Here is a 72,089-nt window from a genome sequence, read left to right as displayed (position 1 = left end):
AAGTGTATTGTACTGCTAACATACCTCGCAACCATGGTTGGAGATTGAAGGAGATCCCTTGCCTGAAATAGGCAATATTGATCTTGATTGATTGGTTCAATTGATTTTGTAGTAGATTAAAAAATGGACATCCAACAGATCCCATACATTTACAGTAACATTAAAGATTAAGTGCTAAGTATCAATGAGACAAAAGAAAGAAGGTCCTTACCCAGTGGAGCTTATAAGTGAGAGGGTAACATACAGACAAAAATATGTGGGATATTAAATGCTGCAGGTTACAGGGATTGACACTGCAATATAAGTTATAAGTATAATATAATAGTTTGTCTTCCCACTGCTTCTCATTTTTCACATAAAGAGTAGGCCTAATCAACCATTCTGGGCTATTTTTTTAAAGTTGCCTAGACAACAAACCCAAACTAATGTCTCACCATACAAAACTATCCCGGGATTCAAACCCTATTGAATTCAGTTGTGTTTGCATTGATATCTAATTTTTTAATAGCCACAGAGTTCATTTTAGTTCAACAAGCAATAATGTGTTTTTCTCAGCTTTTTTTTAAATTTTTGTGCACACTTTAAACCAATTTCAGGAGACTAACAATACTTGATACAGGTATGGGACCTGTCATCCAGAATTCTTGGGACCTGGGGTTTTCCGGATAAGAGATCTTTCCGTAATTTGGATCTTCATAACTTAAGTCTGCTAAAATTCATTTAAATATTGAATAAACCCAACAGGTTTGTGTTGCCTCCAATAAGAATTAATTATATCTTAGTTGGGATCAAGTACAAGGTACTGTTTTATCATTACAGAGAAAAAGGAAATCAATTTTAAAAATTAGAATTATTTACTTATAACGGAAAGGGGATGGCCTTTCCGTAATTCTGAATTTTCTGGATAACGGGTTTCCGGATAACAGATCCCATACCTGTACTTTCAATCTAATCATATATTTTTTCTTTTTTTGCCTTAAGAGAAGTACCTTCACTAAACAAACCAAAATACACTCCTGGCATTGGGATCCAATGACTGCTGTAGGCATAGATTAACTAAAAGCTATAAGTGAATATGTACCTGGGAAGTTTCCAACTCATTCCTTAAACTACTAACACAATGGAGAAAAACAGTGTGCAGGTAAAAAAGTTATTTTCTAAGCGTCCATAAAAAAAGGGATGAGTAGACATCTATTATACAGTCATCAATATGAAATGATTGCAACTTATGTGCAATAGCCAACGTGTTTTTTGAACATTTCTGCAATGTAAAAAAGTACATTTCAATTTCTGTAGTCTTTCAATCAAAATCAGCTGTATCAGGCATGCTAAGCATTATTCCTTACACGTTTCTTTCTAACTAGATTACTCTATGGGGCTGATTTACTAACCCACGAATCCGACCCGAATTGGAAAAGTTCCGACTTGAAAACGAACATTTTGCGACTTTTTCGTATGTTTTGCGATTTTTTCGGATTCTGTACGAATTTTTCATTACCAATACGATTTTTGCGTAAAAACGCGAGTTTTTCGTATCCATTACGAAAGTTGCCTAAAAAGTTGCGCATTTTTCGTAGCGTTAAAACTTACGCGAAAAATGCGCAACTTTTCGCGTAAGTTTTAACGCTACGCAAAATGCGCAACTTTTTACGCAACTTTCGTAATGGATAGGAAAACTCGCGTTTTTACGCAAAAATCGTATTGGATCCGAAAAATTCGTAAAGAATCCGAAAAAATCGCAAAGTACCGATCATTACGAAAAAAACGCAATCGGACTCCATTCGACCCGTTCGTGGGTAAGTAAATCAGCCCCTTTGTATTCTATTCTAATATACATAATGACCAATCAGACATTACTTTCCTGTGAATTGAGAATTATATATTCTTTCCTTCTCAGGGCAAAGAAATAAAAATGAGCACATTTCTGAAATCCTAAATCCCGTATAAATTATTGAATAGTTTTTTATGAAAGCATTGTAAAAAAAAGAAGTGCTTATGTTTTTGTGGGCTGCCCCTGGCCCACTGGTCTAAGTCTGTTCCTCTGTAGTTATGCCACTGCTCTAGACTTTGCACATATATGAGAATTCCTAAGAACTATATTATTCTGGATATTAATTTGAACAATCTGTTTACAAAGAAGAATAATGATACTAAACACATATGCATTTGTTTATATTCACCTTAAGATGGCTATGATCTGGCCAAAGTTCCTTGAGGATGCAAAATAAGGGCTGTGATTGGCTATTTGGTAGCCCCTATGTTGACTGGCAGCCTTCAGGAGACTTTTTTGTCAGTACACCTGGTTATAATGCAATCTCCAAGCCAGAAATTCAAAAATGGGCAGCTACTTTGAGGCTACTGGGAGCAATGTCAAAGGGAGTGGTGAGCATCATCTACAGATGCACCATGCACTTGGCAACATGGCACATTCAGAAATTTTCAAATATGTCAGATCACGTTTACAGGATTGTCTTTTAAAACAGCTAATGTAAATACTTACTCAAATGGGCAGGACATATTAAAAATAGGCAAAATGTCCTACAGTAACTAAAGCTGGGCATCCATGGCCAGCTTTTGTATCAAAAGAAGATAAGGCAATTAAGGCAGGAGGGGAACATAGGGAACTTCTGATAATAATTCCATAAACAGCACTAGCACTACATTTTTATTCCAGACTTACAATTCATGCCTAAAAACATATACTAAAACTCTTGGTTTAATATAAATGTATGAGATTATTTCATATTGGCTAAATCATCTGAAACCTATACAATGAGGCAAATCTAACAAACTAGCAAAACAATGAAAAGGGCATTGTTGAGAGAAGTAAAACAAATCAAAATCATTTTTATAAATAGTAAAAGAAAAAGGTGAAGCAGGAAGGTGTAGAACCCTTCTGCCAATGGGGCATGCAGCAGTTTTGTGCCAGATTTTGCAGCTGTGTGGCTGGGTGATGAAATGCTTGAGTTATTAACTCTGCAGATATTGGCATTGTCTGCCAAAGCTAATGAAGTACTTTGTTGTATAAAAAGGGCATTGAGTCAAGAGATGAAATAATTTGTTTTTCTCTATATACTGTAGATCCCTAGTAATACATCATTTTCAGTATGCAATGTAGTTTTGGGTGCTAGTCCACAGGTATGATTTTTATGATCTGGAAAAAGTGTGCAACTAAGCTTTATTGGGCATAAAGGCTAGACTTATTTTTTTTGTAGGGGACACCCTTTCAAATCGACAGGGTCAGAAGGCATACAGATAAATAGCAAGGAATTTTGTAGATTTTGTAGTTCTACCTAAACTGTCATTTTTCAACACAGCAATGATACCCTATTGATTTTTACTACAAACATTATGTGGTATTCACCTTCTCTGTCTGATACATGATCTTAGGGACAGTGACTGTTTATGCATAAATGAACTGTGTACAGTGCTGCTTACAATTAGCACAGCTATATAAGAAGATGAAGAAAGTTAATTTAGATGGCTTGAATGCCTCTTTCAAGGTTTATCACAATTTTGGCCCCATTTCATTGAAATATGATGTAAAAGTGGTTCCTTTTTGTAGCACATCGCAGGCTCAGCGCTTGCTACAGATTGGGAAGGATTCATCTGCTCAAGCCCCAGTAGAGTGACTCACAGACAGATATTAATAGAAAGTTTTGGAAAGAAACACAATCTTCTGTTTATTCATATTATGGAAAGCACTCAACGTGCGGGCGACTTTTATATAACATTATAAACAGAATGTTATTCTGGGATTAGACCTAAGCAAAGTAACAATATCTCTGGCAGAACATTGGCGTGCCCTATTCCTCAAGGACTTGTAAACTCTGAAAACAATGAAATTATCCTATACAGAACTGTAATTTTTAAAATGTGAAAAATGTACTCTTCTCGTTGGCCTGAGCTAGATACATGCTTTATATAATTTGCTTTTATAAGTGCTTCCACAAATTCTGGTTCTTGGTCCCATGGGATACTAAATATAATTTTTATTACACTTCCACATCAAAGCTCATTAGGGGGTCATTTGCGAAAGCAAACACAATGTGCAAAGTACAATATCCGACGTGAGTCACCATGTTATTTACCCACAATGAATGCTTTTAGAAAGTTATGCTCATTGCAATATGTTATTTAACAATAATTCTTGCAAAACGCACATTCTTGTATTTGATTGATTTCACAGAGAACTACAAATATTTTAGTTGCATTTTAATTGCCTACCTTTAGTAAACTAGTTAGACACTTAGGGGCAGATTTATCAAAATGTAAGTTTAGAGTTTAATACATAAAAACTCACCCCCATTCTGTTTATTCCTATGGGATTTTTAGAAGTGTGAATAAACGAGTAAAGGTTAAAACTCGCCATTTGATAAATACGCTTCTAAAAATCCCATAGGAATAAATAGAACATGGGTGAGTTTCTATGTATTAAGCTCTAAACTCACATTTTGATAAATCTGCCCCTTAGTTGGTACAGAATTGCAGCATGATAAATTGGTTAAACAATAGGCATTTTTAATACTTGGATTCAATTTGATTTACTTTCTGCTATTCCACTATTAAACTATACTTAATTAATGTGGTTGCCAGTTTTTTAACATATTAATGCCACTACCAAAACCTGCCTCTTTTCCCTTTGTAATATTGCCAAGATATGACCCTTCTTTCAAAAGCAATTGCTATAACACAAATCCAGCCTATTCCTATCCTGCTTATCCTGCAACTTCCTATGGGTGTCCCAGACTTTCTCCCCTGCAATCTATCTTACACTTTGTTGCTAGAATCTTTCTGCTCTTTCATAAGAGGGAACCTGTTCATCCCCTGGTAAAATCGTTGTCATAATCTTTTTGCTAAAACCTTTTCTCTGCGCCTCACTGCATTTCTTCACTTGTCTCCCTGTGCATCTCATTCACTCCTCTCAGAGCCACTATCTATTCCATACCCACTATTATTAAACCATATCTGCTGCTCCTTACCTCTGGAGTTCAAACCTGAATTCCTGCATAGGGAACAATTCTCTGAACCTCTTGAAAATGAAACTCAGAAATGCTTTTTGGAGCCCAAACTTTTGTTCATTTTGCTCTCCTATCTGTGCCTGTATGTTAATTAGCCCCGGTACCATATTTGCCTGTTTTGCCTGTTTTTCTTAAAGAAATTGTTCAGTGTATCAAAAGCAAACTTAGTGAACAGTTATGTTCTGTGTACCCCCTCAAGTCAAATTAGACTAACTATGAGGTTAGAGAGCTGAAAGAAGGAAGAAAAATAGATTTCTTTAAAATGTTTTCCTTGACCAATGTCGATCTTCTGGGCAGACAATGATCCATTTTTATGTTTGTGCCTGAGACTTGATGCAGAAGAAGATGACACAAATAGAATTGGTAAATGTAAAAATGTACATTTCAATTCCTATAGTCTTTCAATCAAAATCAGCTGTATCAGGCATGCTGAGCATTATTCCTCTTATACATTTCTTTCTAACTAGATTACTCTATTTATTCTATTCTAATATACATAATGACTAATCAGGCATTTTCCTTTCCTGTGAATTGAGAATGATATATTCTTTCCTTCTCAGGGCAAAGACATAAAAATGAGCACATTTCTGAAATATTAAATCCTGTATAAATTATTGAATAGTCTTTTATGAAAGCATTGTAAAAAAGAAATGCTTATGTTTCTGTGTGGTGCTAGTCAATACTAGTGGCCAAGGCCCCCTGGGCCACTGGTCTAGGTCTGTCCCTCTTATGCCACTGCTCTAGACTTTGCACATATATGAGAATTATCCATTTTTATGTTTGTGCCTGAAACTTGGCTTCTGAGATGCAGAAGAAGGTGACACAATTAGAATTGGTAAAACTAATTCTTGCAAAATCCCTCACTCTGGATATTTCATACATTTCCAGAAGAAAGAAAAAGAAATGAAAAAGAGCCAACTGACACAGGGAACTTGCACCTAACATGTGTTATGTTTATAACATACCTGCTAAATGACAGTTAATCAGATTGATTTCAACATCCAAACTTTCCACCTAGTTCTAATGCCCTTACTGTATACACCAATTTCTACTGGGTATATTAACAAAAGGTATGGTGGAAGCTAATAAAGCAACCAACTTACCTAGAGATCATTACTTTCCTGCTTATAGAAACCAAATAGATTAGTTCAACACAGTGTGTGCTTCCTTCATATTAGTAGGAACAATTTCTTTCTTTTGCGACAGGGTGGAGTGCAGTGTCCAATATCCTGACCCAGACAATCTCTATAAGAGCATAGGAGAAGAGAGAGCTTTCCCTCAGCTAGTAAACCATTGCATGTCTATGCTACAACTGTTTATAGGGTCAACAGGCTTTAGGGAGAGCTTTATTTGAAATGTGTGCCGTAACAATACCAAAAAGCCTAATAATTCATCTTTAGATGCAATGAGATTGTTCTTTTAAATTTTACTTAATTCATCACATGGTGAAGTACCCATAAATTCACCATCATATCTGTGAATAATTAATGTAAGTTTCATATTGTTGACTGCAAAGCAACTGAAAATATACAGGGCAAATAAGTCTATACTAGCCCTGAGAATTTAATATTTTGTGGGTCTCACAATTACTTGACAGTGACCAGAAAAACTTCCAAATGGCATCCAGGTTCTATGTACAAATGGGGCAGCATAAAGTATTGTTTTCTATTTTTGCCTTGGTTATTTATCTCTATGCCTTTACTATAATTGCAGAAAAACTGTGCAAAGATATTCTTTAATAAGAATAATAATCTGCCTGCCAAGCATGAAAAGTTGCACAGCACTGCACTAAAAAGAAGAAATTCTCAAGCATGCCAAATGAATGGATTTTTGCTCGCTTTGGGCACCAATGTATCACCAGCTTTATTTCAAATGGAGAGAGTACAAACAGTGAATACATTCCCATAATCTCTTATGCTTTTCTCTATTTTATGGAAACTAAACACAGTACAATTAGTCTCACATTGATGCCAATTTAAACTCCCACGATGCACTGATGAACTCTTTATAGTGTAAAACCACAATTTGTTGCTGGCATTTAAACCTCTACTTGCTGTAACCAATGCAAGGGCTCTTTGGCCTATAGCATAACACAGGAGGGAAGGTGTGGAAACTCTCAAAAAGGTATCACCATTACATTTTGTCTCTCTTTTGGGAATCAATATGTAGATAATGTCAAACTCACAACTTATAGTTGTTAAACACAGCTCCTTGTATCCCATGCCTTAATTAAATATCTTTTTGTAAACTGGAGATGTATTTTTAGTCATGCTCTTCTGTTTGATTTCCTGACACGAGACACTGCATTCAGTACAGAACGATAGTCTATACTGGTCAAAAGGCATCGTTGGTCTTTTGCATTCACTTAATAAGATAATTAGGATTTGGGTCTTATGTACTGGTTCTTCATCCAATCTAAAGGCAGTGTTTGCATCATCACCTTGCACAGCGTAGGTATGCTTTTGTAAAACAAACAAAAAAAATTGAAAAATTTTGGTCTAATCAAGCAAATATTGGCCTCATGTTGTGGAACATGTCACCTAGCATCTCTTAACATCCTTTGGCTGGTGGGAAATGGAAAAGATCGAACAGCTAGGAGCACTGTTGTTTGTCAATGTTGTGAAGGTTTTGTCTTGATTGGGATAATTATTTCTTGATAGAGTGCGATGACTTTTTCCTTGTTATTTGTTTGTTCTGTTTCAGTATGTGTTGACAAAATAAATGTTTGTTTCTGTTTAGTCAGTTGCTAAATGCCAGCTGTGAGATGACATTAATATGCTCTTGGTAATGAATCTACAGTATGTCAGCCACATAATGCCAAAAACAGCAAAGCATGCTAAATTATTTAGAAAATCTGTGGGGGCTGAATAGATCACAAAATGGTAAAGGAATAAAAAGCCTTAATGCTTAATTTTGTTGGTGTGGGAAAACCTTTCAACACATAGGGGCTGATTTACTTACCCACGAACGGGTCGAATGGAGTCCGATTGCGTTTTTTTCGTAATGATCGGTACTTTGCGATTTTTTCGTATGTTTTGCGATTTTTTCGGATTCTTTACGAATTTTTCGGATCCAATACGATTTTTGCGTAAAAACGCGAGTTTTCCTATCCATTACGAAAGTTGCGTAAAAAGTTGCGCATTTTGCGTAGCGTTAAAACTTACGCGAAAAGTTGCGCATTTTTCGTAGCGTTAAGTTTTAACGCTACGAAAAATGCGCAACTTTTCGCGTAAGTTTTAACGCTACGCAAAATGCGCAACTTTTTACGCAACTTTCGTAATGGATACGAAAAACTCGCGTTTTTACGCAAAAATCGTATTGGATCCGAAAAATTCGTACAGAATCCGAAAAAATCGCAAAACATACGAAAAAGTCGCAAAATATTCGTTTTCAAGTCGGAACTTTTCCAATTCGGGTCGGATTCGTGGGTTAGTAAATCAGCCCCTTATTGTGGCAAACTGGAAGAGGCACAAAATGACATCTGCTTTAATGTTTCTGTCAGAATTATCACAATATTTATCACTGTACACAGACAATACAGCATAAAAAATACAACATAAGAACACATTCAACCAAACTGACATCAAGAACAAGAAAGATAAACACAAATAGGGACGCACAGAATTCATCCAAACACAAGGAGGGGTTCAAATATAAAAGGCTGTAACTTTAGGCAGAACTACTCATGCCAACTTTGTCTATTCTTTATTTTCTGTGTTTTTGGATGGTGTGCCCTTCTGTTAAGTCTCTCAACAACCTGGAATTTTAACACAAGGGACATTGTCCTAACAACCAGAAACCAGACTATTGTTTTTTAAATTGATTACGTTGACTCTATTATTCAGTTCACTGCCTGGTTGCTAGCGGGTTTCTAGATATAAAATGGCAAACAACAGAACTGCATAAAATAAAATAATTCAAAAACTATCACACTATTTGCAAATTGTCTTGGAATACTTCTGGTATTTTTAAGGTGAACGTCACATTTTTAGACTTGGCCAGTTATATAAAATTCTACTATTCCTACTAATTTACTGCATAGCACCCATTATGCTAAAAAAATATTGCTCAAAGGACTAGAAATAAGGAAATTGTTGAATGCTCTACCCATTGATGGTGTAGTACAATTACTGTCTGTTTTGAATATGTTTTCAATCAGGTCTTTTGTATAAGATTCATAGTTGGCCAAAATATTAAAATGATGGGTCGAGGGCATCCCAACACTCTGAGGTAAAACACAGATTATATGGAACAATCCTAAAACTTGCTTTCAGATACAATTGGAGCTGGTTTTCTGACTGAATTTCCTATGGTACTAATGCTCTGCATGATTTTCACATGTCCCCTCCTTTGATGAAGCCTCTTCTGTATTGTCAGCAGACTCCTGTGGAGACAGAGAACCACTAAGATAAATAAACATGATGTAGAAATATACATGCAATTATGTGTATGGTTGGTAGGCATACAGTACCTATGATTGCTTAATGGGTTCCATAAAGGAACAAAGTAATGCAGATGGAGCATGAGATACTGGAAATGACTTGATTCAAGCATCGTTTTTTGGTGCAGTTATCCTGCCTATCCATGTGAGTGTCAACTAAGGCATTATAGATTTCCTTCTAGCACCTAAACAGCACTTTATCCTGTATCTCTGACATTTCATTTCTATTGGCAAGCAAATATTCCATGGTAATTTCAGTCTATAGCTCTAAGCTGTTTCCCTGACAAGAAAGAGCAATAGTCACTGAAAATTGCTGTGCTGTCAGAAAGGTTTATTGGACATAGACACCTCATAACTCTGCCTGGAAGTCTCCTGCAATGCAAAGCAGTGATCGGAGCACAGTCAAAGCTTTGCCAAAACCTGCATAGTTGTACAGAAGACACCATTGGCTTATCCCAGCAGGCCTATGAGGAGCCCAATAGCTACAGCTTTGCAAGGACAAGTTGGGAAGGTGCATTATGCCAGCTCATGTGCTTAACCCTGTGTCATGATGGCAGAATATCTCTAATCTGTACAAAAGAGACAATGGAAGTCTTGATCTTAATCTTAATGTTCGTACTTTGGTGAAATGAATTTACATATATTTATTCTCCTATATCGATGGGAGCTGTCATATTGTTCGCCTTGGCAAATGGGAGTGTTACACTTCTTAAAGTTTGAGTTTCTAGATATTCCGACAAAAGAAACAAACAATATTGCAGCACCCAGTCGTACAACCAAATACACCAAGAAACATTTTGTGCCCATCAAAACATACTGTATGTTACCTGTAACCTGACAAAAACCTGATCATTACAGAGACTTTTTTTTTTTACTATAGTTTATTTGTATAAATATAAAATATTCCCCATGGCTGTATAAAGAATTGAGGAGAACACAAACAGTATGACAGTAGTAAGAGGCTCAATGATGGAACAGGCTCAACTAAGACATGAGGTCAGCAAGCCCTGTCTGTCAGACCCTATAGGCTAGCATTAGTTTCACACAAAATGTGTGATTTGGTAATATATGCTTTATAAATAGATGCTAGAACCTTCTGGTATCTGTAATAAAACATTATTATAAATGTGTTTATTTTAGTGCTGGAAACCAGTGCTGCCCCATATGTGCCAAGCAGCAAAAAAGATTTAGGTCAAGATAATATTCCCTAGCTTCATGTATTGAACCAGCTTGCCTAGCAGACCATTACAAGGATGAATACAAATGGGTTTCTATGTAATTGGGTTGTTCTTTTCTAAGATGAGTGAATAATTACAGGAAAATAACTGTTTGCTTCTAACCATGTGTTATATCATCCTATTTTAACAAACTGCCTGTGAGCGTGAAACGCATATCCATACAAATGAAATGTAAAAACTAGGATATTTTAAGCTATGCCCTAATCAACCCTCACCATGCCCAAGTTACTGTAGTATAGTAACATAGTAGGCTAGGCTGAAATGTTCATATTCAACCTTTTCAAATTAAACTGCTAGCTAAGCCAATGGAAGTTGAAATAAACCCATCAGAAGCCTCTCCAATTTGCCCCAGAGGGGAAAGATTTCTTTATGATTCTAAGATGTCTTTACGTAAAGTCAGACTTAAAGCCATGTAATAAAGACATTACCAATGAAAACGTTGAATCTCTTTGGGTAGAAATTTCAGTAGGGCTGAAGGTCACAAAGAAAATGATCATTGGTGTATGCTATAAACCACCCCGTATAGATGAGGGGGATGAGGCCCAGCTATTGTTGCAAATGGAGGAGGCTTCAAAACTGGGTCAAGTTGTTGTTATGGGGGACTTTAATTATCCGGACATTGACTGGAGTAATGGGGTGGCTAAGTCAGAAAAAGCTAGTAGGTTTGTAAATATGCTAAATGACAACTTTTTATTTCAGGCGGTTCAAGAACCCACTAGGAATGACGCTATTTTGGACCTGGTGATTTCTAATAATAATGAACTCATCTCTAACATTTGTGTGGGTGAGCATTTGGGGAACAGTGATCACAACATGGTCTCCTTTGAGATAATGCTGCAGAGACAGCGCTATAAGGGAGTAACTAATACGCTTAATTTTAGATGTGCAGACTTTGCCAGTATAAGGGCATCTCTGCAATGTGTCAACTGGGAAAGGCTTTTCATGGGGTTAGACACAGAAGGAAAATGGAACATCTTTAAAACATTGCTTTGTAGGTATACACAACAGTATATCCCCCTTGTAAGCAAGGAGAGGCATCGCAAAGCAAAACCTTTATGGCTGAATAAAAGTGTTATTGTCGAGGTTGGTAAGAAAAAACGTGCTTTTAGGGCATTCAAGTTAGCTGGGACAGCAGAAACTTTCATCAGGTACAAGGAAGCAAATAAAGCATGCAAAAAAGCTATCAAGCAAGCTAAAATAGAAATGGAAAGGGATATTGCAGCTAGGAGTAAAAAGAATCCTAAATTATTTTTTAATTATGTGAATAGTAAAAAAATGAAGCAAGAAGGGGTGGGAACTTTATTATCACGGGGGGGTAAGTTGGTTGATGAGAACGGGGAAAAAGCTGAAATTTTGAACTCTTATTTTTCATCTGTCTATACATCTGAGGAGCCAGATAATGAAGGCTTCCCTTGTAATATGCCCAGTTCTAGTAATTTAGCTACTGGCGCATGGGTCACTCGGGAGGAAATTCAAAAGAGACTTGAACATGTAAAGGTAAACAAAGGTCCAGGGCCGGATGGGATTCATCCCAGGGTATTTTATGAGCTGAGCGCTGTGATTGCCAAACCTCTTCACATAATTTTTCAGGATTCATTGAGGTCTGGCATGGTGCCAAGAGACTGGCGGATTGATAACAAGTTGTCTAATGCCAGGCAGTGTCATTCTGTGGCTACTAAAGCAAATAAAGTGCTGTCTTGTATAAAAAAGGGCATTGACTCAAGGGATGAGAACATAATTTTGCCCCTTTATAGGTCCCTGGTAAGGCCTCACCTTGAGTATGCAGTGCAGTTTTGGGCTCCAGTCCTTAAGAAGGATATTAATGAGCTGGAGAAAGTGCAGAGACGTGCAACTAAACTGGTTAAGGGGATGGAAGATTTAAACTATGAGGTGAGACTGTCGAGGTTGGGGTTGTTTTCTCTGGAAAAGAGGCGCTTGCGAGGGGACTTGATTACTCTGTACAAGTACATTAGAGGGGATTATAGGCAGTTGGGGGATGTTCTTTTTTCCCATAAAAACAATAAACGCACCAGAGGTCACCCCTTTAGATTAGAGGAAAGGAGCTTCCATTTGAAGCAGCGTAGGTGGTTTTTCACGGTGAGGGCAGTGAGGTTATGGAATGCCCTTCCTAGTGATGTGGTAATGGCAGAGTCTGTTAATGCCTTTAAGAGGGGCCTGGATGAGTTCTTGATCAATCAGAATAACCAAGGCTATTGTGATACTAATATCTACAGTTAGTATTAGTGGTTGTATTTATAGTTTATGTATGTGAGTGTATAGATTGGTAGGTGTGGGTTGGGTGTGCTGGGTTTACTTGGATGGGTTGAACTTGATGGACACTGGTCTTTTTTCAACCCTATGTAACTATGTAACTATATTTACCATGATAAACTTCCTTTCTTGTTAACTGTATGTCCTTATGTCTGCTGAAAGGATCTACTGGTGAATAAAGAATAAAAGATTTTATTGTATGGTCCCCTTATATAGGTTACCATCTTCCCCCTTTAGGAGAGGACATTTGTTAAATACACATACTGCAAGTTTTATGCATGACTGCACACAAATCCTTGATCCATGCATCTAACTTGCAGCATGTGTATTTAACAAATGTCCTCTTCTAAAGGGGGAAGATGGTAATCCCACCTTATATATGTATACATAGTGATCACATCTGCCTTTAGGCTCCTTTACTCATAACTGAGACCTTATGCATATGCTTTATCAGGGTAGTTGCTCTTTTCTGGACTCTCTGTTTCATTAATATTCTGTTTGAGTAATGGAGACCAGAACTCCACTACATAACCTAGAGGGGTTGCTACTGGTAAAACATGAGAATATCTTCAAATATAGAAAACGTTCAGTCAAAATATCATATTATAAATATATACAGACCCCATAGTATGTTGTTTCCCCTTGTTTCTGGGGGCTATATCCTGCTCTCATGGGCCTTTAGATTAAGCTATGTATACTCCCTGCTAATAGAAATGTTGTTCTGGGGTCTCACCGGTGCTTTGTAGTAGAGAAGAATAACACTCTCCTGCAGTGAAACAATGTATTTAATGCTCCTGGTACTGCCTTGCAACATTGTTGAAAACCTAGAGTCCTAGGTTTGATTCCAGCCAGGATATTTTCTGCAGGGAGTCTTCCCACATACCAAAAAACATTCAGGAAAGTAAATTGACTCATATCAAGCTTTGGGCCACAGAAACTTGAAAGCTGTACTTCCACTGAACACTTTCAAGTAATTTCAAGTGCTAACATTTTTGAATTGAAGGTTTGTAAGTTGCGTAAGTCTTACGTGTAGATTGGCTTCTTCTCCTGTATTTGGAAGCGACTTCTGTGGTGTATGAAATGCCTAAGAAAGCAATTAATTGAAATTACATTTTATGGTTACAGAGGCATAAATGAGTTATAAAAGGCAAAAGACTTCAGAAAATAAAAAGTTTTGGTTGCATGATGTAGCAAGTAGAAGTTGCAGTTAAAATGGTTTACTTAGATCATTGATCCCCAACCAGTGGCTTGTGAGCAATATGTTTCTCATCAACCCATAGAATGCTGCTTCTAGTGGCATCAAAATTCCTCACTTAGAGGCAAGTTTTGGTTGCATAAAAACCAGGTGTACTGCCAAACAGAGCCTCTGGCAGGCTCCCAGTCCACATATGAGCTACCAATAGCCAATCACAGCCCTTTTTGCATCCTTGTGTTGCTCCCTTTTTTTGTGTTTAAGGGTACCTCATGGCTAAAAAAAGTTGGGGACTTCTGAATTAGATTATGGATCCAGTTGAGATTAGAGACATAGGTGTATATAACTACAAAGCTGGTGGAGGTGTCTTGATCAACCTACTTGCTATTTTACTGTTAATAATGAATTTTTTTGTAGATTGTGACCTCACCTTCTTTGCTTGCTGAACCTCTTCAGTGGATTTAGAACGACTCTTCACAGTATGCTTCTGCGGGGAGGAAGACTGCATGAAAATAGAGCAGAAAGCTGAATAATACAGCCCACATGAAAGAAGCTGTAAAGATAAGTACTTTTGTTGAAAAATTAATTACTATATTTTGATATTACTTTGCTATGTATTTTGGTCTCAGGAACACATTCTTTTCTATGCAGATTTATATATATATATCACCAGCAAAGCAGATAAAGAATTATGTAGTAAGTTGGGCAAGGTTTGCATTGATTCAGGAACTCATGCTAGCCAACTAGATGTTTGCCTTCAGTTTTCTAAATGCAGTAGACCACTGAAAGCTAACTGCTATGGATAACTGGACCTGGATAAACATCACCCTTCACATATTTCCTTACTCTTTAGTCGACAAATTTGGTCATGGCTGTCAATTTAAAAAGAAGTAAACATAATAAATAAAAAGTACAAACAAGAGGTCCAAAAAACTGCACGTGACCTTCCTGAGACACAGTTATGTTGTAGAATAACTTATAAGCAAGCATAACATTAAGAAGTGAAAAGGGGTAAATGTAGGAATAGACAAAGATAAGTAGTCTGACGCCATAACAGCTAAGCGATCTCTGCCCTCTCCATCATCCAGTGACCCAGCTGAATAAAGGTTTTTTTTCTTGTTAAAGTGGACATATGTATGTTGATTACTTGGCAATGTCAGTAGCTATTGTAGCTACAGTCAAAGCTCAAGTGAAAGGTATACAATTGCACATTAGATTATACTCAAGCCAGAACAAGGGTGCTGATGGGAAGTGTGAAGCTGGTGATGATAAATGATGTTTCCCGTGATTTTTCATGAGCAAAAAAACAACATTCCTTGGCAGGAAGTTTTCTTCATATTATTATGTAATAATATGAAATAAAACTTACTGCCAAGGAATGCTAGCAACCTCAAATCAGTTTCATGCCTCTGAATAGAAAAAGCCAAGTTAGGGTTTATACACAAAATATTTATGTTTGGGACAATAAGAGCTTTGACCAAATCTAATTTTTCCTCATATTTTTCCACAACAAACATATAAGAACATGTGCTGAATACACTGGAGCTACAGACCAGAGGTCTATTTCTAGATACAAGTGAGCTCCCACACATAGCATTTATTATAAGAGAGCAAGATGGCTATTATTTAGAATATATGATGTATATTTTCCTAAGGATGCACAGTTTATTTTGAGATATGTTTTTAAGCATTAAACAATATACCTATTTCCAGCAGCTTGGATCAGCTGCTTTGCTTACTTGCTCAATGTTTAATATATTATGGGCAAGCATCTGATTTTCAGCATAACTGAATAATGTGGCCTAGGCTACCTAAAATATTGGAGGATTCATTTGCCTGTTCATTCATTTGCTTGACATTTTGACGTATGAAGTTTCTTAACACAATGCATAGTGGATAATGTAATAAAAGGGAAAAGGGCTAATCATCTGTAGCATGAATACAAATATTAAACATTGCACAAAAATGAGAAGTCAACACATTTGAAGTCAACAATATTTATCTCATCTCATAGCCTGTGTGTTTATCCCAGGGAGTATACAGTTAAATAAAGTTTGAGGCCATCTTTGCTACTTAGCATTGTCAACTTCTCTCAGAAAAAATACCAACCTTTATTTTATATGCCTTCCCTATTAATATCCCTTAAACCTTTGGTTAAGGGGACATATGGTATTGATTACAACTATTTGCCTTTGCATTAAACATGTCTAAAAGAAGGAATATGCCTTTAATCAGCAGCTAGGGGGACCTGACAGGGAACTGGACCTTATCTTTCCTTGTGTGAACACAGAGCTTTGATTGGCTACTCACTTCCTATTGTACTTATGGGGTAGGACTATTAGAACATGCCCACAACAGAATAGAACCACAGGGGATTTATAGGAAGATCCAATCAAGGTATAATGGCTTAAAGAAAAAATATACCCCCAAACAATGTCGGTCTCTATAAAAATATATTGCATAAACAAGCTCATATGTAAACCCTGCTTCATCTAAATAAACCATTTTCATAAAAACATACTTTTTTAGTAGTATGTGCTATTGGGTAATCCTAAATAGAAAATTGCCACAAACAAAGCCAAGGCACACATACATGCTAGGCCCCATCAGCCAATTAATGGACAGAGTTCTGCCTTTCTTCCTGTTAGAGCTGCATTATTTCTGGTCATGTGGTCTCTGAGGGAGCACACAGCCCATCACTAAATGGGGGATTAAGGGAAATGAAGTAAAAGGGCAATATTTACTGATATATATATATTCCAGTTTGGTAAGATTCTTTAATAGGTCACTTAACATAATATAAACTATCTGTTGGTTATGTATTCATTCTGGGGGTATAGTTCTTCATTAAGGAAGCACCAAAGTCATAATTTATGCCAAATCCTCCATAAAAGATTCTGCCAACAAGGGTTCAGTTTGGTTTGGGGAAATACAAAGGGTTTGTTGACAGTAGTTTTTAAATTCCCTAAATGTCTCCTTTTAATGTTAAGGGGATTTTTTGGAGAAGACATTGCTTATGCTCTTCTAATAATTTATAGCAACCAGTCAGAGGTTTGCAGGTAAATTATACCTGCTTATAGACTGGTAAGGGTTATATGAACTAGCTCAGACTTTGCCCATGTCATTAAATAACCCAACAGAATATTAATTTGCAGTTACACAAGTACTGCTATATAAATACATACATACATACATAAATAGTAGTACTGGAACCCTAATCAAGTATTTACTTAGCACAAAAACCTATTTTAAATGCTTGCAAAGTTCCATAAATACAAAAACTATATTTTCTGCAGCATGTCATATGCAAAGCTATATCATACATATTCAAGAATACCCTCCAAACATGATGTATGATAAAGCCAACAGATGTACAGTACATGAGGGAGTGAGATTCAAGTATCATTAAATATTTACAGCGAATTACCTCAAGAATCAGCTGGATGGAAATCTTTCATTAAAAAGGCATTAGTTGTCAAATAATGCAAGGTGGATGAAGCTTTCACATTTACATATCACATTAGATAAAACCTTAAATCTCTGTAAATATGTAATGAACATGACAATTGAGGCTTTCTCTTGCACAGTAAGTACAGCAAAGGGTAGCTGTGGTCCATCTTACCTTTGGCTCCATTTCTGCTGTTATAACCTCTCAATAGAACCAATTAAGAAGGTAAGATGGCTGATCCCAAGCAAGTGGTGACCCCGGCAGGAAGATTTGCTTTTCACTGAGAGAAAGGAATGGGAAAAGGGTTGTTGGAGATGTACTGTTCAGCTGAGCAAGAATAATTCAAGTAAATTGAAGTCTATTTATCTTGATCAGTAACCACTTGGCAGCCACAGTTGCCTTAACAGGGAAAAAAGCACACAGCTTGCTGTTTTATCAAATGGCAGGGTGAAACATTCCCAAGCAAGAAAATATAAATCATTATTTTACTGTATATATTTCTAATTTAAAATCCTGAACACGCACAGTAACACTGGGTCATGTTTAATTACAGCTATTTAAAAACAGATTAACATTTCTAGAAAATGCTTATCATTTATTCAGTATCTGCTTACAGAGTATTGTTTTGAATTATATATGAGTGTAATAATTAGTGTTTCCATGTAAAAAGAAAGATAATTTGATTCCAATTTTATGATGTGCTATTTGTAATTCATTATAATGGCGTGGTCATACATTCCAAGCTTCCTTTTTAGATATGAAACAAAGGATGTAGCTTGAAGTCAGTGGGTCTCTATGTAAAGGGATATGCATATGGCTTAGTACCTGCATATGAGATAGAGAGGTGGCTCTACACTGAACTCAGAGTTATTGGGCCCATGTGCATTCTCAGACTTTTCCCCTATTTAGACTGTATTAGATTTGCCCTCTATGCCCATTACATATTGTCTTGTATTGGTATGAATGTATTTATGCATATTGCTGTTTATGGCTGTACATATTAATGCATGAAATCTGCCATTTTGCAATGAGTCATGTAATGTGATCATAGGTGGTATAAGAAGCATTTAATTTATTATATCATAATTGGGTATATATTGTACTGTAGAACCAGGGACCTTGTCAAAACAGCCTATATTCCAAGAACAATCCTGAAAAGAAAACAGTTTGCCTGTGTGAGACCCAGAAAAAAAGAATGATTCCAGGGGTGTATTTAAAGGAATTCAATCATGGGTAAACACAAAAACAGAGTTTTTATATTTAATTTTGAAATTTCACATGGGGCTAGCAATATTCTTCATTTCCCAGGGAGCCACAGCCATGTGACCTGTGCTCTGATAAACTTCAGTCACACTTTACAGCTGAGCTGCAAGTTAGAGTGATATCACCCCACTCCCAGCAGCCGATCAGCAGAACAATGGGAAGGTAGCAAGATAGCAAGATATTAGAATAGCACTCAGTAGTAAGGAATCCAAGTCTGGCTTGGGACTCCTCCAGTTACATGGGAAACAATAGGTTACCTGAAAGCAGTTCTAATGTGTAGTGCTGGCTCCTTCTGAAAGCTCAGAATCAGGCACAATGCAGCGAGATGGCACCTACACACTAATATTACAACTAAAAAAATACATTTGTTGGTTGAAGAATAAAATTTTAAATGGTAGAGTGAATTATTTTCTATGTAAACAGTGTAATTTAGAAATGAAAAGTACCCCATAAAAATCATTACAGTATGCCTGTAAGTTAGTTTGCATGTGAGAGTCTGAATCTGGCTCAGAATGTTAAGGTCCCCATACACGGGCCGATTATAGCTGCCGATTCGGGAGCTTATCGGCCCGTGTATGGGGACCTTAACATTCTTAGGGGCCTGGCCGACCAATATCTGGCATGAAATTGGGCAGATATCAATCGGCCAGGTTAGAAAATCCAGTCGTATCGGGGACCGCATCGGCTCGTTGATGTGGTCCCCAAAACGACTGCCCCATTGCCGCATGTAGAATTCGATCATTTGGCCCCAGGGCCAAACGATTGAATTCGCCTACATGCTTCCCCGATATCGCCCACCCGTAGGTGGGGAAATCGGGTGAAGATCCGCACGCTTGGCGACATCGCCAAGCGAGCGGATCTGCCTGTGTATGGCCAGCTTTAATCACTTTCCCAGAGACTACACTGAGCAGATTCACTATTAGGCCCAAGGCATTTGGGCATTTTTATCACTCTACCCTGTTAGGTAGAACCAAGGTGATTAAACAATCCTTCTCCATTGTTTTTTCTCTCAATGATAGACGGTTGGTTGTTCATGTTGGCGAGTATAACTCTGCACTGTGTTTCAAAGCAATACCTGCCTCCCGGCACAAGTGCTACCCCCAGACACAGTCATGGCTATATTGATGTGGGAAGCAGCTGCCAGAAGAAAAGGGCTTTAATACTGTAAAATATTAACAAAGATTTGATCCATGTGTTATCTAGTTTGATTTGTTTTTCAGATTCTTCCTTTAATAAAGTTTACAAAATATTTTCTGCCCTCCATATGGTGGAATAATGACTTTTCCCATGTAGACCAACCATTACTGAAAATTTGCCAAAGAACACTAAGGGCTACATTCATCAAATCACGAGTTCGAATGGGAAAGGATTAAATACAATAATTTCTGAAGATCACAAATATCACGAAAATGCTTATGAAAAAATCGTATTAGTCACAATAACATCATATTGGCGATCCGAAATTTTCGTACCGAACGATTGTAAACAGTGGGAAAACCTTTCCGACTTTGATCCTTCTGTGCATGATTTTAGAAGCCTCCCATAGGAATCAATGGCACTCTGCAGCTCCAACCCGGCCCAAGGAAAGTCTCCCATAGGGCTCAATGGCACTCTGCAGCTCCAACCCGGCCCAAGGAAAGTCTCCCATAGGGCTCAATGGCACTCTGCAGCTCCAACCCGGCCCAAGGAAAGTCTCCCATAGGGCTCAATGGCACTCTGCAGCTCCAACCTGGCCCAAGGAAAATCTCCCATAGGGCTCAATGGCACTCTGCAGCTCCAACCTGGCCCAAGGAAAGTCTCCCATAGGGCTCAATGGCACTCTGCAGCTCCAACCCGGCCCAAGGAAAGTCTCCCATAGGAATCAATGGCACTCTGCAGCTCCAACCTGGCCCAAGGAAAGTCTCCCATAGGGCTCAATGGCACTCTGCAGCTCCAACCTGGCCCAAGGAAAGTCTCCCATAGGGCTCAATGGCACTCTGCAGCTCCAACCTGGCCCAAGGAAAGTCTCCCATAGGGCTCAATGGCACTCTGCAGCTCCAACCCGGCCCAAGGAAAGTCTCCCATAGGAATCAATGGCACTCTGCAGCTCCAACCTGGCCCAAGGAAAATCACGATACCAAAGCTTGAATGAATCCGAAACTTTCGTACTCTGCGCAACAATACGATTTTGTCGCAAGGTATGAAACTGTCGCTCAAGGTACAAAATTGTCACGCAAAATACGCTTGGATTGCCTTAATAAATGTCCCCTAAATGGCAAAAAGTATGTGAATATCCCTTTAATTATTGGAACCATCAGTAGTGGGCCAGTAGTGCGGCCATCAAGAAAAGTTCCAGCATCTGTAGAGTAAGTCTGGAAAAAGGGTGTGCAGGTGCAGCTTTCCTTCTCGAGTGTCAGTTATGTGAGTCAGGTGACAGTCCAGCTGTGTAATGTGACGTCACTTCCAGAAGTGAAACATGGCATTCAAACAATAAGGCAATACCTAAAGCCCCATGGAAAATCGTGGAAATCACCATGAAGTACCATTTAAGAAGATATTGGGATACTGGGTTAATTATACGTAGACAGGGGTTAAGAAAGGCTTTGCTGGCCTTTTAAGTTGAAAATACAGGTGCCCCTACATCATAACATTCTTGCCAATTCTGTCTTTCCTACTTTTATCAGAATAATAACCCTGTGCACATGTAAGGTCAGTACAAAATGGAAGTGGGAGTGGAAGAATTTGCACAAAGCCCTGACCTCAACCATAATGAACACTGGTGGGATAAATTGGAATCCCAATATAAGGTGGGCCTGATATACGTTCCTAGCCTCTTACATACAAATGGAAGCAAACCCCACCAACCAAATGCCAACATCTAGTGAGAAGCCTTTGAAAAAGCAGAGGTTAAAGGCTGCTATAGCAGCAGAGATAGAACCAACTTCATATTAATACCCTTGGTTTTGGAAAGGGATGCTGGACAGCCAGGTGTGCATGAACATCCGGCCAGACTGTTAAAGTTGTGGTGCGCATTCTAGCGTTTGGATAACAAAATTTTATATTTAGGGGGTGAATATGATAAAAGTTGCTAATAGAAAAATATGCACACTGCAAAAAATGATTCTATTGTGCTAACAATTGTATAATAAAATTTGCCAAATGTTCTTATTTCTATTAATTTTTTTCTTTTATTACTTTACGCCCTTAAGTAATCTGTATGCCAAGAAGCACCTTGGTATATATTGATCATATATGATTTTATACCTTTTTTACAAAAACTTGTGATGAACGAATTTTTTGGGCAGGCATGGATTCACAGCGAATTTCCACATTTCACCATTGGTGAATTGTTTTGTGAAACTTCTGTGAAAATTCGCAGCACAAAGATTCATTGCGCATCAAAAAAAGATGCGGTTGCGTTAAATAGGGCGCGGCGGTGTCAAATTGGGCACGGTCATGGCAAAATGGGCGTGGTCACGGGGAAAAAAGACGTGTTTCACAATTTTTTTTGTTGTTTCACACATTTTGTGGCGAACCGAAACAGGACACTTATCAATAAATGACTTATATGCAATTGGCTTTGTCTCATTAAACAAACATTCTACTTTAAAGATGTGCCTGATGCAAATAAGACATGGCATGGAGATGTAAGGTGTTGTGTAACATAGCTCAGAATGTCACGGTTACATATGGTATGCACATATCGCTTCTGTGTAGATGGAGAAAAATGCTTTTCTAGGCCTGCGAGACCCATGCAGCGATACAATTCTAGACACAATCTGCTGCAGACAATCAATAGAAACTGAAAATGAAAATGTCACATCATAACAGAGAGCATCAAAAGACAGAATTCTTCTTCCTTTCATGGAGCATTCATGTGAGCGTGTACAAGGGGTTAAACCCAGAGTTGGAGGGAAGCTTACAGCATACTAATTGGCAAATTCTTCTTCATCTGCCATCACACTGGAATAACAGCAGGAGAGCCAGGGGTTTCATAAATAATATGCCTGTCTGGAAATCGGAATGACACAAGTCTTGCTAATTTACAGGGATGGATAGGATCCTCAGTGACATGAAAAATTGTGGGAGCAGCGGAGCAGTTTTACTCAGACCACGAGACAGACATATATGAATATACATATATACTCCCACATATACAGAGGCAAAACCACACATGTATGGCACACATCTGCAAAGGCAAAAAGTTTGTGATTTTTGATAGGACACATGCTAAACACTTCTGACACGTCTAACCCTTACTGAGAATGGAGAAGCATAAGCAAGCAAGCCTCTGAAATGTTCACATAAAGACTATTATATTGCCCAGCATGTTGCATTTTATAGCCCCAATACCCTCTGTGTATCAGTCTGTGCATGCATATATGCCTGTAGCCTCCTTACCTGCTAGCACTTCCTGAGCTCCCCAGCCGGCTCTCCTGTGCTCTTTTCTCAGAGATTCCGATGCTCACTACCTCGCAGACAGCTCTCAACTGTCACATGGTTCTTCCTGGCAGCCAACAGAATGGCAGTGATGGGCTTTGCTCCTTTTATCTTAACACCTGCACTGCTGGAAGGGCCTGCAACTCACTTCAAATAATGGGTCACGTTAAAGCTTATAATGGCTAAAGATAATATCATTAATATCATTATATTTAATAATATATGTATGGGACATGGGGTTTTCCAGATAAGGGGTCTTTTCATAATTTGGACCTCCATATCATGTCTACTTAAAAATAACCATTTTTCAACCCAATAGGATTGTTTTGCCCCCAATAAGGGGTAATTATATCTTAGTTGGGATCAAGTAAAAGGTACAATTATTATTACAGAGAAATGTTTTAAAATATTGGATTATTTGATTAAAATGGAGTCTATGGGAGATGACCTTACCATAAGTCAAAGCTTTCTGGATAATGTTTTTTTGGAAAATAGATCCCATACCTGTAATGTGGTTAAATTGGTTATATTAATATATTTATTAAGTCAAAACTATAATTGTCATGGCTGCTGCTTAGCTACTGCTTGCTGGCACCATCTGCACACAAGCTTCAGTCATATGAAAGATAAGACTAGGTTTTTTTTTTATTATTAACCCCTTTTATGCCCCCAATGCAATCATGTGGCAGGACCTGCAAAGACACTGGGTTCAACATAAAAAGGGTTTAACTATAAAGTGAATCTTTAAGCTGATGGAATATGGAATTATATATCATTCAGAGAGCTGGGATTTACATACAGCCTGTGCAAATACATATCTCCAGTCTCTGCAACTCCATAGAATAAAATGCATTCATGTTTATGGTGATATTGCAAATGGATTAGTCATGCAGTTCAAAAGATCATTACACACATTTATCAGTGGACAGCAGGTCATAATGCCATGTTTTTGATGCCATGTACATCTTTAGCTGTTATTCTTCATTTTGTATGCATTAGTGAATTCATAGCATGAAATGTCATATTTGCCTTAAAAAAACGTCATTCTTTCTGGAAGCCTAAGGTAATGTATTTGCCTTCCCCTCTCCATTGATAAAAAATGACCAACATCCCGTTGAGGGGTAGCATAGAAGCAGGGACACTCACATGCTTGTGTTTATGTTATGAATCCATTGGTGTAACATGTGTTGGCAAGGACTAGAGACGAATAGGCCTATTTTCAGCTCCTTGTTTGGTGCCATTTGACACTGAGTGCTTAGGAAAGGCAACTTTTCTTCCTCCTTTTCCCCCTTATTAGGTTGTTCAGTATTAGGGTGTTTCTTTAAAAAAATGATCAGTTGCTACTTTTCTCTTTTCTTTGTTGTCTCATAATCTGTGGATCTACATTTGGTGAGGGGAACCACTAGGGAGAAACATAGCCCACTGATGGAACCTCCCTTGCAGCAGGAGACTCCTGCAAACTGACTAGTTCAACAGTTTTCACAGCATGTTTGGTTTGTTGTTGTTGTTATTTTTCCCAACACACTGTCAATTGGCTGATTTATACCAGTGTAACCCTTTCTTGGCTGTAACAAGCCAACAGCACGACTAGATAGGTCTAGAGCATGGGGTACACGTGACTCAGTCCTTCAGGATGGGCCTTCGCTATGTGGAAGTAACCAAACGGAGCTATGGTGTAGTGAAACTACAACTCACTGTAGCTGTGTGCAGTGCAGAATAACAAATGGGCGCCAGAAGGTTCTTGCAGTTGAACAGTAGAACTGGTTTATTTTCAGCAACAAGTAACTTGCAGGGTTATGCAATATACTCACACATCAGTTAGCATAGCAGTCTCTGAGGACAGCACAGAGAGGGTGCACACCCGCTCCTCCCAACTCCCCTTGAGCCTGGGCAGGATCAGTGCCACCGGTTCAGTTGCTCACTCTGTGGAACAGTCAGCTGGATACCACTCTCCTCAGGCCCCACGGCAACTTTGGATCAGGGTTCAAACTACCTGCCTCCTAGGTCTAAACCGTGCCCCTACACTAAGGCAACAGTGCCTGTCTGGAAGGGTACACTACAGGATCCTTCCACATCCACAATAAAATCAATAAAGGCGCAGGGAGTTGTTTCTTTTTCCAAAATTTATTCCACATTCAATGACATTCCCATTCTCAAGGTTCTTTAGGCCAAATTCTTGTTTGTCATTCTTTTAGGCACAATTGTCAGTAGGAGTTCAAGTAATTACATTTTCCCTCTTCATTAGGTTACACAACGCCTATCCCTCCACCATCACCATTGGGACCTGTCCCTTTCCAGCATTCTGGCAAGATTTTCTCTCACATCCCTGGTCAGGGTCAACCCTCAGTGCCCCTTTGCTCTATGAAAGGGACTTTTTCCTCTTTGTGGAAGATGGCCTGAAGCCCATGGGACCCCTCACCAGCCCTGATCACTTTGATACCTAACCGAGAGGGTGTGTGTCAGGAATGATTCCCTCTACCTCCTAGTTAGGGCAACAACTGTGCATTCTTTCTACCCTTCTAATCTCGTACACCTAATACATGCTATAACATTCCCTAACCTGGACTAATTACCCCTAACTGCCTTTAGCTGAAAATGCAGACTGGTCCCACCTTTGCACACTACGCTTCTTTCACACATTACATAGTTCAAACACTTTAGAATGTACTTATATTTCTACAGTTACACATTCAAAGCTCCTGACATTGGGCCAGATTCAATTCCATGAGAAAATGTTATCTCGGGGTTTATCTCATGAAAACTCAATCGAAGTCGAGGAGGAAATTAGGAATTTTGGACTTTCATCAAATGAAATCAAGACCATTATCTGTTACCTTGTACACAGTTATCTAAATGTATTTTCTGTGTTTTTTCAGTTGCAATTCAGTTATACCTTTATCCTACTCTTTGCTATTTTTCAGACTATGGGAAGGTTTATTTGCATTGTATTAAAAAATCAATGTAAAACATTGCTACCAATGATTTTTTTCATAGCAATGCTTGACTTACACTAGAGATTGGGTAGCCTTAGCAATCCCCAGCAATATCTCTGCCCAAAGCACATTGTAGACTGCACACAAAATTGTGTGTGTAAATATCTAAAAAGTTTATTCCACAGTAAAATTGCGGTTCTTGAAGTTGTTACGACTAACACTGGCACACATGACCTTCCAGATGAAAAGTTTTAATAATCATATCTTTGAAAATGCAACAGGGGCAGCATATGCTGAAAATAGAGGAAAGGAATTGATATCAATTTATCCCAATAACACTTTTCAAAATAATGTAATAGCATCTTAAGTCAAGCATTAAGTTCATAAATGAATTTATGAAGGAAAGATAACAGCCACGCATAGTTTACAATTCTAAATCCTGGAATATTGTACACAGTCAGCCACCATTTGGAAAGTAAAAGGACCCTCCATCATCATTTTTTAGTAATAGATTAAGGGCAAACACTGCCATTTAAACTAGCTGTTCAAGGAATTTTAGGATGTGGAAATGGCAGCATTACATTTAGTAATATTCAGCAAAATGCTATTTTCAATCTGGATGTGGTGAGAGGTCTGTCAATCTGTTTCCCCAGAATACAACTGGCTGTCTTAAAAATAGATCTAAGGCTAAATTTAAAGAACAGGTAGAGCAGGCAGTTCTGTTTAATGGCCAGCAAAATGAAAATGTTTAAAAAAGGGTAAAAAAAGGGACCTTATGAATAATTTGAAAGAAAATGGAAGGTTCATTGGAACATGGGCCAAAGATCAATTTTCCAATGTAGGAGACTTGGACACAGTAGGATAATATTGCAATATGCGTGCATGAATAAACACACTCATACTGCAGTACAATCCAGCTGTGTCCAAGTCTCCTACTTTAGGAAACTGATCTAATCAGAAAAGTAGTACATTAGACGACTGGGCCTCTCTGTGGCGAACCTTTGTTTTTATCAAGGTTCTGAAATGTAACTAACCAGAAAATATCTGAATAAAAAATAATAAAGGCCTTGTCCTAACACAAAAGTAGCTACTGCCATGCAAATTCCTAACAGCCTAGGATCAATCAGTTTGAATGAGATGCAATCTATTGACCAGGATTTTTTTTTCATATTAAGTGACCTATTAAAGAATCTTATCAAACTGGAATATATATATATATTTATCAGTAAATATTTGCCTCTTACATCTTTTCCCCTCAGCCACCATTTTGTGATGGGCTGTGTGCTCCCTCAGAGATCACCTGACAGGAAATAATTCAGCTCTCACTGTAACAGGAAGAAGTGTGGGAGTAAACTGAATTTGTCCATTAATTGGCGCATGTGACCTAACATGAATATATGAATTGCACCGTGATCATAATTCACATAATTCCAGGGGGCGGCCCTTAGTACTTTAAATGGCAATTTTCTATTTAAGATTACCAAATGGCACATACAGGTATAGAACCCGTTATCCAGAATGCTCAGGATCAAGGGTTTTCCGGATAAAGGGTCTATCCGTAATTTGGATCTTCATACCTTACGTCTACTAAAAAATCAATAAAACATTAATTAAACCCAATAGGATTGTTCTGCCCCCAATAAGGATTAATTATATCTTAGTTGGGATCAAGCGCAGGTACTGTTTTATTTTTATAAAGCAAAAGGAAATCAGTTATTAAAATCTGAATTATTTGATTAAAATGGAGTCTATGGGAAACAGGCTTTCCGTAATTCGGAGCTTTCTGGATAACGAGTTTCCTGGAAAAGGATCCCATACCTGTACTACTAAGAAAGCATATTTTTATAAAAATGGTTTATTTGAATAAAGCAATGTTTTACCTAAGAGCTGTTTTATGTAATATATATATTATATTTTAGAGACCTACATTGTTTGGGGGTATAGTTTTCCTTTAATCCTTTTCTAGACTAAAAATACCCTCCTGTAATCATTTCCTATAAATGATTAGTATGCCATATTGACATATATTATTTTGCAATAAATGTAATTCTCTGAAAGTTCATACAGATTTCCATGAAAACTGAAAAAACATTAGCTTAACTTAACCAAGAAATGACTAATAATCCAAGCAACTCTCCAACACACAGTGGCCTTGTCTAACTCAGCCAGAAAAGCCTTGCAAGACAGTTTAATTGTTTCTGAATCCGCAGTTGGCCAGTCTAATGTCCCCTTAATGCACTGGCAGTAGATACAAGTTTAATATTTTTGCTGCAAGGGTTTTTAAATCACCATAATAAACAGAGATTTCACGGTAATGGACACCAATATAACACACAGTTATTTGTTCTACGGAGTAATCCATCTGGATTTCTTTCCATTTTAAGGCTGCAGATAATATTTTAGAGTTTACATGAAATGATTTGCTGCTTCTCTTAAACTCCCTCTCTCTCTCCGTTCTTGAATTTTAAACAGCTTATCGGGGCTAAATATAATTTATGAAAGTCCAATATCACAGAGCTGTCACCACATATCTGAATTGAATAGGATTATGAAAGGCCCAGATCTAAGCATGAATTTATTTTGGGGTCCCTGTATAGCACAAGTATGCTTTGAAGTATTTTTTTCTATAAAATGAGTTGGATAGATAGGAAAACATTCCTGTAGATCAAATGGGATTTGTGTAGGTGAAGGAGAAAAGCATCCTGAATACGTACACAGTTAAAGGCTTTGAACTTCACTAACTGCTTCTATAATAGGTTTAAGGGAAAACTATACCCTCAGAATGAATATTTAACCAACAGATAGTTTATATCATATTAAGTGGCCTATTACATAATCTTACCAAACTGGAATATACAGTGGCTTGCAAAAGTATTCGGCCCCCTTGAACTTTTCCACATTTTGTCACATTACAGACACAAACATGAATCAATTTTATTGGAATTCCACGTGAAAGACCAATACAAAGTGGTGTACATGTGAGAAGTGGAACGAAAATCATACATGATTCCAAACATTTTTTACAAATAAATAACTGCAAAGTGGGGTGTGCGTAATTATTCAGCCCCCTTTGGTCTGAGTGCAGTCAGTTGCCCATAGACACTGCCTGATGAGTGCTAATGACTAAATAGAGTGCACCTGTGTGTAATCTAATGTCAGTACAAATACAGCTGCTCTGTGACGGCCTAAGAGAATATTGGGAGCAACAACACCATGAAGTCCAAAGAACACACCAGACAGGTCAGGGATACAGTTATTGAGAAATTTAAAGCAGGCTTAGGCTACAAAAAGTTTTCCAAAGACTTGAACATCCCACAGAGCACTGTTCAAGCGATCATTCAGAAATGGAAGGAGTATGGCACAACTGTAAACCTACCAAGACAAGGCCGTCCACCTAAACTCACAGGCCGAACAAGGAGAGCGCTGATCAGAGATGCAGCCAAGAGGCCCATGGTGACTCTGGGGGAGCTGCATAGATCTACAGCTCAGGTGGGGGAATCTGTCCATAGGACAACTATTAGTCGTGCACTGCACAAAGTTGGCCTTTATGGAAGAGTGGCAAGAAGAAAACCATTGTTAACAGAAAACCATAAGAAGTCCCGTTTGCAGTTTGCCACAAGCCATGTGGGGGACACAGCAAACATGTGGAAGAAGGTGCTCTGGTCAGATGAGACCAAAATGGAACTTTTTGGCCAAAATGCAAAACGCTATGTGTGGCGGAAAACTAACACTGCACATCACTCTGAACACACCATCCCCACTGTCACATATGGTGGTGGCAGCATCATGCTCTGGGGGTGCTTCTCTTCAGCAGGGACAGGGAAGCTGGTCAGAGTTGATGGGAAGATGGATGGAGCCAAATACAGGGCAATCATGGAAGAAAATGTCTTGGAGACTGCAAAAGACTTGAGACTGGGGCGGAGGTTCACCTTCCAGCAGGACAACGACCCTAAACATAAAGCCAGGGCAACAATGGAATGGTTTAAAACAAAACATATCCATGTGTTAGAATGGCCCAGTCACAGTCCAGATCTAAATACAATCGAGAATCTGTGGCAAGATCTGAAAACTGCTGTTCACAAACGCTGTCCATCTAATCTGACTGAGCTGGAGCTGTTTTGCAAAGAATGGGCAAGGATTTCAGTCTGTAGATGTGCAAAGCTGGTAGAGACATACCCTAAAAGACTGGCAGCTGTAATTGCAGCAAAAGGTGGTTCTACAAAGTATTGACTCAGGGGGCTGAATAATTACGCACACCCCACTTTGCAGTTATTTATTTGTAAAAAATGTTTGGAATCATGTATGATTTTCCTTCCACTTCTCACGTGTACACCACTTTGTATTGGTCTTTCACGTGGAATTCCAATAAAATTGATTCATGTTTGTGGCTGTAATGTGACAAAATGTGGAAAAGTTCAAGGGGGCCGAATACTTTTGCAAGCCACTGTATACATATATATATGTAAATATTGCTCTTGTACATCTTTAACCTTAAGCCACCATTTAGTGATTTAGTGATGGACTGTGTGCTACCTCAGAGATTACCTGACAGGAAATAATGTGCTCTAACTGTAACAGGAAGACGTATGAGAGTAAATAAAAGACAGGACTTTGTCTACTAATTGGCTGATGTGACCTAACATATATGTGTGCCCTTGATTTGTGTGCACTGTGAATCGTGTGATCCCAGGGGGCAATGCTCGGTACTTAAAATTGCAACTTTCTATTTAGAATTACCTAGTAACTAATACAGGTATGGGATCCGTTATTCCGGAAACCCGTTATCCAGAAAGCTCCGAATTACGGAAAGCCTGTCTCCCATAGACTCCATTTAATAAAATAAATCAGATTTTTAAAATTGATTTTCTTTTTTTCTCTGTAAAAATATAACAGTACCTGTACTTGATCCCAACTAAGGTATAATTACTCCTTATTGAAGGCAAAACAATCCTATTGGGTTTTATTAATGTTTTATTGTTTTTTTAGTAGACTTAAGGTATGAAGATCCAAATTACGGAAAGACCCCTTATCCGGAATACCCTTGGTCCCGAGGATTCTGGATAATGGCTCTTATACCTATACTACTTAAAAAGTATATTTTTATGAAAATGGCTTATTTAGACTAAGCAGTGTTTTACATATGAGCAGTTATATGCAAAATATTTTTATAGAAATCTACATTATTTGGCGGTATAGTTTTCCTTTAAATTGAATTTACAAACAGTCATATTATTTTGAAATTCTGTGAGTAATAACGGCTCTCAGGCCTTTTCAGTAGTGTTGCATTTTGGTGCGACAAATAAACAACTGACTCATTCCAAAGAAAAGAGCCTTTCAAAAACACCCTCTTGTTTTTCTAAACACATATAAACATCTGCACCTGCATTAGTACATTACAACTTGCCTGAGGCTGAATGAGCGGTCTAGAATTATAAGAATATACATATATAATTCAGTAAAAATCATAACATTATTATCTGGCAATGGGAAACAATAAAGATGACCTTAATCCGTTACAAAAGATTTTTCTTTGCAGCTGCATTGAGGGGCCACTGAGGTTCATGACACATTTTCAGTGTGTGTGTAACGCAGATTATCTTCCCCATGGTTTGTGGGTGGGGGGAATAAAATGATTTTACTGCAAGGACACATAACTTGTTTTCTAAGTGTGCAGACACTGGATCTGGATATATATGAGACATTTCCTTCTTTATCTGTTACTGACTCTTCCCATATAGTGCAGTATCACTGCGATGTTTTTTTCTCTCTGCTGATTAAATTTTCTTTTTCCAAGCATGATGAATAGAAACTATATACTGTTATATAAAATAGACGTGTTACCAGAAGCAAGGGGATAAATCCAGATGTAAACATGCTGTATGTTACCCTTGGGAGATGAATGGAAGACCAGAAGCAAGAGTTGTCAATGAGAAATGTTATTTCTGTTCCGAAGGCTCTTCTTTGTGATGCTGAGTGACAGATATTCAGATAGAGATTGTCACCGAAAACTGTTCATATATATCCTATACCACTATGTTGGCCTCTCTGATACCCACAAGCAAAATTTATTTAGGGGCATCTGGGGCACAGACCATCATGGCTTTTTGACCATAAGCTTCATGTAGAAAATGGTTAACAGCATTTCAGTGTCTTGGCCCTCAGGGTTATTATTATTAACATTTATTTATAAAGCAACACCATATTCCGCAGCGCTGTACAATAAGTTTTATTAACTTACAGACTCCCCATCAGCCACCACAACAGCTCAGAATCCATGGCCTAAAATATGACACTGAATTTTGTTTCAGCTTTACCAGCAGTTTGCAGAGAAATATTCCACTAACACATTTTTCTTAATTCAACCTATTTACTGTAATCTGATTTCCAAACCACTACCACCACTGTAAAATCTTTTTTTACCCCCCTCTGTTAAATCTGTTCATTTCACTTCAGTATTTCTATATTTAAGCCTTGTATTATTGTTTCAGTTTCCAGTATCACCTATACCTCTATATCAGCCTATCAGTTCTATACGTATGCTGTTGCTTGGACATTACAAATATGCAAAATTATAGATAAGTAATTATAGAAAGTAAAATTGCTCTAAAATAATCAATATTTTTCTGCCAGCAGAGGTTGTTGACACCAAAGCCAAAATGTATTCTAAAGACATGCTAAAGAAATTTCCTTAGGGTAAGCTTTAAACCATTTTTCATTTATGTTGTTAATGTAATGCAATTTTATAGCTTGCTCCAGGCAGATTCTGGGTAACACTCTTGATCCCTGACCTTAAGGGTGAGCATTTGGAAGATACTGTTCTATGAAGATTTTCATTCATCCAGGTCATGGTATATCTAGTATAAATAAATTTAAAGCAACTGGACTTGTTTAGTAATCATTGAAAATTCAATTCAATGATTACTAAACAAGTCCAGTTGCTTTAAATTTATTTATACTAGATAAGATACTGTTCTGTTTCCACCACAGTACAAAAAAGTCATTTTGTATGGTATGTGCCTTGATGCTTGAAATTTGGTTTCCCAGAAGTCCCAAAGACACCTGTCTAGGTCCACTGATGTTGAAGCCTGCCAGCTTGAGAGTCATTACATGTTAACCTCATGCAAAAATCTGTAGTGGCAGATTAATAAAGCAAACAACAATAAAAAGAAATAGATTATTTATTTACATTAGACAAGTCTAGCTCTTAATATATATATAACCAGGTTCAGTTCATCACTCCTATTTGTCACCTTGGGCACTGCCTCAAATTAGCAGCATACTATACAACATATGGGATTAGTTTTTACTTTGCTTTATATGAGGACTTGAGAAGTCTGAGGTCTATGAAAATCTCCTGAAGCACCATATGTGATGCATGGGTCTCCAGTTGAACAGTCCTTATCTAGAGCATGTGTATTCGAAAAGCATCTTCTCCTTTGAGTACTTTGGTTCAGGCTTTTTGTTGGATTAGTACACTAGTGATTGAACCATTAGAAAATGTTTACCAACCTACAATTTAGGTTTACTAAATGCTGAGAAACATGAGATGTGATAATGGACATTGATGCCAATAAATTGCTTATTCTCAGAAATCAACAATGATGAAATCAGGGCCAATTGTTCTGGCATTTGTCCATTTGACCCAGGATCTAATAAACCTATTTGCTTCTGTATTTCTCACAGGGGTCTAGTGCAGCATGAAGCGGATTTCTAAAATTTGCTAAAAATTCTTAATATTTGTCACTTTTTCTCACCAGTTTTTTTTTCTCTCCCATTATAAGAATTTTTACTTGCCATAAATAAAATTTGACGTCTTGATCAACTGATGGGAAAGCTATTTTGGCAATTGGTTAAAATGGTTTTTGGAAAAAAAATTGTGTACAAATAAATATGAGAAAAAATATGCTCTTGCAATTCAACTTTTAATAAATGGAAAAAATTAGAAACTCAACCCTTATTTAAACTGCCTGTATATATATGCTGTCTTAGGTATATCTTTATATCCTGCGCACAAGACAAAGTGCTCTGTGTAGTCTTGTTGAATCAGCTCATGCAGACAATAGGTTAGATTTGTGCCTATGATTACAGGATCCAGGATAGACGATTAAACAGTATTGTATTACAATACACTACTTCGCTTCTCCATTGAACTATAATGTGAACAGGTAGAATCCGAAATGATAATCTCTGGTTCCTTTCCATTGTTTACAGTATTTGCCTGTGACTCTTCTAAACATAAGGAGTTTGTGGAACAGTTGTGTTCACAGTAACTTTCAGAAGCTTGTGACAAATCCAGGCAGCCTGGTACTTTGGTAGTAATAACTGCTGATTTGTCAGCACTGGTCATGCAGCAATGATTGCATTCCTTGTCTGTAGGAACCTTCAAAAAATCTGGTAGGACCAAGTCCTCTTTACAGAGCAGTCCTCTCTGGTCATCTGCTCGTGAGCTCTGGACTTTGTTAAGCAGCTCAACCAATCCTGTCAGGGAAAAGTATAACTGTTTAATAGACATATTTTAAATGCCTATCTATTTAATACTATCTGTTGTATCTATTAATTGGCTGTCTATCAGTCTATCGATAAGTATTGTTGTGATAATTTGAGAAACATGCTTGTGGTTGAGATTATATTAAAATAGTTATGTGTCATGCAAAGGAAGATTATGAAATTCACAGTTAGGCCAGGAGTCATAAAAATGCCTTGGAGGGCTATATCTGGCCAACTAGACTCCAGTTGGAGAAATCTGGTTTGTGTGCTAATTATATCAATTAGCCTTTGTAGCTAGAGACTTTAAAGCTGGCCATACACGTGGCGATCCGACGATGTTTCGTACGACCATCGGTCGCACGAAACATCGTCAGATCCGCCACACACCATTCAGGGCTGAATCGGCAGGTAAGGAGGTAGAAACAATAGGATTTCTACCTCCTTCTGCCGATTCAGCTCTGAAGGGAGAATTTTGGTCAGGCGCCTTCTATGGCGCCCGATCAAAATTTTCTAACTTGGCCGATCGGCGAGCCGACCGATTTCAGCAGCTTCCTGCGATATCGGTCGGCTCGCTGACATGCCATACACGCACCGATTATCGTACGAAACGAGGTTTCGTACGATAATATCGGTGCGTGTATGGCCACCTTTAAGGCAGGAATGCAACTGAAGATCGGAGAAATAACATACCTTCAATATCATGTTTATGTAGATGAGGCTTATGCTTCCCATGTGAAGCCTCTGCATGTGGCTTATGTTTCCCATGTGGAGCCTCTGCATGTGGCTTATGTTTCCCATGTGGAGCCTCTGCATGTGGCTTATGCTTCCCATGTGGAGCCTCTGCATGTGGCTTATGCTTCCCATGTGGCACCTCTGCATGTGGCTTATGCTTCCCATGTGGCGTCTCTGCATGTGGCTTATGCTTCCCATGTGGTGCCTCTGCATGACTGTGCTCTGATGATACTTGGTTCACATTCTGAGGTTCTTTTTTTACCCTGTTGTAAGTTTCTGTCATTAATATATCTTTATCTTCTCTGTGTTCCTTTGTGGAGTCTTTCTACAGGGAGATTAAAGATAATTTATTCAATTAATATATTTGTCTGGAAAACTGAAACAAGTTGAAGAATCAATCTTTGAAAACAAATCTACTGGGCAGTATGTAGCCAGTGTATCTCCAGCATCACTCACCCATGGTAGTCTCTTTTAAGAGTGAAGAAAAGGGATGCAGCAGTGGCAAATGCAACCGGGCCTATGGCCCTTACCTCTTTTCTAAACAAGAGGATTTGGCATTAAGGTTAAATGAGCTACCTTTTATGTTGATTCTCAGACTAGAGACCACAAGGTGATTCTTTCAGAACCTTTACAAGAACATAATCTCCTGCTGTCCTTACTTGATTGCTGTTAAATGTACATACTTTAAGCTCTCATGGGGCTTTACTGTTGGCATACCTTTGTGTGATGCTCAGCTGTAGGCCCAACAACTTTCTTAGAGTCACTGAAATCTGCAAGTGAATGGTGCATAGAATGAGTTTTAATGAACTGTATCAATTTGCTTTTAGCATTAAAAGAGCAAAAAACAGATGCACGGGTCTGCAATTACCCTTCCAGACCTTATATACAGTTTTTATTATGGTACCTGGGGGTAGAAAAATTCATAATGAACTTGTTTTTGCAAATACAAAAATACTGAGACAATGGTCTCACCTGCGGGATTTCTACTAGGAAGTTGTTGCTTTTCCTATTGTGGCTAGGAATGCTAACTAGCCACCCACTATTTGGAAGTGACAGGGGGCTTGAGGAAGATCATTCTGGGGGTCCTCCTTAAGATTCCTTAGACCATGGCACAATTTTTTGTAGCTTCAGATACTATACCACAGCGCCCAGAATCGGAATCAGACTCCATTATCTGGCACTTGTACAAACTCTTGTAGCAGACGACTGTCTCTTGAAAATACAGACTTCTTACTGCCCCCAGGCTGTTAAAATGTACCCTCTGTACCATGGCTTTAGAAATTAAGGCAATTGTTGATGTGGGCAAGGAAACAGAAAGTGAATGATAGTGACATTATGATCTCTGCTTTCAGTAGGGTGCATATGCTGTATTCTGAATTGCTGTTACCCGGTGCCTTCTCTTCTGCACTTTGAGTTGTATTGTAGAATTATATAGCTGTACCTTCCAAACAAGCAGTGTATTCTCTTTATGAAAATACAGCTGGGTGATGGGTTAGTACCCTGGTGCAAAATTGACCTATTCATATAAAAAAAACTCTCTGTTTATCCTTTGGACATTTCCATTTATTATCATTTCATTTATTGTCCTATTATATTGTCCCGTGGATTATAGCTGAGCTACATGTTAAAGCAAATAGCAATTATTTTAATGAGAAAATTATTACATAGGACATAGGACTTACTAACAACTTCCAATTCCAGTTTCTGCCCTGCAACCTCATTCACAGAGCTCTTATGATCTAAAGCATGGGACTGTCCAACCTGTACAAACAGAAAATAATCCAGTCAGTGATTAATCTCCAAGATAATTATGAAAAACATAAAATAAGTCTCACAGATATATCCCTGGTATACATAAAACCCATTGGATAATCTCTTGGGTGTTGGCAGAAGAAACAATATAAAGATGATTGATGCAGTTCTATTCCCTTCCCAATAAGCTAGTCAAGAACATTTAAGCATCATCTTCTATTTGCTGATTGTTTCATTATAATAAAAGTCACCAATGGTGCCTGTGTGTGGAGCTAGAAAATTAGCCTTCCATATTTACATATAATGCAGCTCTGACTATGTAGGCTGATCTTCCAACAAAACATCATTGTGACTCTGTCAAGTCAAGTATATCCGTGGCCTATCTGAAGGCTTGTTAGACAAATGTAGTACCTCAGACAGGGCTTAAATTTAAAATGTCCAAATAGCACAATTCTGAGTCTCAGGCCCACAGTCAGAGATGCTCATTCAAACTGAAGCCAGCTTCATCAGTCAGTATTACCTGGTAGCACCCACATGTTAGTACTATACGTGCAATATCCCTTGCTAAGTCTGAAACTGGTAAGTAAAACCAATAGCATATCGCCATGCTCACTCCCAACCTTTAATAACATGCTAACATAATGTAGTTTCTCTAAAGCAGCCTAAAAAACATTGAAATCAGTGTGATCAAGGACTCCCAGAGGCAGGGTACAGTGACATTACCGAAATGAAAGGGACAGAAAAATACATTCATATAATACATATACACTAGGTAGGAAAATCAGGCACTAACATGAGTTTTGTTGTATCTCTTGTATTTAACATGAGGTATTGAGCTGTTTTGCACTCATTAAGCACCATGTCTTTACGTAGGTTAGACATGTGCCATTGAAGATTCCAAAAGAACAAGCACTTTTACATTTTCAATGGCCCCATTTGCATTACCCTTATATGACAGACTCATTTACTGTACAAAACAGCTGCTGGGAGATACGTATGGCTGCTTTAGAGTGGAAGAGAAAAGAAGAAAGAATTTTGAGGCAATACAGCGAATAGATGTAAAGAAAACAACTATTTTAAATTAAATCATAAAAACAGCAATGGGCAAGTATACATGACAATATAAAGGTTTCATTTTATATGGGCAAAATCATTCTGGTTTATATCTGGGCAAAGGAAAACATTGTGAAGGTCTTTGGATTAAATTTGTTGAAAAGACAGTTTGATTTGTCAGTGAAGTGGCAAGGAGAGATAAAAGGGTCCTGCTCATACCAAAGGTCTTAACTTACAATAAATTCTATGTGCAGATAATAACAAGCCTCAGGCATGGGCTAGCAAACTCTTTATTCTGCCGATCTACTGTTTCTGTGAATAATATTATTGCAATGCAGGCTTTCTGTTCCAGTGACCCCTACAAGACCCTGTATCATGCATTTGTTCTATGGCTGTTTCTGTTCATGCACTGTATATGTGTAATACTTGATAATCTAAGCAGAAAGTTTTTCAACTACTTCCGACTAGCTGTTTGATTGTTGTTAAAGAAATGCCTGCTATAGAATTGTTTACAGCTGCAGATATCAAGATTAAATATCTTTAGAGAAATTCACACATTGACTACCGTATATACTCGAGTATAAGCCGATCCGAATATAAGCCGAGGTACCTAATTTTACCTAAGAAAACTGGAAAAACTTATTGACTCGAGTATAAGCCTAGGGAACCCCTCCTAGGGTGGGAAGTGCAGCCGCTACTGCTAAGTTTCAATAATCAAATAACAGATAAATAAATAATAGATAACTTTAGGGAAAGAAAAATGCTACAGCAGCAGACAAAAGCAAGTTTGGGAAGGCTAAGGAAGCTGCCATACTAATTATCAAGTACTTGCCATCCTGCTGTGTGCTTTGTGCTCATCCCATTGGTTCTGGGTGCTGTGTGTGCTCCCATCATTAATGAATCTCCATTACCAAAAATAATTACTTACAAATCCTAAGCAGGCACAGTGCATCATTGGAGCGTTTTTATTTCTAAAGATCTGCCCTTAAAAGTTTTTTTTTATACTTTTTTAGCGGTCTTTTTATGTGCCTTTTTTAGTGAATGTGCGCCCCACTGTGACGCGCCGTGGCTTGATGTGTGTCCCATCGGTTCGGTAATTAGAAGCAGTAATAGAGCGCGTACGTCCCTTAATGGTGCAGCACACGTCGCGCATGATGGCTTTAAAGATCTCGAGTTTTAAACTTTTAGGTCAAGAATTCAAGAACCCAAATAATCTGAAAACCCCTGGATAAGTGCATTATCATATAACTAAAAATGTGCAGTGTATAGTGATTGAGAGCTCACAACTTCATTGTTTTGAGTTTTATGAGTTTGTAGCTGAGTTTAGTGTAGTTGAGTGTGCAATTCATCATAAGGCAATGCAAAAAAGAACAAAAACAAATGTTGGCTCATTCTGGAGCTTCTTTGTTATCATTAATGTATGCAGGTTCTCACAGCTTAATTACTATCCGGTTAAAACCAAGATTTTCGTTACAGACAGAAAATACCTAAGCAGCAATGAGACAGAGCTGACAGGTCGTGAATGCATGTGGCATGAAGCAGTAACATAGTCCGTATGTCCCTTCTGTAACTGCTTCTAAATACCGGAACGATGGGACGTGCATCAAGCCATGGTGCGCCACATTCATTCGCGCCAACAGGTCAGAAGGAAAGTGTATGTCCCTTAATGGTGTAGAGTGCTCACTGCTAGACGTGCGTCGCGCGGTGCACAATGAAGGGACATACGGACTATGTTACTGCTTCATGCCACATGCATTCGCGCCGTGTGTCTGCACAAAGGGAAGGTGGCCCACGGGGGGACGCAGTGCTGACTACCGTAAACACTCGAGTATAAGCCGAGGATTACTTTTTCAGCACATTTTTTGTGCTGAAAAACTCGGCTTATACTCAAGTATATACAGTAAACATAAGGAAGACAATGGTAGCTCAGACACTAGTAGAACAAGATTTCCACCATTGGAAAGTATGGCTATTGGGTTAAGTCCTGAGGGGAGTGGCATTATTATATAGACTTTAAGCCTATATAATAATGGCTTTATTTTAATGTGCTTCCTCATAGCTGCTGTTTTGTTGTTAACGAGCCTAATCAGAGGGGTGAAAGGAAGGGAGCTGCAAGCAATTTAATCACCTGTTTGGACCTATACTAACAGAAAGATCACATACAGCGATGATTGCCTTTCTATTTGGTATTTATCTATAGGTTATTTTGCATTTGTAGATACTTTCATTTTTATTATTATTAATAATCTTTATCAAATAGGGCATATGCATATGGTTCTGGGGTTTATAGTTTTATTTTATAGTTTCATGGGCACCTTTATATTTTCTTGTGGGAAAATTATGTGATAACTAGTAAGAATAACTATGCCCTAGCTCCCATTTTTCATGTTGGAATGGTGATGTCCACATTTCATTCATAAAGGACTACATTCACAGACCTACATTATTTGAATCCCCACTATACAGGCACTAGGTTATAAGAACAGAGGAAACAATGTGAAATGAAAGAATTTCTTTTCTCTTTATTTCACCTTAAGCTATTTTGAATGGTTGCTGGCATGGAGACTAGTATTAGCGAGTGGCTTGGCAAGCTTTCCAAAGAAATTATTGGTTAAACCGGATAACCAGTTGGAGCTCTATTGCACTGATGTCAATGGGAAATGACCTGATATTAGTCCCATGGGTTCTGATAACCCTTAAATATGTTTTCTTGTAATAACATAGTGTTATACAGTGTTTGTAATAAAGCTGTTACCTGTTGTATATCTTCTCTATCTTGCTTTGGTTTAAGAGTTCAGGGAGAGGAGTGGGATTGTGGTTGTATTAAAAGGGATTAGCAAAAAAAGAGCAGCGTGTGTGTGGGCTGCCTTAATATTTAAAAATGGATTAACAAAAAAGATTTATATTGAAAAAATAGTAATAGATAGAGACTCTCTCACATAACAAACCTCAGTCCAGGTCACAGGCGAAGCCATGTAAAGCAAGTAAAAATGAAAAAATAGCTTTTACTAGGACATATGAGTCCCAACACACCTTGTGCCCAAGAGGGCACTTACTCATAGGCTGATGAGTGCCATTTGGGCACAAACCATCAAAATGGGAAGTGTACTTTAGTCATAAGGGAGTCTTTCTTAGGTTTTTAATATTCTTGATTCTTTTACACATACATATTATACTTGCTTATTTCTTGCAGTTAGGGTTTAGCCATTACAGGCATAGGACCCATTATCGAGAAACCTGTTATCCAGAAAGCTGTGAATTACAGGAAGCTCATCTTCCACAGACTCTGTAATTATAAAACAGAACGTTGTATTTGATGCCAACTAAGGTATAATTGATCCAATCCAATTAAAACACCAAAATAAGCATTTCTTGCTCTGCTTAGGATTTATTAATGAGATATTTTCACTACGGAATGTGAGCTGCTAATCACTAAATCGCAGAAAATAATCATTTAAACAAACCTTGAAATAATGACCGCTTCAAAGCAATTATGAGTGCCAAATAAACCAAACGATCCTTTCAATAGCAATACAGAGTGAATGACCTTGAGTTGCATCTGGAAACATTTTCTTTTGAATACAGCTAAGTTTTTCCTTTTATTCCACTTCATTGGCCACAGCATCTGCTTTTTCTGGCATATTTTTAGCTATTTATACATAATGATAGATAAGGCATTCATAATGAGCTCAGGTGCTGGTGCTAAGTTTTAGGTTAGAAGCTTCCCTGACGTTAATATTCCTTCCTGAAGTTAATATTACAGAATGGCATCTACTTGAAGGGAGCACTTTGGTGCTAAAAGGTGTACACCAGCATATGGTGTTACCCTTATTGTAGTTATTTCTACCTTGTTAGTCCAAGTTGTAATGAGTATGTTTGCCTTTTACTGCCTCCCCCCAAAAAAATTACACCTTCCTCTCCTGATTGATATGATACATATATTACAGTGCAGAAGTAACATATATATTGTAATTTCCCCAGAGCCTCCCACTGTGCTATGGTGTCAGAAACTGACCTCTGTGGCTGAGACCTTCTGCTGTTAAATGTCTGTGATATCAAATGAGGCATAAACCGTAATATTGCTGCTTCACTCGGCTGGGCTTATGTATGTCATGGGAGTAATAAACCACAGTCTCAGTCATAGCAATCACCTGTCCCGGACTAATATTCACATCTGTTTACATCTGTTTACTAAAGTACAACAATTCTAGCCACAATTTATGACAAGAAAATGCATGGTTATGTGTGGTAATAATTATGCAAGCACGCATGCTTACAGAAATTTTTTTTTTAACTTTTGTGTGGCGGCAAGCAGATTTTCTGTCAATAACTGGCCAATTGCTTGTTCCAAACCTTATTAATATAAATGAGTGCAATGCAAATCCAAGGTAGTCATTGAGTAAAAGGTAGTTTTGTAGCTTTTATTTTTCCTGTCAACTCTGGTGTAAACATCACTACCCAGCATTGAGTTTCTCTAGGGGCTTATAGAGCATGCTCAATAGATGGCCAGCACTCTTCATGTTAGGTTATATAACCAATATGGAAATGCTGGACAAGACTCCATAAAGGTATTAAGATTCAGGGGACATATCTGGCATCAGGTGGGCTTAGCAGCCACAAACATAAGCCCTGTTTCTTTGGCAAGACTCTTAAGGTATGTCAATATGTCACATTTATGTTCTTGAAACTATAAATTTGTGTGATGCCTATATTTTTTTGTAACAAGTTAAACATATCTGTGTACTTTATATGACATAGAATAATAATACTGTAAACTGCTCCTCCTGTATTATAAAAAGCTACAGTATTTCAGTATCTTCTCCAATCTGATGCATTAATGTTATTTCTGCATTGTGTAAATTCTCTGGCCTGAAAAAATGACTTTGTTTTTTTTTAAAACAGTCTCAAACAAAATCAATTTCACGTAATATTAATGTTCCGTTGCCCACATGTCAAGGCAGAGAAATGTCTTTCACAGCAGTCAGCGGGACATTGCTATATATAAGGCACACAGTTCCTGGAAATATGTGTTTCGCATGCACAGACAGCACCTCGAGGCATCAACACTAGAATAAAGAGAAATTAAGGCAGCCCATGAAACCCTCTTGTCTTTAAGGGCATGCACATTTAAATGACAAAGGGAAAAATTGCAATGCCATACTGATGAATCTCTAAATCTATTGCTATTTTAACATGAGTTGCAAAGTATAAATATCTCTATGCAGTACATCAAGAGAGGTAAAGGACACTGCTGAAATCCTAAAGATCTAAAGATAAAGATGACAGCCCTGTGGTTTTCATGTACATCACCAACTTGGTGTTATTATCTGATGAATCAAACCTTGGAACTATTCCGGAAAGCCTTTAATCACATGTATAAAAGTTAAAGGTGGCTCTGTCCTTCATGGGTCCTTCCAAAGCAACCTGTAGGTACCGTAGGTGGATCAAGGCATCCATAAAATCCCAGTATGATCCCCTGTGTGTACATATGACGGAGAGGTAATCATTTGGGCTAAGGAAAGTCCAAAAATGATGAAAGGTAACTCCACATTTTGCAGGATTTGAAATTGGAGCCCTAACTGAATCAAATGATTTTAAACTCCGGGCAGCTGACAATGAGTGACAATGTTATTTACAGGTAAACGATTTATTATAGATTTATCTGGAATGTTCAGGACCTGGGGTTTTCCAGATCAATGATCTTTCCTTAATTTGGATCTCCATAAGTCTACTCCAATAAGGATCCATTATATCATATTTGGCATCAAATACAAGGTACTGTTTTATTATCTACTGCTAAATTCTATTTTTTCTCTACACTGACTATTTTTATGTAAGGAGTGGGGGGGGCTACTTTTATGTGTGGAATGTATTGGGCCATTCCATGCTGTATGTTTTAAAGAAACCCAAAGTCAACCCAAAATATATTTTTTTTGCCTAATAAAAGAAAACATTTAAGTAACTTTGCAATATACATTCATTACAAATTTGAAATGTTTTTGAGTTATGTGTATATATAACTGCTATTAAAAGCAGTGTCTGCCTGTTCTTTCTATTCTCTGCCCTGGTGGCCCTTGCAGTTGAAACAATGTAACACAAGGCAACAGACTGACAGACCTGCCTTGCTGGAGGAGACTGACCTTTGCAACATTGTTAAAAAAGTAACCCCCCCCAGCACCCCCCAGTCCGACCCTGCAACCAGGAGATCAGCAAATGCTGCTTTCTATAGCAATAACATTTACATTTAAAGCATTACAAATGTTTAATAAATTCATATTGGAAAGTTGCTTAGTATTATGTTTTCTTTTATTAGGCAAATTTTTTCAAGGAAGTTGACACTTTAATGTGGCAAGTGAACTTTCATGAAAATTGTACTCTGAAAATTGTGCTCTGAGTTATTACTGGTCTATATAAAGTGTCCATTTGAAGACATTAATTTCTTTCTTTTAAAGTTGTTTTGACTTTGAAACCGCAGACGCCCACCTTATCCATTAGAGCTGGTACCTGTGATTCTTCCTAGCTGCGCTTGATTGCTAATTGGCCACAACGTGATTATATAATACAGTTCCGCTTACACCAGCCACAGCTAAACAATAAAACCTTCCATTTCAAGCAACATTAAATTTGGATTTTTCTTATCTGCCGTGAAACAGTGAAAGCCACCCATGTGATTTCTGTATGAATAGCAGATGTGTATAACCATTGTTATTTACTTTTTGAATGTATCCTTAAATACCCTTGGCGCCCATGTCAAATTCCATTTTAATGAGCGTAATGCAAAAATGTTCAGTGGTCAAAATCTTTGCATTCAAGTGCATAAAATCCAATGTACTGAAACAATAACCTCCCTTTCAGATTGTACGATCAGCATTAACTGCCCTGAAAGGCATTATTTTACTTGATACACAGATAATTATGTTGGCAGGAGAGTAATTATCGCTGTAGGAAACAAACCAAAGCAGCGGAATCATAATTTAATTTTTTTTGTTCAGTCCCTAAAAGGGAAACGAAAGCTGTTTATTTTGGTTAGTGGTTGTTTTGCTTTGAAATATTCCATTATAGCTGTTTGTGCTGCAATTTGTTGACCTTTTTTGGGAAATGTGGCAGATTTTATAAGCAAACTGAAAAGCCATCTCACACGAATAGGTGTTTATTTTTGGATCAATAGATGCGCACAATGAAAATGAGAATTCGGCACCTAAATTCAAGGACTGACTCAGTTTTACCTTTTGTTGTTTGTTACTTGTTTCAGATAACTGAATAAGTCTCCTGTACACTGAATTGTAAGCTCTTCAGGGCAAAAACCACTAGTAAATTCCAGTTTGTCATACTTTGTATATGGTTATAGTCCTTATGTTTATGGTTTGTAGAGTTACATATCACTATTAGACACCTATAAAAACATACTGCATTGTGTATTAGTTATTAGATGCATGCAATCATTTAGAAGAAACTTGTCTAATGCAACTTAGCTGCTGAGCAACCCTACAACATTACAGCATTATTATAGGCATTTATTATAAGATATTACAGGGAGCACCATCTATGGTCTTGGTGATGGTAAACATTGTACATTAGCACATATACATGAATAGTAAATACCTACAAGTATTTCTGTTTGTGATTTAATAAGTGCTGCATGGCATCTCACTACCATATTCCACACCCCCCATGTCCTAGTCTGCACTAATCCAGACCCTCTAATGTAAGTATGGTTTCAAACAGGCCTGTGATTTGAATATACATTTCCAGTTTTGATCACAGAAAGTCCTTACCACTAAAATTTGCATATACACATAGATACATGGATACATAGTTTCCTATAGGTCCATGCTGATAGCTTTTTGATGCCAAAATAAACTTAGTCTATCTTATTTAGTGTCACTTTCAGATACTTGATTGAAATGAAACCTGGGCTGTATCCACTTATATGTACTGACATTTCATTAAATGCCCTTCAGCGGGATATAATCAATTTGGCATGCTAAATTAAACATCATCATGATAAGGCTCTGTTTGCTACCATAAATTGTGATTTTTTTTTCAATTTGATAACACTGTAACTGGATTTACTGAGCAATTTGAATTTACATTAAGTATTTTTTGTAGTTTTCAAGATTTGAGCAGTTTTACCATGGCTAATATAATAAAGTTGAAAGAGCAGCTCTTCTGTTCAGCTGTCAGAAAATTAAGTTACTGAGCAGAGAAAAGTCTTCTGATGTTTTTATGGTCAGTTCTAAACAGAAAAACATTAGAACATTCTTCTGTACTCAGAACCTTAGTTTTCTGATAGCTGGCTGGCCCAACACCTGCCAATGATCACCCCAGATCTGTATTTATTGCCTGAAAATGTGCACAGCAGCCCTCCCATCAATAGAATTTCTGTTTTTTTTCTAATGTTTTAATGTGATATTATAGTATGCCTGAAAAACACTTAAAAATGAAAACTGATATACCGGTATGCTATTTACATAGGTATTTAATTCACAGTCAAATAATATCGGGGCCTGGCGTTTTCCAGATAGAGCTTTCTGTAATTTGGATCACCATACCCTAAGTCTACTAAAAAATAATTTAAACATTAAATAAACCGACTAGAATAGTTTTGATTTCAATAGTTGGGATGAAGTACAAGGGACTTTGTATTATTACAGAGAAAAAGGAAATCTTTTTCAAAAAGTTGAATCACTTTATTAAAATGGAGCTTTCTGGTTTCCAGATAACGGATCCTATACCTGTATTAGCAGTGCTACAGGCTGCATCACAAGAAAGGAAGTACAACCAATGAACATTTCTACACCAACCTTAGTGAGTACAATGTGCTGATGATTCTCCAGTCCATATTTCTTTAGTATTGGGAGTAGGGCCTCTCCAATGGTCTTAGTGGGTTTTGACACAATTCGAACACTTTTATTTATTGGGTTCATCTGTAAACTGCAAGCACAGAGTAAAGGATTAAGAATTATGATTCCCCGATAAATACTTTCACTTTCTCATAGCCTTGCAAATTAAATTAGAGTTTACCAAGCTATAGGCCTGTCCAATTTATGAGATAAACCTAAAGCAGGGGATACAATATGGAGAATGGCTGGAGATATCTTAGGGTAAGATTTGCACTTAATCCTGATTTGTGCTGGAAATCCAGCCTGAAAACCTATAATGGTTTGATCTGCTGTTGACATCTATTTACTGACTTAAAATTTAGAAAGGTGACTGTTGCAACAGTATATTATTTCATATCTTAAAGGGTGTTTGGACATAGGAAAATCTAAAACAACTGGTAGAAATAACCAGTTTGTGCTATAATATTAACAACTTATTTTAGTGACAATAAACATAAATGGGTAATTCTCTTTAAGTTGTAGTATACTGCAGAATGTCATACTTTTAGAAACTTTTCAGTTGGTTTTAATTTTTTGTAGTTTTTAAATGATTTACCTTGCCTCTTTCAAACTTTCATATGGGGGTCACTGACCCCAGCAACCAATAAACAATTGCTCTGTGAGGCTGCTATTCTCTAATATATATATTTAAAATGTGGAACTATGAAATCATCATTTAGCATAATCATTAGGAGGAACTCACTCAAAGCTTATCCTGTTTTCCAGCCTCACTTCCTGTTCTGTTAGTACCAAACACTCCTGATCCAGGGCTAAAGGCTTCTGTAGGGACAAGAGACAGAAAATATAAAGGGAGGAAGGGGGGAATACGATTAGGCTTTACAATATTAAAGTCATTAATCTGTTATGGCTACTGCAGAACATACTGTAGGTAATATAATCACAGAGCTGACCTTGCTATAGGGCATATTCTGTAAAAGAACTTGTTTCATCTAAAATCCCTAGTGATCCGTCTACTATTGCCCTTTATATATGGTGGGTTTGAGGGTTGACAGATTAATGAAAAAACAAGGACCATTGGGAGGTATGATCTCCCCTTCATTCTGCCAGCAGGGTTTAGTAATGCAGAGGCAAAAGCAACCGATGATGAATAATGGAAAGTCTCCTGTAGGAAGCAGCCCAATATTAACCTGTCCAAACAAAAAGTCACTCTCCTTCTCTAAGGAGGAATGAAAGCAAATAACCCTACAGCTGGATCTTTAGATCCACCTCCATTTCCCTGGTAGGGTCATAAATCTGAAATACACCACACTTACTAAAAGGCAGTAGCATGGATCCTTGGTGCTCATGCCATGATCGCCCCAGTCCAGCCTTCATATTAGCAGCTATATGGTGGGTGTTGGTGAAAGAAAAGACTTAACAGCAACCTTTCTCACACAGCAGTCTCTTCCTCTCCCTGCAGCATTCTATTTAGAGCAATTGGTCTCACACAAGTCTTTACTATTCATAGCAGTCTCTCTCACATACTGTATATGTATAACATGCTCTCTCATACTTACACAGGGATCTCTGTTACTCAGAACAAAAGATCCCCCCTCTTTCTCACACAAATATTACCAGCAGCTTCCACCTGCTTCTTCTCCACACATGTATCCCATTTTACCTCTGAGTGGGCCACCCACCCGTTTGACTCTTAAGTACAATTTCATGTGTACAGTGAGTGAGACCTCCTTTCAGATCTCTGGTCTCCTAACCATCATTCCCAATTTCCCTAACTACAGACAACTATGGGCAGAGTATGGTGAAGATGCCAGACAGGTTAATGTAGAAAGAATTGTTATGAAACAAGCGTCTCCTCTATTCTCATAATATGGCAAGCTATTTTTAATTTTTTCCCTTTAAACTGGCCTTACAGGGAGTATTGTAAATTGTAGTTCACCAGTATTTGTAGTGGATCTCTATTATTGTGTGAAAATTAAAAGGAATACTAGAATGATGTCATTGGATGTGCCAACAGTGCCATCTTGTGGTCTCATCATTTTACTGAAACATGACATTTCCATGAAATACAGATTTGTAACTTCTGATCAGGTCAATGGAATGTGACAGCTGGCCTCATAATGCTGGCCATGTAGTCCACAGCAACCAAATATTTACTTTTGTTGTCTACATGGCAGCTAACTGATCAAAGCTAATTGCTGATTGGTTGCAATGGGTTATTACACTGGTAATGATTTACCGAGTGTTAATAAATGTGCCTTATAATTAATGATCATTACTCCTTGTGCACTGTGGACTGTAGTTTTATGGCTACAGGAAAAATATACCGAATTGGTGCCACTATTCAAACCCGCCATCTTGTTTATCCCAATGATCACTAAAGAGAAGTAGGACAAACTGCTAGACATAACTGCAAAATGGTGGCTCTTAGAGCCTAATGTACTAAAGGGTTGTGCCTCGTTCTTTAAGTGCTGCTAGTGTTCTACCTCCCTGTATGGATAAACAAAATCATGCGCAGATGCTGTCAGGTGTAAGAAAGCCCTGTACCTAATGCCTCCCTAGTGACTTGCATCCCATGGCATTCTCTACATTGCCTGTCCAGAATAACATATAAGTTAGGTGTACTGCATAGGGCACATTTATGTTTCAATAAATGCCATCACTCCTGTTTGTGGCTGTGTTCGGCAGGCAGTGTCCAATACATAGAAAGCACTCTTTGCAATGACTTAACAATAGAATAAGCAGACCCTGTAGTCGTCAGGGGGGCCCAGGGCCAGTGTGCCCGGCCCATCGGGACTGCTTTCTTCATTGCTGCATATAAATCTCTGCTCCAAATTATTAATTATTGCAAAGAAAATCCATATGTTACCAAAACTATATTACCTTAGTTTTTCATATATCAATATATATTTGTGTAGCAGCAAAAATACTGCAGGAGGCAGGACAGCTGACTGCATAAATACAAACATACAATACAAAAAAACAAAAGACATACATTTCTGGCACTATAGCGGCACTATGGCATGGTACCTGTTCATTTCCTACTAAGAACACTTTCACATCTGTGAGACAATATCCACGTTTTTCACAAACCCCAGCCAGCATGTCTCGGATGGTTAAGCCTTGTTTGACAGCTGTGAGCGAGGCGGTGCCATCGGGGAGATAGACACAGCAATATTTTATTGATTTAGAATCTGCTTCAGGGTCAGCATTGCCAGTGCTCGCACCTTCGTTCTGCGAATAAATGGGGGGAAAAAAAGGCCATTAATGAACGCTTGCTAAAGTTATATTGATTGATACTATGTTTTCTCCTAAAAAATAAATGCATTAAAGGAGCAGGAAAGGTAAACTCACTTAGGGGTGGCCCTGAGACCCTGGGCCAATGTTCCCTCTAAGCACACACAACAAATTCTGGTGCTCACAAAGATTTTTGTGTTAAAACTAAATTTTGCATCTATTCTGACCTGAACACACTGTTTTTAAAAATCATTTTTGGGGGGGGGGTGGGGTCACCAGTGATATTGGATATACTGGGAATATCCCAGTATTTACCATATTACCAGATACACAGTTTATTTTTAATTGCTTTTAAACTATGTGCAAATCATTTTGGATGTTTTTAACCTTCTAGAAATAAAAGTTTTATTTCTGACACCACCAACCAGCAAGACCTTGACACTTATTTAAGACTTACTGTACCTGTAACAACTCGAGTAACTGAGGCGGCATTTTTTTCACTGTATAGGCAGTGCGATCCCCTTTTTTCCACTTTGCCCTAATAGGGTTTTGAGACAATTTATCTACTTTTGGAATTATCAGCACGCCTTAAAGCTTCTAGCTACACTATGGGAGACATCTGTAGGGGTGGGAGGTGCAGGGCCAATTTTTTTTTTTCTCTCCCTTTCTCCATTTATTTAAAGCAAACATTGCCCTGGGCCGGTGCTGTTGTTTGATGCAAACTGTATTGGTCCAGGGAAACTCTGTAGGAGTACCATTTTGCAATCTGTTTCATCTTTGTAAATCCACTCTGCAGCCCTAGGCCAGGTGCGCAGGTGCAGTAGAGTGAAAAGCTGGATTTTTGCTTGTAAGTTACTTTTGTGTACTTTTACTCTACTAACCATGTACACCCGGACCAGCCCATTGGGAGAATCTGGGAAGAAAAAGATGAATGTGTAGTGCTCTTACAGTAGTATCCTGGGCTGATGCAGCTTTCAGTGAATAGGAGCACTGGCCCAGGGTATCAGGTCAGAGATTATATCATTGCTGGGTGCCTCCCAGTAATTATATCTTTATTTCTCAATTTCTTGTAGTTCTCGTAGGTAATTCAAAGAACAATTTATCTTTAAAGAGCTAAAGACCTTTGAATGAAAAGCTAGTGAACAGTATAAAAACCTAGGGCTACATCTAAGTATAATAAAAACAAAGGCAATGACAACAAGAAAACAGCTCACTTTACAGTTGATGGTGAATACACTAAAGGGATAGAGAATTTTTACTTCCTTGGATCTAATTTTAACAACAAATGATCCTAATTTTTCCCCAATATTGGCATCTGAGGGCTGCTGCCCTTGGCACATTCCCTCACTTGCCTGTAGAGATGTAGCGAACTGTTTGCCGGCGAACTAATTCGCGCGAACATCGGGTGTTCGCAAGTCCGCAAATTCGCGAACTTTTCGTGATGTTCGCAATTTGGGTTCGCCGGCACCGAAAAAATCGCAAAACTTACGATAACGGTACGAATTCTCCGAAAAAATCGCAAAACTTACGATAACGGTACGAAAAAGTCGCAAAACTTACGATAACGTTACGAATGATCCGAAAAAGTCGCAAAACTTACGATAACGGTACGAATGATCCGAAAAAGTCGCAAAACTTACGATAACGTTACGAGTGATCCGAAAAAGTCGCAAAACTTACGATAACGGTACGAATGATCCGAAAAAGTCGCAAAACTTACGATAACGTTACAAAAGCTCCGAAAAAGTCGCAAAACTTAAGATAACGTTACGAAAGCTCCGAAAAAGTCGCAAAACTTACGATAACGTTACGAAAGCTCCGAAAAAGTCGCAAAACTTACGCTAACTTTACGAAAGCGCCGGAAAATACGAAAAAGTCGCAAAATTACCGATAATTTCGAAAAACGGCATGTGTCAATTTTTCAGAGGTTTTTGCCCTTGATCCCCCTCCTGCATGCCACTGTCCAGGTCGTGGCACCCTTTAAACAACTTTAAAATCAGTTTTCTGGGCAGAAATGGCTTTTCTATTTTTTAAAGTTCGCCTTCCCATTGAAGTCTATGGGGTTCGCAAAGTTCGCGAATATTCACAATTTTCGGCGGAAGTTCGCGAACAGGTTCGCGAACTTTTTTTTTGAGGTTCGCTATATCCCTACTTGCCTGTATTAAAAATACAGACTTAGGAATGGCACCGATCAAATAGAAACCCCCAAACCATATATTTTATGGCATCACAGCTTTAGTAATTTTATGACAATGCTGTACAGAATTAAAGGGCTTAGTATATAGAGAGAAAGCAAAACAAATAAACTGATACTCAGCAAAATCATATCTGATCTGACCACTCTCTGATGTATGAAAAGACCCAGTTCACTGGATAAGGCAAATGGAAAACAGAAGAATTGAATTGGAAAATGGTAACTGCCAATCTGATGGATGTAAATATATATGTTAGAGAATAGCAGCCTCACACAGCAATTGTTTATTGGTTTCCGGGGTCAGTGACGGATGGATGTATCCAATCACACAATTAACTTGTTGGAACTTATTTATAATAATGATACAGCTTAATAAGTAGCTCTTTTTACTAGTGATGCCCCCCCTCCCACCCTGCTTCTATGGTTATTCAGGGAGAATTCATTTTGGGCACACTGGCAGCAAACTCAGTGCATATGCACCTGCTCCCTGAGGAGTTTATAGAAGTGCTGTAGTGATTTCAACTTTCTGGGGTTAATGAGACTAGGATACTGGTCACATGCCCCAGGTTTTTTAAACTAGGACCCCTAGGAATATATGTAGTCACAGTTATTCGTGCAATATAAACTGACTCTAATTCAAAAAATAAAATAAGTATACTGATTCGCCAGCATTTTCAGTTCAGTTTTAGTTCTCCAAATTCTGAAATAATGCCATGTACTTTTCCGTTACATAAGACGGCATGTTTTATTCCGTATTTTAAAAACAACACGGTATTATTAGCAATGCCTGTGTTTCGGTTCTTTTCTTACTCACTCATCTTCTTTATTTTATTGAGCCTTCTATAGGCTGCAGGGGATCAGTCATTTGCTGTTTTGTAAATCATTCTCATTTTCTACATACTCCGCAGCGTACACATAGCTATTCACACACAACCAGCACCTGGCCCATAGAGATGCCGGAACATAAGCAGCTTTCCCAAGGCCACAAGTACATAAGTATTTAATCAGTATGGGTGTGCTTTTCATGCTGTATTATGAGTCTATCTTGTGACTCTTTTACACCATAAGTAAGAGAAATTCAGCTAGTTCCTACTCCCACATATACAATAGCCAGTAAGTTCCATATTTTGCAGAATATCTATGTTTAGATGCCAGGGGCCGAAAAATATCAGGAACAGAATAATATGATGCACTCAATCACAAAAGGACTGACTTTTAGTAGTTACAGAACCCCACTGATTATGGTTTTCTATCGTAAAAAAGACCCCATGTGCCCCACAAAACAATAATCCTGGTGCTGCTTTCCACATTCTTTATCCAGCACACAGTGCAGAGAGCATCACGAAGGGGGCACAAATGCTCCTAGAATCAGCACTAAGGGGCACACTCATGCACTAATAACCCCTTATTTCTATAACTTGGCTTCTGAATTTGACATGGTTTTGCTTCCTTTCTCTGTGCTGTGGTGGGGAACATAGTATTATGCTTTTGAAGAAGTGAATATATTTAGATACCTCAGACTTGCTTGTCGGCGTAGAGTTGAGACCCAGCTCCAGACTAGTATTGGAATTAAGTGATATCCGTGATTCCCGGCGAGATGAAAGTCCATTGCTGTCCAAATCTTCTGTGAAAGTGCATGCAACAGAATGAATTAAAAACTGCACGTTGAAGTCTGCACATGATTTATAAAAAGCATACACATATCATACCAGTTTGGCTGCGTGTTGTTTAGTACATCCAGTGGCATAAGGAGATTTTCTGAAATACTTAGCATATATATACTGTAATTATGCATCAGTACAGATTGACACTGGCCTATGTTCTGCTGGGCAATGCAGTAGGAGAGGCTGCTGCATCTATTAAGAATGAATACTGCTACTATCATTGACTGTAACAGCTTTGTTATATCTGCAAATGCACAGAAATGTGGCAAAAACATGCCTAACTGTATGAATAGTGAAAACTGTATGAACAGTGAAAGTTATGGAACGCTTAAAGTATGGGGTCTTTAATCACTTTGTATTTAAAGTATGAAATCATATTATAGGACCAATATACACCAAGGACATTTATGTTTGTTTAAACTTTGGTGTAGTGGCTGTGGGGTCAGTTAAGAATTTTTATTTAAAGGAATCATCGCTAAATTCTTATAGTGCAGAGATCAGGGCGATTCTATGTCCTGAGCTGTCCTGAGGTGCCTCCTGTGATGCCGCCTACCTTAGGATGGCTTTCTTTTACTGCACTGGAAAGGGTCTTGGGGGGGGGGCAGCATCACTAGTGCAGCCACTAGAAGAGATACATTTCCAGTTTAATAACCAAACATTTGGCTCTGAAAGTTACCAGGAGCAGATTTTTGCCGCCCCTGCTAACTTGTTGGGTCCTGCGTGTGAGGCAAGTTTCTCAACTGGCAGCTAATGGCAGCAGCGCCCCTGGCAGGGATTCTATACTTGTGAGTAGGGACTCAAAGATGTGTTCCCATGTTATTTATAGCCTGTACACCCTGGTCAATATGAATGCAGTTACATTGTCTGACACAATATATGAGGGGAATAATTGGTTCTAAATTAATACTCACCAAGTAGTGTGTAAAGTGCAGTTTTGCCAGCCTTATTGTGGCTGCAAGAAGGATATACACTAGAATGCAATTACAGCCAGTGCTGAAATGCACAAAACTGTGCTTGCCCTTTGATGCTAATTGAACAAAATTGCCATGAAAATCATGTGTGGATTACATCACTTCTAAAGTATGGTGTATCTCAATTCTTAATGCACAAGTGTGCTGTGTGTATTGACAAATGCTACTGTGGGAACTCTGGAGCTACCACTATCTTTGAGGCGGTGATAGCTCCAGGGTTCCCTGGGTCAATAGACACATGAGCAGATACTAGAAATTGGACTTTGGGAAAAGATAGTATATATGGGGTGCCGTTTTTCCAAAGAAACAATTCAAACAGTGGGAAGATAGACCAGTAAATGGACTTCAAATAAAACTTGCATGTTATTGGATAATTAATAAATACTTGCTTCTTATTGGTTCAATAATTTGACTGACAGTGTTGTTTCACAGAAGGGATATTTTATCAGTTTTGTGGAACTGAGTATTCATTTTGTTGATAGAATGAATTCTGTGCTATAGAATTTTCCTTTTTTGTCACAAGCATCTATTTTGTCATGAAAATCTAGTTTGGAATATGCTAGTCAGTTCCACCATTATATATTTTGTCAGTTTGTTTTGTTTTACATAATTCATTCTGTAAAAAACTAGTTCTGCTGTATGGATGTTATACATTTGTGAGACAGAATGCTTGTTAGAATTTACAGAATGCCATTTGTAATATAAAAATACCCTTTTGTGCATAAAATTGATTTTAGTCTCAGAAATATATCTTTTGTATATTTGTTACCAGTGTATATAGCCACACATTCATTCTGTGTACTGGGGATTGCTCTTTGTATACAGAATGTATTTTTGTAGACAAAATGTTCTTCGGACAAACGGCACCCCATAAGTATAAGGGCTCCCATACAGCAGTACATATATACATTACACAGTTCTAAGTTATGCAGGTATGCTACTAAATTTCATTAAAATGCTTATTATTCTGCTGCTTTGAATGCATAAGTAGAGGACATGCATTGGTCTTTTTAACTAGAAAATATGGTGTCGAAAATACCACGGTATGCCGTGTTTTCCTTTTGTTGAATCAATTGGTGCCCTTTTTAAATATAATTGTAATATTGTCAATGCTGTCATTGACAACAAAAGAGATCACTGAAATTTTATGTACTATAGATGTTCAGGTAAAAGCTCTAGACTTCATTATTCCAGGCTTCTCAATGCACATTACATTTAGAGAAAGGTCACCCACACTACACTATGAGGATTTGGACATCAGCTAAAATCAGAAGCCATTTAAATGCTTTACTATTACTCAAAGGCAAAGCTTATCTTGTGCTACTAAAATACAGTTATATATATATATAGCAGTTGTAAAAAATGCAGAAATGCAGAGTAGTGGGAATAACAAATATTTGTCCTCACCCAATGATTTAAAGGGCAAATAACATAAAACAAGTAAATAAATACAATTCAGATACAGGTATGGCACCTGTTATCCAGAATACTTGGGACCTAGGTTTTTCCAGGTAAGGAATTTTCTTAAATTTTATCACAGATAAAAAAAAATTCTTAAAAATGTAAATTATTAGATTAGAGTGGAGTCTGTGGGAGATGGCCTTTCTGTAATTCGGACCTTACTCATACAGGCATGTCAGTAAAGTTAGTAAAGTAGACCTATTGTGAGTAAAATCTGACTCATTTGCAGTTTGGTTTGCTCACTGGCTATTTGGGGGAAATTCACAATAATGGAGTAAGTTTTACTTTGCAGTTGTATCCCATAGCAACCAATCAGAAGCCAATAGTAGTCAACAGCATTAAGACAAAGATTTGAATTGCTTACTATAGGTTAGAATGCCAGAATCCACTCTGTGTTCTTTACTTTAGGAATAAAGGGGTTTGATCCCACCTCTGACCCCTCACCCTGCTGGAAAAGGGGTTGAATAGTTTATTTATTTTAAGGGACGACTCCCAACAAAAGGAAAAGGTTTAGGTTCTGTTAGCATTTCCTGTTGCTATAGCAATCAAGATGCATAATGATTAGTTAAATTAGATTACCTTTGGAATGTCCTTTTCTGTCCTTCTTCTTAAAAGATCTTCGATGTGATTTGTCTGCAACAGTTTCTATGCCTGCCCCTTCGACTCCAACTGGCAGAGACTTCCCAGCCCTCAGTTTCTTTTTCTACATATAATACATATTTATTTATTTATTTATTTGTAAGCAGCAACATCACACTCTTAGTAGATATCACAGTAGTCAGGTTTGCATTTACCTATGGGGAAATTGGATCAATATGGTACATATTTGTGGCTAATTGCTAAGACCCCAAAAATTGTATTAGCTCAAAAAATGTGTTGCCTTCGGTTATTCAGAGCTGTTAAGTCACCTGTCTTTAAGGGAAGGCCATAGATTCGTCCAACCCAAAGCCTGCAAAAATATATGCACACTAGCTACAGGTTATGCCATGGTGCCACCATAAAAACAAATTTGATATAGTAGGTAAAAGAGCATTTCTGAGTCTTAATGAAAAAGGAAAGAACATATTTAACAACAGTATAATCTTATTGAAATGAAAAGCAAAAGAAGGAGTCTCATATCAGCATGTTATATGTTATAATGTGCATAGTGGTATATGAAAAATAAAGATTAGAAGATAAGCCATCCAATTGCAGAAGTAATAGCAGACCAAATTAACTGTTACAATATTACTATTGTTTCAAAATGTAGTTGATAATAGCGATGTGGGTGTTCACAAATAGTTGACCCACAACTGACCATTACCAAACCCAGATCCAGTCCTCCATTGCATCATCACCTATGTACACATGCCTGATCCATCCTATTGCTGACCACCACATCAGCCTGCTATCCTCCTGTGACTGACCTAAATACCAGTTGATAAGTGTAGAATTGTTGCAGAACCTGTATCCAGATGGAAATGTGATTAGAAAATCCTCCATATTTTGACCTCCCAAAAATGCAATCAGCACACTGCAGTAGAAGACAGCTACTGTATGTGGTAGTTCAGAAAGAGTGAATTTCTATTTCAATAGAAACAGAACAAAATGGCAATATCCAGTTATTCCAGGACATAAAGCTTAGTCCTAAAGTTTACATACACGTATAATAAAGATGTCCAAACACAATTTTCTACAACTTCACTCTTATCATGTTACCATACATTGCCTAAGTTAAGTCAACTACTTTGTTTCTCTATGAGGTCATTTCAAAGTAATAGCTTAGAGACAGATTTATTCAGCTTTTATTTACCATATATATCTGATATTTCCTTATTTTTGTTCTAATTACCACACCCATGCTTCACAGTTGAGATGGAGTAAAATCCTCAGCCTTCTACCTTTAAATATAGCAACAATCATTACAGTTCTGCTTTTGTTTCATCTGACCAGTGAACCCTCCTCCAAAGGGTTAGCTCTTTGTCCTGGTGATCAACTGCAGACTTCAGTCTGGCTTGTTTATGCCAGCTAGTTGTAGGAGCTTCTTCTATGCATGACAGCCTGTCTGGCCATGGTGATGGAAGACATTCTTAATGGTTGATATTGATACTTTGCTGACTAATGCTTCCATCTCCTTCACTAGTTTGTCGTTGTTGTCCTGGGGTTCAGCTGAACCCTTAGAAACATAATTAAATCATGTCTGGGAGTTAATTTGAGCCTCCTTCTTGAACAATGCAGTGTGTGTGGCCCCAAGATTTATTATATTTGCATATTATTGTTTGTACAGATGCTCATGGGACCTTCAGCTTTTTGGAAATTGTTCCTAATGAGAAAGAACTTGTGAAGGTCTCAGCTGAGTTGCTTGGAATTTCTCATGGTATCAAAGGAAAACAGGAAATGGCTCTAAAGTAGATTTGAATACAGCCTCAAGTGCACTTCCATTAACTCCACATTCTGGAATCTTCATGACTGTTTTAAGAGAAGTCAACTTGGTATATGTGACTCACGGGAAATCAGATATTATTACTCTGAAATGACCACATATAGAAATAAAGCATTTACCCTATTTGACACAGACAATATATGGCAATTTAAAAGCAAAGCTGTAAAAAACATAAAGACTCTACAGTACTTTCTTGAATTTTTGAACCTCCCAGTTTTTAAATCTCAACTCAAAATGCGCAGTTTAATAATATATATACCTTTACTGCTCCAGAAGCGTGAGCACTGCAGCCTGCAACTGGATTGGTTGGGGAGAAGTTAAGGTTGGGAAGAGGTCGGCCCTCCACTTCTGCCAGCATGCACTCCTGGTACAATGATGACTTGACAAAACGGGCATAGCTGTCGAACTTCATTAAGTTGAAAATCTACAGATTGATAAGTGAATAATGTTACTGAATCTGAACCAGAGTGGGATGTTTTTTGAAATACTGGCAGCTAAAACTCAGCACCAATCCCCGGCAAGCAAGATCAGCAAGGTATGTTGGTGATCAATTAATAAGACCTCTAATAATAGTAAAAACCATGCTGAACCATGTTTATGTTTAAAGGAAACAAAAACCATCAAGAGCAGTGTTGCTCCACCAAAATGTTGCATACAACTGACAAGATATGCCAACATAATATCAAGGGACAAAGCATGCTTGAAGCTGCAGTCCAACAACAACAGAGCTGGAATCTTGCATAACATTGCACAAAAAATATTTCATGTTGTGGAGAGCCAGAGGCCCGAATGATACAGCAAGATCATCCTAAGGGACCCCTGAAATCTCTTTTTACATCTAGCTCATACAATTCTTAACAGTAGCATTAAAGAAATATTTTAACTGTGAACACCTAACCAGCACTACTTGCACTTCTAAGTTTGACTACAGTATAATATTGACAGGCAATATTTCACTATAATGTCAGTATGTAATGTAACAACAAGATGACCTATGAAGCACTGGAAGGTATGGTTCTTAATAGAGAATCCTCTTGCACCTGTAATTAAGTGTAATTAAGAAGCCTACTTTAAAGAGCTGACCAAACAGGTCAGTTTTAGGGAAGGATTTACATACTCTTTAATGCACAATAACATGTTATTTGAGTTAATTACTTGGTAAGACACTGCACTGGAACAGAGGATTCTGGGAAATTAATCCTCAGGTCAGTGTTAGCTTGCCAGGCACAGTGCTTGTTTTGTACTTACAAAATACAAATACCACATAATATTAGATTTTGAAGACACAATATAAACCATTATAAACCTGAAAGAGTAGCTAATGCTAGAAACTAAGTTGTAGTTACCCAATAATTGGTAGATTCAAGTAGAGTTACATTTCATACAGGGTAACATGACCAAACAAAAATGAAATATAGGATTTTTATACAAACATGATAATTTCATGTTATAGCTATCTACAGAACTATACATTAGACTTCAAGCTTTAGGGTAATGGCACCCATTGCTTGATATTTCTTGATATTGCAATTTTACATGAATGGCTGTTGCTTGTCACTACCCATGACAGGCAATATTTGGCCTAAAATGCACATTCGCATGACGGGAGCCGAAAACTGCATAACAGGTACCTAGGAAGTTATTGAAATACACTAGTGAAGAAACACTACTGGCTTCATTAGGGGGTAATAAATGTACCTTAGTGCAATTGCTTTGCACACTACATTTACTATTTTCTTCATTTTTGTGTTTTCAAATTCACAAAATGTATATGTGCATTCATATTTGCAAATATGATGAATTTTAACACACTGGTCCCTGCAGTAGATCTTTGTTTTGATATGTGTATGATGGCCCACTGATCCTGACATCCCTGTATTAACATATTGGTTTGTTTGGGAACTGGGCAGGTTTGAAACTTCATCTTCTGGTGCACCATGTTGCCCCATGTATGGTGGAGTGGCAGGTGAAAAAGTGAAGAGGAACCACAGCTCTTCTTTACTGCGATGTATGGCCCGTCATGTGCTCTCAATCCATTTGGCCCATGGGCACATACCTAATTGGTCAATGTATGACCGCCTTTATATATTTGCTTCATTGTCAGTTTGCATTTTTTTTTTGCAATGAGTTCACAGCACAAACCAAATCTGATAGCACTTTAAACAAAACAAATAATGGTAGGAATAATGTTGCCCTACAATGCTTTATTTATATCCCACAATGCCCAATGTGACCATCTGTCTACTTCCTATCTCCTAACAACCAGCAGTGTCTTATTTAGGTGCTTAGCAGTGAGGAACAGGTCTAACCTGCAGTTGCTGTGCTTTAAACAGATCCGGGGAGGGTGTTTCCAGCATGTCTTCTGTAATAAGAGCCTGCTGATCAATATTGACTGGACACAGGGAGCTGCTTGAAAGATATTCATTGTAGATCCTGTGAGATTCTTGCAAGAGCTGCCACAAACAGACAAAAGAAATTATATTTACAAATTCTGCATCAGAGATGCAGCCCTCCAGCTATTGTGAATAGCCAAACAGCAGAATATTTAAGCCTTTCAGTTATTTGGCTACAGTGCAACATTGGTAAACTGAATATTGTACAGGTATGGGACATGTTATCCAGAAACCCATTATCCAGAAAGCTTCAAATTATGGAAAGACCATCTCTTACAGACTCCATTTTAATCAATCAATTTACATTTCTAAATATGATAGACCAACAGGAATAGAGAAAGGATAAGGAATTAAATGCACTGAGGTCTAAAAATATTTCCCTTTCTTTACTATGATATTGTTCTCTGGTAAGATCTTCATGATCTGCACTTGCATTTGCCTTTGACACAACTGAACTGCACATTTCCTGACTGTGCAGAGAAACCGCCATCATTTACAAAGTGGCAAAAGATTTCTCAGCAGATTGGCAGCATGCTGAGTTCTGCTTTATATCTGTCAGAAAACATCACTTTAGCAAACTCACAGGTGAATGCCAAGTGCACTTCCCACACAGCCAGCATACTGGCAAGCGGGGTGGACAGAGCTCGGCATATTGTGGGAATGTTTTCTAAATATTATTGTGTCTTGTTTTTTGGGGTCAGGCCTTTGTTGAAGGAACAGTAACACCAAAAATGGAAGGGTTTTTACATAATTAAAATATAATGTACTGTTGCCCTGCACTGGTACAACTAGCGTGTTTACTTCAGATACGCTACTATAGTTTACTGTATATAAATAAGCTACTTTGCAGTCATGGGGGCAGCCATTCAAAGGAGAAAAGAACAGATTACATAGCAGATAGCAGATGAGCTATGTAGAAGAATGGTGTTCTACAGAGCTTTTATCTGCAGTTTAACCTGTGCCATTAAGCCCTGTTTCAGTTGGCTCTGTTGCTACACAGCAGCTTGTTTATATAAACTAAATTAGTGTTTCTGAAGCAAATACACAACTTTTACCAGTACAGGGCAACAGTACAATATGCCTTTAAATAATGACTTTTCAAATTGCTTTCATTTAAAATTTTAACAGTTTTTAAATTGTACAATAGCTTGAATACTTTTATAATATGCTTCCCATGCAGCTCAATAAGCCGCATAGCATTACGCAGCCGCTGTTGCAGTCTGACACACTAATTGCTGACATTTTGCTACACCTACTAAGAAGCTGTTTCTAAACAACTTTGGGGGCCACCCCCCTTATAGAAGCCCAATCACAAGGCTATTAAGGCTGATATTTAGGAAGAAAGCCTATCTTCCTCCTGTTAGCCAAATTAATGATAATTTGGGTGAGATATTAGATGAACTTTTGTTTCCTGTCCTAGGTGGAACTGTATGAATGCCTGAAACAACAATATACACAGTATATTTGTAACCATGTTAGGACCCTGAACATGGATTAAAGAAAAATACTAAAAATAAAAAGAAGAAAAGGGGCATGATTTGCTGTGTACTTTATAATAGAAGTGGAGTTGTAAATGTGAAGTCACCATTTAACATCCAGCAGCAAAACTAGAGGGGGGTTCAACTTCAACCTGCTCCCCCCCCCCCCATGGGGCCCGACGGAGGTCCTTTGGCACACTAAGGATGGCAAGTAAACATTATCATTTAAGTTTGACATCACTACCATAATCTGACAGACTTGGTGCTATTCATTACATTTAAAATAAACAAATTTTTATGATATTTAGTCTTCTTTAAAGCCACTTAGAACTAATGTGAAAATCAAAGGGTGCAATATTTCTAAAGTAAATTGTATTTTTAAAACTACTACTCCCAGGATGGCATACACAGAGGCGCTGATATTCTAGAACAAGATGTGCATTTTGGATAGAAAAATAAATTTTCAGCTTCTGAATTATCAGATGGGTTGGTGAAATGTAAACAGACAAAGCTATGGGTTTGTACACAAAACACAGAAAGAAATCGCCAGCGCTCGGTCTAACCCACGCTGTAGCATTGACCAGCTGCTAGAAACACACTATTGTGCCAGCGCTCGGTCTAACCCACAATCTGGAGTTGACCAGCTGCTATAACTGATAAAAAGCTATGGGTTTAAAGCAACTATGAAGCTTTTCTGCCACTACAATTTAGAAACATTTGCTTTCAGATAAGTCACCGGGGCTAACCACACCAATTAAACTGGACGCATCGAGGAAACAATGAACAATACAGGCAGTTTATACAGAAGATCAGATCAGATAGAAGAAGTGCATTTAGCAAAGTGCATGACAGATGCAGCAGATGCCATCAGACACACATTTATGCTCTTTTTTCCATTCTTCCCTTTAGCAAATGCCATGAACAGTGATGATAAACACCATTCTGTACATAGTCAAACTCAGTGACCAGTCAGATCCTTAGCATAAAGTCCAGTACAGTGTATGTAAAAAAGGACAGTCAACATAAAGAAAAATCTTCAGCACACCACTTACATACATATTCTCAGAGGGTGCTTAACTTCCACGGCCGCTCCCAAGCCTTTTCTCCATGTAGCTTTGCAAAGGGAAAGAAGCACACCAGTTGTGTCGGCAATGCCTTTAAATCATTGATTTGCAGAAATGAGCAAAACTGTTTTGCTCATTTCTGCAAATAAATGATTTAAAGGCATTGCCGACACAACTGGTGTGCTTCTTTCCCTTTGCAAAGCTATATGTAAAAAAGGACAACACAAGGTGGGTTTGATTCCTATGGAAAAGAGGTGTAGGTGTGTGTGTGTGTGTGGTGGGGTGGGGGGGGTGCGTTAGAGTGGACAATACTTTGGATATCTTCTTGAATAGAAAATATATCCAGGACCAAACTGATATCCAAAGCTAAAGTTAGTTTTGTATTAAGTGAATGTTTATGTGTGTGTGTTTGTATGTGTGTGTTTGTATGTCTGTGTGTGTTTATATGAATATATTCATATATTCACATTTACTGAGAGTTGCACAATCAAAACAATTGTTAGCTTTCTTTCCTAATGTAAGTGAGGGACAACATGGAAGGGTTCAGCTGGATGAAGAACTGTTTTTATTGTAAACCAAGTCAACACTTCTATCATTAGACAATAAGAATATATAATACTATACAAGGGTTATGCTGTCATCAACAAGGCTGTGACTAGTGAGTCAATAACAGCTTCATACTCAAAGTAAATGAAAAATAATTACACATTCACTCTCATTTCCATGAGACAATTACAAAAGAAAAATAAAATATTATGGTGTAGATACAATATAGATATTTCCCAGCTTTCCCTCTGGGCCAGCAGTGCAGTGCAGACCCTGATATATGAGCTGCTTACCAGTACTTATACAACTGCAATAAACACATAAATATTTTATATGATTTTTTTTTTTTTTTAAACAAAACTAATTTACCTTTTCTGAATCATCATTAGAGATGGATTGGAATTTCTCACAAGCCTTCCAGAAATATATATTCTCTGCACTGTATTCCTTCTTTAGGAACTCCTGTAAGCAGAAGGGCGAATGTGTGCATATAAAAGATGTTTGCAGTTTGTCAAGCAAAAAATCTTAGCAAACTAGTTGCACATTGCCATTATACCCAGATTTGATATAATATAGGGCTCATGTACTTCTGCAAGTACAGTATGAACACCGCGCTTTCCCCACAGTCACTTGCGTGTAAAACACTCGCACTTCTGTATAGTTGCGCTCGGCACCACTCAGTCTTTCCTGCCTTCTATTCCAAAATGAAGGCTTCTGCTTCTACTGACACAGGAGGACCCTGGAGCTACCACCAACGTCTGAACCAGGTAATAGCTTGAGGGTTACCTCAGCACTCTGCATTATTTTGGCACAGTTTATTTGCACTGAAAAAATAGCGTGCACGCAGTGATGCAGAGAGACATTTTTTAAATATTTTGGTGAACAGGACGAAATTGTGGCAGGAGTAGTGCAATTAAGTCAAGAACCTACCATTTGTAACCACTATGATGCTGGAATTCTGGGAAAAAAAAACTCATTTTGAAAAAAACATTGCGATTGTGGGCTAAATTGCAATTTGCTCACTTCGTCTGCAGATGTGCCTTGTGTACACTATGCAGTGAAATTTAGCTGCAGAACTTGCTGTCCATACTAATGCATCAAATGCTTTATTTCAAGAAGTGCATTTTATATACAAGCATCAGATTTATTATAAGCATTAGGTGTTTCCTTTTGGTTATACTATAGGTCTAATTTTTATCCTTAAGTCAAGGTTATCTTTAACCAATGCTAGATATAGTGAGGAGACACTCTTTAATTCTGACATACCGTGAAGTACTCCACCCCAAGGGGATCCTGAAGAAGCCTCTCAAAAGATACAGCCCAGCTGGCCACTGATTTCTCTGGAGCAAGTCCTCCAATCTGTACACTGGGCAGGCTGTTGAGGCTGTGGTTGCTTCCTCGTCCATGTGGGATGGCATTATTTAATTCTACAAAACACAAACACATTTGCAATTGCTACAAAATCTGCCAGTGCTGATCCGGATTGCCTTGATATGTTTAGCTGCTGAACATATCGATGCATCTCTCTCCGCACCAAAAAGATGCTAGTATTTTAGTATGTATCACCTTCAATATGTGTACTTTGATATACTTACCTTTGTGGTGGTGGTGGTGATGGTGGTGGTGATGATGGTGGTGACTGTGAAACAAAACATCTTTCCAAAAACACTGTATGCGCATGATAAAGGCACCATGTTCGTGCAAATCATGCCCAAACGCAGACATTTTACCATTGCATTACATTAGTAGGAGGAAAGGGTATGCATTGGCTTTATCCATGCAACCCCTTACCAAAGTATCTTAAACACTGCAAAGCACAAGGGCAAAGGCAGTCTAGTAAGTTTTGTAGGTTGTTTTTATCTCCAAAACACACAACACTGCCTTCAATACAATAGTTTCTGTTTTAGTGTGAAGTTGCTGAGAGATGATTATTAAGCTATTGTTCTTTTAGGCCCTAGGCACAGAAGTCACTTTTAAATGGGCCTTTAAACACTTTCCTCTTATCTCCCACTTTAGACTTATCATTACATCAACTTGGTTTGACAGTGCTGAGAAGCCTTTACCCTGAATTGCTTTAAGCTTTAATTACATTTCAATGTACAGTAAGAAGTACGCATTGACTATGCTTATACACTATAACATTACATGCATAAGGACTGTACCATATGAATATAGGATATCTATTTGTGATGTATGGCAGGCTGTGCAAGCAGTACCATTAAGCTATACATGTAAGAGCCTATTTATCATGTATAAAAATTGCCACAATTAAAAAAGCTCTTTTGGGCAGGGCTCTCTTCACCTCCATTGTATTGGTTATTGATTGCTTTATATGTTACTCTGTATGTCCAATGTATGTAACCCACCTATTGTACAGCGCTGCGGAATATGTTGGCGCTTTATAAATAAATGTTAATAATAATAATAATTAAAAAAAAAAAAATCTTATCACCAGGCATCACCATGTAAAACACATAATATTTATCACTGCAAGTATACATTTTTGGCATAAAAGTATTCTATATAACTTTCTGCTATAAAGGGCAGCAGCTTCTTGAAGATGCTGTATAAAAACAGAGATGATTCATCTGTTTTTTTTCGTCATTTTTACTGCAGGTAATTGCCACAATAATTTTTCCATATAAATACAATGATGTAAAATAATAGTTTTAAATATGGCAATCTGGTGGCATAAAAGAAAATGCACAGCTTTATAACTTCTTAGGGGCTGATTTACTAAGACACGAATTCCGACCGAATTAGAAAAATTCCGATTGGAAAACGAACATTTTGCGACTTTTTCGTATTTTTTGCGTTTTTTTCGGCGCCTTTACGACTTTTCGGAAATTATTGCGACTTTTTCGTTACCAATACGATTTGCGCGAAAAAACACGAGTTTTTCGTAGCCATTCCGAAAGTTGCGATTTTTTCGTAGCGTTAAAACTTGCGCAAAAAGTTGCGATTTTTTCGTAGTGTTAAAACTTGGGCAAAACGTTGCGCCTTTTAAGTTTTAACGCTACGAAAAAAGCGCAACTTTTCGCGCAAGCTTTAACGCTACGAAAAAATCGCAACTTTCGGAATGGCTACGAAAAACTCGCGTTTTTCCGCAAAAATCGTATTGGTAACGAAAAAGTCGTGAAAATTTTCCGCAAAAAACGCAAAATACCGATCATTACGAAAAAAACGCAATCGGACGCATTCGGCCCGTTCGTGAGTAAGTAAATGGGCCCCATAGTGTACAATAATACACTTTACAAAGATATGTCCATTCAGGCAACACATCCAAGTGATGCAAAAGCCTAATATCTCTACAGCTGTCTGTGCAACTCACCTCCATCAGAAACTGCCAGCACCTAAAAGAAAAGACAATATAAGGTTAAATATTGGAATTCTGCAGTTATTTGCTTTCAGGCAAAGGGTAACTTGGCAATACCGTTGTCCATAAAAATAAGACTATTTGGCAAAGATTACAATAGGAACAGCATCACCTTTACATGACCACTAGAAATGCCATCTATAAGCGATAACACAAGTATTATGGAAGCTTCCACTTGTATGTATAAGTATAATACCTCAAACTCCATTAAGGCTGATGTCCCATGGGTGCCCATACATGGGCTGCTACTGATTCAGTCCTTCAGACTAATTCAGCAGCTTATCTGCCTGTGTATGATCCCCCATCCCCCTCGAGAGGCCTACCCTACTGGTATCTGGCCTTAAATTGGCCCTCGATCGGGCAGGTTTGACTTTCCTTTGGATCGGGGACCGCACTGGCTCGTTGAAGTGGCCCTTGGTTCGACGGTGCCTATGCCCACCATTGTAATTCGATTGACCCTAGGGCCAAACAATTAAATTACCCCAATATCAGCCACCTTAGGTGGGCATATTGGGAGAAGATCTGCTCAACAAACTAGCAAACTACCCTGTATGGCCCTGTATGGCCACCCTTAGTCACCTGCAATAGATCTCTGCTACTGGCAGCAACTAATCTCTCCAAAATGCCTTTTCACCGGCAACAATATGAATCACTGATCGGAAGGCCTATGCAACACTTTGTTTTCTGAAGCTGAATGAAGTTTCCTCCTGCAAGCAACTTTGCATAGGCCTTTCCAACAAAGATTGCCTTTGTTGCTGGCGGAAAGGCATTTCTGTCACCCACGGCAGCAGAGATCTATAGCAGGCAACAAAATCCTTTTATACTAAAACCTTCTATACTTTCCATACCTGACACATACTAAAGGTGCCCATACACCTTTAGATCCGCTCGCTTGGCGATGTCACCAAGCGAGCGGATCTTCTCCCGATATTCCCCACCTACGGATGGGCGATATCGGGAGAATCCAGGCTAATTTGATTGTTTGGCCCTGGGGCCAAAAGGTCAAATTATTACGGCGGGTATAGGCAAAGATGATCCGGGTACCGCATCAACGTGCCAATGCGGTCCCCGATCCGACTAGATTTTTTAACCTGCCCAATCGAGATCTGGCCGATTTCAGCCTGTGCAGTGGTTAATGAGATGATGGGCAGGGGTGGGTAATCAGGTGAGGGAGCCTGCCTCTGGCTCCCTCGCGTTCTTTTTGGGGGTTTTTTTCCTCATGTTTTGGTCTGGCATTGATACCTGCTTATACATTTTCCCTGACAAGAAACTCACTCATACACATATTGTTTTCATGCTAAGTTAGCTTGCCATGCAGATAATCATGCATGGATCAGTCAAACTCTATAAAAATGGTAAGATCATACTAAAAGTACAACAAAACCATCAGGTAATTTGGTCTTTAGAATGAACCCTTGCAAATCCACATGTTCCATCTGAACTACACCACATTATGTCTTGCGCCAAGACTTATTATATAAAACAGCAATAGAATTTGAGACTACTGTTTTAAGGGAATGGCAGGCAGGACAATTTGTTGCACTTAATCTGCAACACTGCAAGTGACAAAATATCTGAAGTTACATTTCTGTAACTAATCCAAATCACTAATGGTAAACCATATCCATGTAGTCACCTGAGGCAACATGTGATGCATATGTTTTAGCACTGATTTCCCTTAATCCTGGTAGAAATGTAAACTTGGATGCTCGGTCGCTGCACAGGAGATTAAGTACAGGTGAAAAAAGTCCTATGTGCCAATAAACATACTGGGGAGAATGATAAATATCATGTAAACCAAAAAAATGTTTAATGTGTACCAGGCCATGAACAAACACAAAGGTGGATATAATGTTTTTAATGTATTTGCATCACTATAATGGTATAAAGAGCAGTCTCCAGCACCAACCTCCCTCTGCTATACTAACTAAGCTGAGAGTGGCAGCCTGCCCACCTCTCTGTTTAATATTGGCCAGTCAGGATAAGTATATTAAAAGTTAGGAGTGCCCATATAAAACACAAGGCTGGAAGCTAAGTGCTTTTATATATAACCCAGACCCTCAATATTACTTCTAATATCCCAATGATTTTTAAAAAGTTACTCTTGGAGCTTTATAAAGGACAATAAAGCATTTTTATTCAAAGATTGGCATTTTAGTACCATTATTAAAAAAAACATTTCTGCAACAGTTCTTTGGATACAGATGGCTCCAAAATGTCATAGAGGTGTTGTAAATCAGTATACACATAGAGGAAGAAACAATCTCCATGTCTTGCACATTTGATTTAGATCACTGTTTCTAAATCTTTAATGCTCACTAAAAGTTTTGGGTCCAGGTGGACTCCTTGCTCCCTGTACTTAGATCCTAAAATGCAAACCCTTTCTACTGTACTGAGATATCTCTGAAAAGGGTTAAAAAAATGCATTTTTTGTTTGTAGTTAAAAGATAAACACCACTTTATTTAAAATAGATGAATGCCGTTCAAGCCTTCCTCTGTAAACAAGAGCTGGTGTTCTCTGTGGTTTGTTTGGCCTGCTCTGTTTAGAAGAAAACTCATTTTCTGGCCATGGTGATGTCACAAACCTGTTCTGCAAGCTTCAAATACCCTTTTGCAATCACTTCCGTAGTTACCATTCTCCTCGTTTGATGTGGCATCTGCATGTTGGTCTATGGCAGTGAAAACTCAGGCCCCGGACAGACCTTTGGGTTACCTATATGAACCGCCGTCACTGAACACGCAAAACAGTCAAGGGCTGCATATGAGCAGATACCTTTTTACTATCAACACCGGAAAACCACAACGTAAATTAACCTCCGATTCATTTCGTAACACCCTGTCTAACAGCATGCATGAATGTTAGGTCTATGATTTTATTAAATAAAATAATGTAATCCAGTGACATAAAATGCAGTTAATAGCAGTAAGGCTAGTCACATTAACCATCCTCTGTAGCAGTAAAAAACATTTGTTATAAATAACATTGCAAACAAATATTTATAGTTGTACATAATATTTATATGAAAACAATTAGTGTGGAATTTCTCCCTTCTCATGCCATGACAGGAAAACCATTCTACAAATGCATACTAAAATGAACTGTGATGTGCCAGACAATAATCCTTTGCTTTAAATAGCTTGTTCCGCTTGTTAGTTCCACATATACGTGTTGCTCAGCACAAGAAGCTACTTACTATCATTGCAAGTCAGATGAACACTTGCACACATGGTCAACACTGCCAAAGGTACTCACCATCCTTCCATTAGGAACATCCAGGTGCTTGATTTTTCCCAGCATTCCGTCCTACACTAATCACAACAGTTCATCATTCAGATCAGAGCATTTTGGAATGAATGCAGGAACTCGATGAAAATGACAACAACACCCAACTCTAGCATATGTCATCAACATCCTCAAAAGCCACACTACCTCTTTACTTAAAACCCACAGGAAGCGTTGCCATGGGTACCGTACCACAGCAGGAAGATGGGTTATCAGCTGAAAAAATTACTCTTCCTCCTCTCACGTAAAAAATACTATTGTAGTAACATACAGGCAATGATTAACCCAGCTAAATACAGAAATGAAATATCTATCAGTGAGCTGTCATTACTTTTATTTCTTGGGAAATGACATTGCTTCAGCCACTTTACTAACAGATGGCTGCTTTATAGCTATACAACAACTGTTTGTAATAAAATACTTAATTACATAATTATATTTTTGTCTTCAGAATCGGGTCTTTAATGGAGTTGCCGATCAATCATTTTGGGCGCCACACATACACAGATGATCATGAAATCTGGTTACAAACTGAATAAAATATCCGTTCATGTGCAGATTTATGCTACCTAGCTCTATAGAGGGTACAGGGTTATGACCATAGATAGGGTGTTACCACAAGTGACAAATATCACAAATGCTGCTGCCCACAGAAACCAAGTGTTCCAATCTAATCTGATTATTGGTTGCTATGTGCAGCATCACAGGTGATATTTATCTCATACGTTGAAAAGCACTAGATTATTTGTTATCATTAACACATAAAATATATGGCTAAAAAGAACCTTATGTATATTTATATACAGTATATATACATATATATATAATGGATATATATTATATATTAATTAACTCCATAATGCTAAAAATTCAAAATCTGCCCCTTAATAGCAGAAAATTGGTCTATTAT

General features: G+C 38.0%; 1 protein-coding gene and 1 long non-coding RNA gene across 4 annotated transcripts; both read right to left on the bottom strand.

Annotated features, from left to right (window-relative positions):
- Positions 1 to 8,483: 8,483 nt before the first annotated feature.
- LOC100491057 lies at positions 8,484 to 27,497 on the bottom strand. The gene is made up of 6 exons (XR_208439.4): positions 27,471 to 27,497; positions 23,255 to 23,440; positions 17,786 to 17,891; positions 14,594 to 14,665; positions 13,999 to 14,055; positions 8,484 to 9,405 (listed from the first exon to the last, which is right to left on the bottom strand). It is a non-coding gene; the product is annotated as an uncharacterized LOC100491057 (long non-coding RNA).
- Positions 27,498 to 33,386: 5,889 nt separating this feature from the next.
- On the bottom strand, positions 33,387 to 71,288 carry rgs14 (regulator of G-protein signaling 14). Of its 3 annotated transcripts, XM_002938062.5 has the most exons (15): positions 71,150 to 71,288; positions 67,852 to 67,873; positions 65,787 to 65,947; positions 64,890 to 64,982; positions 61,349 to 61,492; positions 59,299 to 59,463; positions 57,197 to 57,320; positions 54,036 to 54,145; positions 50,121 to 50,324; positions 47,836 to 47,912; positions 47,055 to 47,184; positions 37,128 to 37,206; positions 36,163 to 36,215; positions 35,404 to 35,770; positions 33,387 to 34,704 (listed from the first exon to the last, which is right to left on the bottom strand). In XM_002938062.5, the coding sequence occupies exons 1-15, from the start codon at positions 71,192 to 71,194 to the stop codon at positions 34,346 to 34,348; spliced, it is 2,133 nt and encodes a 710-aa protein (XP_002938108.3). In that variant the 5' UTR covers positions 71,195 to 71,288; the 3' UTR covers positions 33,387 to 34,345. The 3 variants fall into 3 exon arrangements, with proteins under 3 accessions (XP_002938108.3, XP_031754696.1, XP_004912911.2); XM_031898836.1 differs by lacking the exons at positions 67,852 to 67,873; positions 71,150 to 71,288 and adding an exon at positions 66,116 to 66,655 and having other exon boundaries at positions 54,036 to 54,142; XM_004912854.4 differs by lacking the exons at positions 67,852 to 67,873; positions 71,150 to 71,288 and adding an exon at positions 66,116 to 66,653.
- Between the last annotated feature and the right edge of the window lie 801 nt (positions 71,289 to 72,089).

This window comes from Xenopus tropicalis, chromosome 3 (genome assembly GCF_000004195.4).
Source record: "Xenopus tropicalis strain Nigerian chromosome 3, UCB_Xtro_10.0, whole genome shotgun sequence".
Classification (NCBI taxonomy): Eukaryota; Metazoa; Chordata; class Amphibia; order Anura; family Pipidae; genus Xenopus; species Xenopus tropicalis.
The sequence above is the reverse complement of the archived record's forward strand: the minus strand, read 5'-3'. Positions and strand labels throughout refer to the sequence as shown.

Bases quoted from the DNA above. Each gene is read 5' to 3' on its own strand.
- rgs14 (XM_004912854.4), bottom strand. From the start codon at position 66,245: ATGTCTGCGTTTGGGCATGATTTGCACGAACATGGTGCCTTTATCATG. The intron at 64,983-65,786 runs GTATGTCAGAAT...TTCTGCTTACAG, and splicing joins TTGGGGTGGAGTACTTCACG to GAGTTCCTAAAGAAGGAATA. The intron at 47,185-47,835 runs GTGAGTTCCTCC...CTGTGCTTGCAG, and splicing joins GAAAACAGGATAAGCTTTGA to TTTACAGATGAACCCAATAA.